This window comes from Sarcophilus harrisii, chromosome 1 (genome assembly GCF_902635505.1).
Source record: "Sarcophilus harrisii chromosome 1, mSarHar1.11, whole genome shotgun sequence".
Lineage (NCBI taxonomy): Eukaryota > Metazoa > Chordata > Mammalia > Dasyuromorphia > Dasyuridae > Sarcophilus > Sarcophilus harrisii.
In genome coordinates this window covers 319,612,840-319,684,928 of record NC_045426.1, presented here as the reverse complement: position 1 = coordinate 319,684,928, position 72,089 = coordinate 319,612,840, and the positions used below count along the sequence as shown (strand labels likewise).

Genomic DNA, 72,089 nt, shown 5'->3' with positions numbered 1-72,089 from the left:
CATCTTTGATCAATGTTTGATCTTCTAAGCAGAAATACCTAGATTGGAATAAAAATTGGTTCTGATAGGATTATGCTTGTAAAGTACAGAATTGTTTTCCATAGTTTCTTCATTTTTTGCCCCAACAATTACATCTTCTTTGTTGATGAGGATTATATACAAAATAAAATTGCCCCTTCCCAAATCCTCCAATTTATAAAGGATAGTGATAATAATCATCCAATACTTTAAAGTTTGCAACATATTGCACATCTTTTTGTCATTAGCTTCCCTTTTTATGTTTGCTATCTGTTCAATAATAACTTTTATTTACCACTTTAAGATTTGCAAAGCAAAAAAAAATTATGAAGCACTTTATAAATATTATCTCATTTTATTCCCACAACAGCTCTAGGAGATAGGTTCTATTATTATTATTCCTATTTTATATATGATTAAAGTGAAGATAAGTCACTTACATGGGGTCATAGCTAATCAGTAGGAGATGAGAGACAGAGATAATACTCCATCTTCTGTAAATAGCTAAACAGAGTTGAAGTCTACTATTTTTGGTCACCAAATGATAGGATGAAGACATAAGCTAGTGTGCTCACAGACTTTAGTAGCATCAAGGAAATTATTGAATGGGATCTAGAACCCAAGCTGACAGTACCACTACTGAGGCATAGAAGTTGACAGGGAGAAGGCATGCAGAGTGAGCTTGTTCGATACTGGTATTCTCCTCTGTTAATTCATAAAGTTATTACCTCGATAGGCTTCTTGGTTTTTTGACTTGTGAAGACAGATGTAATTGTTCAACCAATGGAATATAATTCCTCTTTTATTTTGGAGATGAGTTTTTAAAGTAGGGACTGAAGAAAATGTTTGGTTTTGATTGACTGCTTAGCCTGTAAGTTTCTACTTGATTTTTCAGTGGGTTAGCATTTACATCTTTTAGTTCTTCAGTACTCCAGGATGTAGTTTATCCTGGCCTGATGACTTGAACTTATTGAAGGAAATTAGGTTATCATAGGTAGCAGTTCCTTATTACCTTTTTTTCATTGTTTTTCTAGTTCAAGGATCAATTCCTTGAATGTTCCTTTAGAACAGAAGTAAAATGAGAGTTGATGTGCTCTACTTTTTCTTTGTCATTTTAAATCACTGTCTCATATCTCCAGAGAAGGGTCCTATCTTACTTTCTTTCCTCTTTAATATAGCTTTTAAAAATTTCTAATCTCTTCTTGACATGGCTAGCTCATTAACCTACCTACTGACTTACTAAATGAATGAAGGACCATCCATTTGTTAAATACCCATGCTGTGGGAGGGACTATGCATTGTCTTCGTTCTTAAGGAACTTCCAATATGTAAGGGCTTCGTGGCAAGAAGAGTTTTAGTCTGGAAAGAAATAATATTGATAAGTGTGCTCTCAGAGCAATTAATTGTCATGTCCTTTTCAGAAGCAGTGATAATATTGATTTGATTACTGTGACTTGGGTAAGAGGTGGAGGAAGAGGAAACAGGTGGGAGGGAAGGAGTAACAGAATGTTAGCCTTTATATCACAAGATAATTGGGGTAAATAGATGTTAAGCATGGTCTGATGTCAACTAGATATTGCTCTTGGGACAGGTTTTCACTCACAAGCAATTAAATTCAACCCCAGGTACGAGTTGAGTAGCAGACATGATTCTTTCTAGCTTTACCACTCTGGACAATAGTAATATAATAGGATAATGCCACACTTTTAAATTCATTCTAATTATCTGCTCATAGTTCCATTTTCTTGGCATGTCTTTTAAAATCAAAATTGGTTGAGGAATTACTTTTGCATACCTTGAAATAAATCCCTGTTTTTCTCCTCATTGGAATTATTTCTTCTTGATACTCAAGAATTTAATTCTTGAGAATTTTCTTCTGGAATAACTTCTCTTATAGAATTTTAATTCACATGAGCAGGACCAGGAGATCATTATATACTTCAACAACAATACTATATGATGACCAGTTCTGATGGACCTGGCCATCCTCAGCAAGGAGATCAACCAAATCATTTCCAATGGAGCAGTAATGAACTGAACCAGCTATGCCCAGAGAAAGAACTCTGGGTGATGACTAAAAACCATTACATTGAACTCCCAATCCCTATATTTATGCCCACCTGCATTTTTGATTTCCTTCACAAGCTAATTGTACAATATTTCAGAGTCTGATTCTTTTTGTACAGCAAAATAACAGTTTGGTCATGTATACTTATTGTGTATCTAATTTATATTTTAATATATTTAACATCTACTGGTCATCCTGCCATCTGGGGGAGAGGGTAGGAGATAAGAGGTCAAAAATTGGAACAAGAGGTTTGACAATTGTTAATGCTGTAAAGTTACCCATGCATATAACCTGTAAATAAAAGGCTATTAAATTTAAAAAAAAAAAGAATTTTAATTCACAATAACTTATTATAAGGGTGGTTACTCAGTTCCATCTGGTTTAAAGTAAGTGATAAGATACCCAATAATCAAAGGCTTTAGAATAAGTGGAAAAATTCTTTGAACTTTAGAATTATGTTCAGCTAGACTGAGAAAACTTGGCCATGCAGCAGGGGTCATCTATAAATTATCAAACTAGAGAAGTCATTTGAGAAACTGAAGTAAATACTGTGTAACTTTCTAGCAGACTCCTAAGGAAGAAACAGCAGGGATGCGGCATGGGGAAGAAGAGTTGTGGCTTTGGCTTAAAACTTTGTCAGGTCTCTTTCCCTTCCTATGTCACTTTGACCAAAGGAGGACCTTTTGAGCTTCAAAGATTTAGGAGATGTTAGACTCCCATCCTTCCATCAGTGTCCTAGTACTTTCTCCAGATAAGCTGATGGCAGTGTTTGCATTGGGAATCAAGGACAGATTGCACACACAATTGACTGTGCTTTAGAGTAATGATTTTTAAAGTATCATCCAGGGACCCCTGGAGATCCTCAGGACCCTTTCAGAGGGTCTGTGAGGTCAAAACTACTTTCATAATAATAATAAAACATTAATTTCTAAAACAGAAAATACCAGTAGATATAACTAAGGGTATGCTGGTAACTATTTTAAAAACCAACTTTAAATTTAATTTTCATTACTGACATTTTTTCCCATTCTTAAGTTTAAATAATGAAAACAATAAGCCAATCCCTGATTTATAGCATTTGCCAATTTCTGAGATTAAAATACTCATGCTGAAAATAATCACTTTTTGTGATCCAGTTTGAATTGACCCCAGCACACCTTTACATATAACCCACATAGCCAAAAGCTCTTTGGGGAAGGTTCTTATTAATTTTGACCAAAAACTTTGAGAACTGCAGCTCTGGAGAAACTTCTTAAGCTCTTAAGCATCCTACAAATCTGAGAAAAGGACTTCTAGCAAGCCTTTTGCTACATGTGTTCTCTAAACTTGAAATCGCTTTCCTCTGGACTCTATATATATTTGTGGAAGACTTTGTCATAGGCTTTTGGGAGAATTATTTGTACCAACTTATTATGCCATCTTAGTAAATGATCTTTTATAAAAACTAAAGACAGATAGGCTGACTAAAATGATTCACTCTGACTCCTCATGGGTCCCTTAGAGCCAGAAGTAGGAAATGTAGCCTACTTCTACATTGGTATTCTCCACTGTTAATTCATAAAGTTATTATCTTATTAGGCTTCTTGGTTTTTTGACTTATGAAGACAGATATAACTGTCTGGGAATTACAGACTGGGAATTACATTTTACCTCCTGTGGACAGGAAGCTACAAATTAGCTAATGAGGTTGCCTGGGTGGTAGTAGTTTCTAAGAGGGAAGGTTCAAGGTATGATAGTGAAGGAAGAAATAGTATCAAGAAATGGTAGTTTCTTGAATAAAAATTTTATATCTTAGATATATATAGAAAACTTTGACAGATTTATAAAGCTATGAGTCATTTCCCAGTTGATAAATGGTCAAAGAATATCAAAAGGCAGTTTTTTTCAGTGAAGAAATTAAAACTATCATCATAAAAAATGCTCTATAGTGTTGTTTAAAGAAATGCAAATTACAACTGAGTTATCTATCAGATTGGCTAAAATGATATCGGGGAAAATTACAAATATTAGTGGAGATACGGAAAATTTGGAAATTAATACACTGTTGGTAGAACTGAATTGATCCAACTATTTTTGAAGAGCAATTTGGAATTATGCTTAAAAAGTTATAAAACAGTACCAATATTAAGTCTATTTCCCAGATTTATTAGAGAAAAGGGAAAAGAATTTAAATGTTCTAGAATATTTATAGCAGTTCTCTTTGCAACAGTAAAGAACTAGAAATTGAGAACTAGAAATTGCCCATCAATTGGAAAATGGTTAAATGGAAAATAGAAAATGGAATAAATCAAATTCTCCTGAAATGATCAGGTAGTTGAGTTATTCTGAGTTTTATAAATACGCAAATCAACTACAAAGGAGCTTTGAAGAAAGATGCTCTCTATCTCTAGAGAAAAAACTAATAAATAGAAGTATGCATAGTATGGTTTTGCATATATGTCTAAAATGGTGATTTCTCTAAGTTGGAGAGGGACAGAGGTAAACAGTTAAGAACAAAATGTAATAAAAAAAAATGAGCAAGGCAGAGGTACTAAGAAGAAAAAGTAGAATTTGTTAAGAGAAGTGATAGCTTATTAAAGTATTCATAAGCAACTGATAAAATTTTCCACCAGAAAAATATTTGGTTTTAAAATGTGAACAGGCCAGAACAAAAAAAAAATTGTTAATAACTAAAAAGCTGTTCAAATTCTCTATTCATCAAAGAACTTCAAACAATACATTAGAATGAATGGTTATGACTAAGCCCAGGTTGCTTAAGCAGTATAAAATGTAAAGTATATGTGGGTGGTAGTATTCTAATATTTAATCTATATGGCTAGTTGGAATGTGGCATAGATGGATATCCTATCTGGAATCTTGTTCATCTCCTCTCCAAAGGAAAATGCAATTTCTACCCTTTTGAGGCACAAAATAGCCTTACCATTAGGAGTCTAGGGAAGGAAGGGCAAGCAACATCTAGGACTCTCATCATGATCTCCCTTCGTTCTCCTATCTCCAAATGGGGTATCAGGCTAAAAATCATACATATTTACCTACCTAAAATATTTGTAGTATTGGATACAATGGTGATTCAAAATAAAAGCCACCTCTAGAGTCAAATAGAGATAATAGATATACCATTAGATCCTTCAAAATAGTTTAGATATATATTAAATGTACAAATAAAAATGTGAAAGAAAATATTAGGAAAATTTATAGAATTGGAAATAAAATTGCTGAAAGAAGAATTCACTAAGCAAACAAATTGACAACATAAACAAGATAATAGAAAATTTTAATGAAATGTACTCTGAGGTGCAAAATGGTTAAAACATAAAAAGAACAGCAATGAAAAGATAAACAGAGCAAACTGGCAGGTTTAGACCTACAAAATACAATTAGAGGATAAAGTTCAGGGAGACATTGGAGAGTTGTCTCCCAAAAATACTTAAAGAAACAATGCCTAAAATGCCATGTTCAAGGAAATCATACCAAAAAAAAAAAAAAAAGAAACTGAGAAAATATTATAGACTCAAATAAGGATGCAAATTAATGGTATCCAGAAGATACTGAAGAAATATTTACCTCAATGAAAATTACAGTAAGTTCAAGAACTTTAACTATGCACTCACTAGTAAACAATTTATATCAAAAAGTATCTATTAAAATTGTTAGACCATATATTATCAGAGATGAAAAACTAGCCTGATGTATGCAAAAAAACAAAAACAAAAACAAAAATTGATCCAAAATACAAAATGTTCTCTGTTAGATATAATTGAATATTCTCCATTCTTAAGGGGGCAAGGAGAGGGAAAGAATATTTTTTTCAGTGAGATCAAATTTGAGAAATTCAAAAATTTAAAGTCTTTTGATATTGCAAATTGACCACCCAGATAAAATTTATTTATTTTTTTATTATAGCTTTTTATTTACAAAATATATGCATGGGTAATTTTTCAACATTGACCCTTACAAAATCTTCTGTTCCAACTTTTCCTCTCCTTCTCCCCCCCGCCTCCCCTAGATGGCAGGTAGTCCAATACATGTTAACCATGTTAAAGTATATGTTAAATCCAATATATATATATATATATATATATATATATATATATATATATATATACAGTTATCTTGCTGTAACAAGAAAAAATCGGATCTAGAAAGAAAGAAAAAACCTGAGAAGGAAAACAAAAATTCAAGCAAACGATAGAAAGAGTAGAAATGTTATGTTGTGGTTCACACTCATTTTCCATAGTTCTCTCTCTGGGTGTAGCTGATTCTCTTCTTTACTGAACAATTGGAACTGGTTTAAATCATCTCATTGTTGAAGAGAGCCACACCAGATACAATTGAAGATAATCTAGAAGGAAATGGAAATATGTACCAAATATGACTCAGTATTTGCATGCTATAAAGAGGTGTGGCTTCTAAGTCATGCCTAGTATAAAAGTTGTTGAAAACACTGAAATTAAGAATTTGAGGAAATTCCTTGAAAATGGAACAGGAAGAAATAATCTGGCTGAATCATAGGATCATAAGGAATAGCAAAAAACAATTATTTTACAGATGAAAAATCTTGAGCTCAGGGAGGTTTAGGACTTGCCCCAAATCCTACAGATAACATGTAAAATCTGTCACCTCTGCCTTCAGAGCCAGGACTCTTTCCATGGTATCACCCTGCCTTTTCCAGGGAAGAGGTGAAGAAGAAGTAAAATAATGTTTATAATTAGACACTGCAAGTGATAGGTAACTAAGAAAGAGGTTGGGGACTGTTGTGGGAGGAGATAAAGGACAGTTTCTATTCTGTATGCTCTTAGCGTAATTAGGGTAAAGTTTAAAAATATATTTTATTAGCAAAAGTATAATCCTAGTAAAATACTAGCTCCAGTAGTTCCTCGCACAGCGACTGTGGATGCTATGACTATATCTTTAAGAGGGAATAGAATCTTAAGAGTTTGGCAGTTAACCTGTCTTTCTACTGTACTAACTGTGAAAGCTGGAAAGAGTGGAAAGACAGCAAGGTCTAAGAGAACTTTTCTGAGAGAATTGTTGTAATTGTTAGTTTGTGAAGAAACATTATTTAGATACTCAGCTTGTTAAACTGTAGTTTGTGACCCCATATGAAGTCTCATAACTGAATGTGAAAGTCATAAAATTATGATTTATTATTAGTAAATGTTTGATTTGTATATCTATATACCCAGGTATAAAAATTTCCTGGGTGAAAAGGGGGTCATAATTGAACAATATCTAAGAAGCTCTGCTGTAGAAAATTCTGAGAAGAGATTTTAATTGGCATGCTGAGAAAACTGTTAGCAGGAGCAGGGATGGTCTCAAATCTACATATCTTGCCCCAAACTCTCCTGACTTTCAATGTCACATATCCAACTGCCTTTCGGGCAATTCAAACTAAATGTCAATAGATATATTAAAGGCAAAATATCCAAAATAGAACTCAACTTTTCCCCCTAACTCCTCCCCACTCCTACTTCCCCTGTTACTGTAAAGCAAGGCTTGTTAAATTTTATTCTACTTGTGATCCCTTTTTGTCCCAAGAAATTTTTATGGGACACCAGTTATGTGGATAAATAAAATAGGAATAAAAATCAAATACCATTAAATCATAATTCTGTGATCCCCACATTCAGTAACAAAACAACATATGAAAACCACAGTTTAAGAAGCTGTATTGGAGAGGACATTATCTTCCTAGTCCCTCAGATTAACAAACTACGAGGACTGTTATATTAAATAATATTTGTAAATATTGCCCACACCTCACCCACCAAGGCCTGTTGATTTCACCTTTGCAGCATCCCTTAGAATACTACTCTCCTCTGATACTGCCACATGCCCACTAACTAGCCTGCTGATGAATCTGCTTGCCTCAAGTTTCTTCCCACTCCACATCATCCTCCATTCAGCTTATCAGAGTGGTGGTCTTAAAACCAAGATCAGATCATGTCACACTCCTACTCAGTAAAGTGATTCCTTGTTGCCTTCAGGAGCAAATACAAAATGTTCTTAGGCATTCAAAGCTCTTTTTAACCTAGCCCCCCTCTTTTCAAGTTTTACTCTCCAATATGTATTCTTCAATCTAAAGCTATCTTCAACAATCTTCAACACTAGAGCCCTGGATGAATAAAATACTCTTATCTCTTGGCTTTCTCAGACTGTCCCCCATGTCTGGGAACACTTTCCTCCTTCTACTCTGCCCACTGACCTTCCTGGCTTCCGTTAAATCTCAACTAAAATCCCATCTTTTACTGGAAAGCTTCCTCAATTCTTAATTCTAGTGCCTTACCTCTGTTAATTATTTTTAATATTATATAAAGTTTGTCTTATATATATTTGTTTATATATTGTCTCCCCCATTTAATTGTAAGCTCCTTGAAGGCAGGGACTTTTTATATGCCTGGTACTTAGCACAGTGCATGGCACATAGTAAGTGTTTAATAAATATTTATGGATTTTTTTAGGTGCCTTGCCTAGTGTGATTTTTTTTTTGCAATTAATACATTTTTTATTATTTGTTAAATTGCTAATAAATTGTATAACTAGTAATATTTATTTAAATTTAAGAGATTGGGGGTTTGTTTGCTATAGAGATGAGCAATGACATAAAGAAGAGAAAGTTGAGGCAGCTAGGTGGGCAGTGGATAGAGCACCAGCTCTGAAGTCAGGAGGACTTGAGTTCATATGTGATCTTAGACACTTAACACTTCCTGACTGTGTGACCCTGGGCAAGTCACTTAACCCCAATTGCCTCAGCAAAAAAAAAAAAAAAAAAAAAAAAAAAAATTCTTGTTTACTTAATAAGTAATTTGTTATAAACTGAAGTGAAAGTTTAGTGCTAATTAATGAGAATGTTACAATTTTTAGTAATTACTGAGATATTAGAACATATACTTTAAAAGCCTTGGAACTCAGAATGAGAGAATAAATAAGAGGGGGAGGGAGAAAGGTAAAGAAATAAATTTATTATATACCTACTATGTATCTTCTAGGCATTGTGCTAATCCTTTTACAAATGTTATTTGATACAACAGTCCCCTGAAATAGGTTCTATTATTATTTCCAATTTACAGTTGAATAAAGTAAAACAAAGGTCACTTGCCTGGGATTACACATATAAGATACTCAACCCTATATGCAGTGTAACATTGGGATACAGCTCTAATATGAATAAGAAGTGGAAGAGTAAAGGGAATGGTGGTTAAAGCTGAATTGTTGCCATCTGCATCCAGAGAGAGAACTATGGAGACTGAATTTGGATCAAAACATAGTACATTCTCCTTTTAGTTATTGTTTGCTTGCTTTTATTTCTTTTTCTTTCTTGTGTTTTATTTTCTCCTTTTCATCTTATTTTTTTCTTGTGCAGCATGATGAATATGGTACTGTGTTTAGAAGAATTGCACATGTTTAACCTATATTGGATTGCATGCTGTCTAGGGGAGGTGGGGAGGGAAGGAGAAATTTTTGGAACACAAGGTTTTGCAAAGGTAAATATTGAAAACAATTTTTGCATGTATTTGAAAAAATGAAAAGCTGTTATAAAAAGATTGAATTGTTATAAAATAAGAAAGGCTTCAGCTGTGATAGGCAGGGATTACCTTGTTTGGGAAGAAAGATTGGACTATTAAAAAATAAGACAGACAAGATAACATTTTGTGCCCCCCCCCCAAAAAAAAAAAGTAATGTAAAGGGATCTAATGTAAGAAAAAAGCAAGCATAATTTATAATCTTGAAACCAAACATAATTTATAACCTTGATATTAATGGACTTAGTTCATCAATATGAGAAAAAACAATTGTAAATAAAAAACCCAAAACCTAATTTTCTGTTTACAAAAATACAGCTAAAGCATAAGGATTCATATGAATTCTCTGTACAGGAGTGAAATAAAATATATTTTAGCTAAATCCAAAAAAGCAGAACTTAGAATCATAATTTTGGATAAGGCAACTATAAATACCAGGAAGATTATATTATAATCATTTTTCATGAGATAATATCAATAATAAATGTAAATAACACAACTCAACTAAGTTCTTCAAGGAAAGATGAACTGAAATGTTAAAAAAAAAAAACAAAAAAAAACCTAGTTAGGAAAACACGAATTCTATAGGACTTTGACATTCTTCTTTAGGAAGCAGATAACTAAATCCAACAGATAAATAAACAAAAAGAAAATTATAGATGAATAAAATATTGGGAAAACTGGATTTAAAAGACATAAATTTACAGATTGAAATTATACTTTGCAGAATCCCAGAGAATTTGCATATAAAAACCTGATCAGTTGATAGCACACAAAGAACTGATACAAATGTAGAAAGATAGATATCTCATTTAAAGATGTTTCATATTCTACTTCTGGTTTCCTTGGGGGAAAGTCTGTGTAGAAATATAAAGCAAAGGACCTCAGGAGAAAAAGGAATAGACATTAAGCTAAAGGAGGAAATGATGTGCTTAAAGAAGTAGAAGATTGTTGCTAAAATGAGGTAAGTTATACAAATTGGCAAGATGAGAAGAAAGAGAATGAGATTAGGAAAAAAAATTGTTAAAAGAGTACTAATAAATGACAGACAAGAGTGACCATTCTGATGTTAAAAAGCTCATGAGCAATTTGACATGTTAGTTCTCCAAAAGACTTTCTAGAAGAAATACAAGAACAGAGTATTTCATTTTGAATAAAAAAAGAAAAATTTTTAATTACCCACACTGATTCCGAAATGTTTGCTTTTCTTTGTGTCTACTTAAAAGTTTAAGTTTGTGCCCTTATTAGAAAATAAGGTAAAAAAACTGAAGGATCTCCAAGGATGAAATATTCCTTTTTAAAAAAGGAAGAGAGGGAGAGATGGAAGAAGAGGAGGGAGAGAGGGAAAGAGGGGAGGGAAGGAAAGAAAGAAGGAAGAAAGGAAAGAAGGGAGGGAGGGAGGAAAGGAAGAAGGGAAGAAAGGAAAAGGGGGAAGAAGAAAAGGAAGAAAAGGGAAAGCGAAAAACAAATTATCAAGTTCTCTGGAAACTCTGCTTTTTCTCTTAAGCCATACCAGGTAAACATTTAAAATGGTACTTTTTTTTTCCCCAGAGAACCCCACAAGATCATAGGCTAAGAATTAAAGTGACCAGAAAAACAAGACAATCCCTGCTCTTAAGAAGCTTTAATCCCAATAGGAATTAGTGTGAAGTACAGGCTAGCTCTCTGGAGGGTTTCAGAAGGGTCAGCCAGAGTCAGGATAAATCAAAGTCCTTGGTCTTTAGAGGGAGAAGTGAAAGAGGTAGCCAAGCAGAATCCTGTATTCTGTAGCCCAGAGCCACCAGCCTCCCTCCTCCTCATCCTGCCACAAAGTGATTCTCTGGCGCCTCTCTCACCCCAACCTCAAATCCTTGTCTATAATTATCTTAACACCAAACATTCAATAAGCACCAAAAAGTGAGAAGAGCCATTTATCCAAACATATGCTAATAGAGTCATTGTCTGACATCAAATAGGTAATTAGCCTTAAGTGCTTGGTTGTCTGATTCAAGCATACCTTTTTCAGAGTTTCAGTCCTCTACAATTAGAGTTCATATATAAGTTCAGTTTGCACAGTAGATAGGCTTAGACTGAGATGACATTGTTCTATGTACTGAAGACAGAAATATTTTTAAAAGAGTCCCTGACTAAAAGAAATTTATTTTAATGGGGAAGATAATACACATGGAAGGGTATTCTGTTGTGAGAAGGTAGAAGAGAGATAGGATGGATACTAATGTTTGAAAGATTCTAATCCAGATGAGGAGGAACATGTCAGTGAAGCAGACAAATATGAGAAGAAAAGGCCTTTGGGGGATGGTTAGATGGGATTAAATGAAGCTGAGACATAGTCAAGATTTTGATAGCCCAGTTGATAGAGTGGGCTGTCATCAATTAGGGCCTGGAATCTAGGAAGAACCAAACACTATTCTTAATAAAGTGATATGTTTCTCCTAAAGTATTTCTTTAGGTTTTTAACATTAATCATGTATTCTTGGCCACCTTGCTGTTCCTTACATGAGACACTGCATGTTCTAATCTTTCTGCATTTTCATTGATGTGTCCCTCATGCCTTGAATACTCTCCCTTCTCATCTCCAGCTTCTATCTTCCCTGGCTTCCTTCAATGCCAGTTAAACATCCCATTTTCTACAAGATACCTTTCTTGATCCATCAATGTTAGTAGTCGTTCTAAGATTATATCCAATTTATCCTCCAACTTATTAGTACATAGTTCTTTGACTGTAATTGTTTCTTCTGTGAGACTGTGAACTCTTTGAAAGCAGGAACTTTATTTTTTGTCTTTCTTTGTATCCCCACAATTAACAGACTCCCTGGTGCATGGAATGCTTGTTGATTGAAGAGTTATTTACTCTTTTTGACAACGAAGTGTTCATCCTTCCATATCTAATAGTAAGAAATTGTATTTTGTTAATATTGTATGAGTTTTTGTTAGACTATTTTACAGATCCATATGGTCCCTTTTATGTTCTTAAAATCTTGGAAAGACATGAACTGATGCTGAGTTAAGTGAGCAGAATTAGGAGAACATTATACATAGTAACATTAAGATTATTTGCAGATCAACTAGATTTAGCTCTTCTCAGCAATACAGTAATCCAAGACAATTCCAGTGGACTTGAGTTGGAAAAGGCCATCTGCATCCAGAGAGAAAATTATAAAGACTGAATGCAGATCAAAGTATAACTATTTTCAACTTTTTTGTTTGCTTTTTCTTTCTCATGAGTTTTCTTTTCTGTTCTTATGTTTCATAACATAACATGGAAATGTGTTTTAAATGATTGTGCATGACAGATTGCTTTCTGTCTTGAGGAGAGGGGAAGCAAGGGAGGGAATATTGAAAACTGTCTTTACATGTAACTGAAAAAATAAAAGACTTTTGAATATAATTTTTTAAAATGACTATTGCTTTGTTAATTCCTAATTCAACTTTGTTTCAGGATGGTAACATCTTGACCTATGCAATCACAGACTTTTCTTTGCATAAGCATAGTGTGCCTGACTTGGTAGAAGTTATTTTTTATGTTTGCAGTACATGAATGAGCATGAGTTCTCTAATTTCTTTTAATGGATTACTTCAGTAGAAAGCTTTACTAGTTATTGGGAAAGTTTTTTGAGTGGATTTTTTTGATGGGAAGGGATCTAAACTTTCAGTTGTGAGCTAAATAGTGCTCTCCCATAAAAGAAAGCAAGAAGCTTTTATTCTGAACCCATCATAACTCTAGACTATTTAGTATTAGAGTTATGGTAGATAGATATAATTCTAGTCCTCTTCTCTTGGAGATAGACAAAGGAAGGAGCAAGGACACAGGATGGTTTTCTTTTTGCTTCCCATGAGGTTGGAAATTTCAAACTATCCTTGGAGATGAGGTGAGCCGTATTATAGATCAGATATGTATCCATGATACACATAACCTGATCGGTATATTTATATTACACAGCTACCAACCATATATATCAAATACTTGTTTTTGTAACCCCAATGCTTAGCATAAAACTGGGAATGTAGTGTTTAAATATTTTATTTACTATTTTATAATTTTGACAGCTGCTACTAAAGATGTTATTGAATTGTCTGGATCATCCATTACCTAGGAATAGGGCAAGATGAAGCATGAGTTTCTTGATCCACATGACAAAGCATGCTGCTCATGCCAGGCTTACTTTCTTTTGTCATAGTTAGGGAGGTAGGGCAGTATAAAGATCTTGGCCTCATACCTGAATAAGAGTCTTACCTGGACCAAAAGTCTTGTCATTATATAATGACAGCTCTACATAGAGCTGAGGTCAAAAGAGTTAATCAGTAACCAATATCATAAGAAAGGAGAGAAGTTCTTTTATTTTTTTAAATTATATGTTAAATTATATATATATATATATATACAGTTATCTTGCTGCACAAGAAAAATTGGATCTGGAAAGAAAAAAAAGAACCTGAGAAGGAAAACAAAAATACAAGCAAACAATAACAGAAAAAGTGAAAATGCTATGTTGTGGTCTACACTCAGTTCCCATAGTCCTCTCTCTGGGTGTAGATGGCTCTCTTCATTACTGAACAATTGGAACTGGTTTGAATCATCTCATTGTTGAAGAGCGCCACATCCATCAGAATTGGTGTTCATATAGTCTTCTTGTTGCTGTGTATAATGATCTCCTGGTTCTACTCATTGACCCATACCTAACACCGGAAGCCAAGATAAGGTTGAAATGGGTTCATGATTTAGACATAAAGAATGATATTATAAAAAAAAATTAGAAGAACATAGGATAGTTTACCTCTCAGATCTGTGGAGGAGGAAGGAATTTATGGCCAAAGAAGAACTAGAGATCATTATTGATCATAAAAAGATAATTTTGATTATATTAAGTTAAAAAGTTTTTGTACAAACAAAATTAATGCAGACAAGATTAGAAAGGAAGTAATAAATTAAGAAAACATTTTTACATTCAAAGGTTCTAATAAAGGTCCCATTTCTAAAATACATAGAGAATTAACTCAAATTTATAAGAATCCAAGCCATTCTCCAATTGATAAATGGTCAAAGGATATGAGTAGACAATTTTCAGATGAAGAAATTGAAACAATTTCTAGTCATATGAAAAGGTGCTCTAAATCACCAAAAAATGCAAATTAAGACAATGTAATAAAATATAATGAATTCAAAGAAATAGGATAAGACTTACATGTATTGATGAAAAGTGAAGAGAGCAGAAGCAGGAAAATACTATGTACAATAAAGTAAATGGAAAGCAATAACAAAATACTTGAAACTGAATTATGTGAAAATATAATGACCAAATTTGGCCACAATGAAGGGTATGAGTAGACACTCTTCTCCCTTCTTTTCCAGAGGTGGAAGTCTATTATAGCCCATGGCTATGCAATTACTATTTACCATCTGGCTTTTTTGATATTTATGTTAGTTTTGATGAACTTTTTTTCTTTATTTTTTAAAAATAAGGGATGGCTCTCTTAGAGGAGGAAGGGATAGAGTACAGAGAGAAATGTAAAAACAAAAATTATCAATAAAATTCATTTTAAAATTACTTAATCAGAGGAAGAGAGAAAGAAAAGGAAAAATAACTACATAACCACAATTCTGAATGTTCCTCTTAACAGTTGAATGTTTCTCTAACAGTTCTGCTTACAGTTGGATATTATGCTTCTTCCTAACTCTCCTTGATTGCAGCTTTACATATGAGGGTGAATGGTACAGGCGAGTGAGTGCTAGATTAAGATTTTAGGAAACTTAGATTTGCTAGCATTCAATAACTGCAAGAATTTGAGCTAGTCTTCTTCCCTTCTCTATATCTCACTTTTCTCATCTTTAAAATAAGCATGATATATCATAACACTTGTGCTACTTACCTCACAGGCTGTTGTGAGAATCAGATGAAATGTCACATACTTTGAAATTATAAAAAACTATAGCAATATTAGCTAGGGATGCACTGGAGCCAGTTCCTATCTTCTCAAGAGAGCAAATCGTTAAACTTTCAGTGTGAGCATTTATACCTAGGAAATCAGGGTTTAATGTTTTGTTTTGTTGATTGTCTAGACTTAAGAATGTGATAGGGAAATGTTAATATCCAGTAAAACTAAAAAACAGTATACTTATCATAAAGGTGATGGACATATTTTTGGCAGGACTGATATGGAAATTTGTTTTGTTTGATTATGCATAGTTAATACATTTTGGTGGTAGTGAGGTAGAAGAGAGAACAAAAATAATGCTTGATAATTAGGGGAAAATTTAATTAAAAACTTTTCAAGTGTATCTTGAGTAAATTTTTTTTGAGAGCTGTTTATTAAATATTTGCCAGTACAGTTCTAAAGTTAAATCATATTATTCCTTCTTTGTAGGCTGGTATATGTCTTTTTGTTGTCATCCTGTCTTTCTTAACGAATTATTTTAATTACCTTAACTTCTTGTCCCATCTCATTTAAAATTAAGATTTCAATGTTACTTCCACCAAGTGGCACATTCAACTCTGCCAGAGTTATTCTGAGTGACCATATGTAGTCTCTTACAAGCTTTTAAATTTATATTACTTTGTAACTTAGCTTTTAATATGCATTTCTTATCTGCCCAATTAGGTTGTAAACTCAGCAGGAGACACTATGTGTTACCTTTCTTTGTGATTTGCACAATATTTTGTTATTTGTATACTTACAATTGAAAGTTTATCATACCTTAACTCAGTGAAAGTATAGGAAATAGTTTTCTATTTTCCATTTTTATATTCATTCTCCCCATTATGTTCCTTCACTCACATAATAAGTACCTACTGTATGAAAGACTGAATCAAATGTGGTATAGAGTATACATAGATCACAGTCAGTTAATGAATCTCTTGAAATGGTTCCATATATTCAACTTTTTATTATTCAAAGTTTTAATTGTATGAAACATGGTAGTTGGTTCCAGTGCAGTGGAAATATTTGGTGAGAATTCGAATAATGTGACCATTTCAAGAGAGTCCTTATTTCTACAAATATGGTTATTTTTTTCTCAAAGAGCTTACAATGTAGTAAGGGAGATAAAATTTAATCAATAAATATAACAAAGAATTGTGTGTTTTCTCCACAATCACACTATTTCTAGATTCTGGGGAATTGTTCTTCAAGGTTTGGATCTGTTAAATGCCTTAATAAAGAAGCATTTCTTGCTTTGAAAGACTTAAGAACTCTCATCAAAGTAGACTAGCAAATTTTTTAAAAAGATGAAATAATAGCTCTTAAGGAATGAATGTGGAAGAGAAATAGATAGAAGAGAAAATGGTAAACCTTATTCAAAATAAAATCCTTGAAAACTAGAATAGAGTAAACAGAAATCAATGACTCCACGAAGCAGTAGAAAAAAATTTTAAACAAAAAGATTTTTTTAAAATAAAAGATGTAAGAAATTCAGTATATTTTTTTAAAGTGTAAAACTGGTCAAGGAAAGATTATTTTAGAATCCTTGGGTTTCTTGAAATCCTTGACAAAAATAAAAGCCTGCTCAGTATGTATTTTTAAAAATTATAAATGAAAACTGCCCAGATTTCTTTGAAAAAATAAGGCAAACAGAATCTTACAATATGTTATTTACAAGAAACACATTTAAAGCACAGTGATACATACGGAGTAAAGGTAAAAGGCTGGAGTAGAATCTATTATGCTTCATGTGAAGTAAAAAAAAATGATCTGATTAAAAGAGATAAGGAAGGAAATTATATCTTGCTAAAGAGTACTATAGATAATGAAGCATTATCAATATTAAACATATATGCACCAAGTTGTGTAGCATCTAAATTCCTAAAGGAGAAATTAAAAGAGTTGCAAAAAAAAAAAAAATAGACTGAAAAACTATAATAGCAGGAGATCTCAGCCTTGCTCTCTCAGGACTAGATAAATCAAACCATAAAATAAATAAGAAAGAAGTTAAAGAGGTAAATAGAATGCTAGAAAAACTAGATATGATAGATCTTTGGAGAAGATCTTCTGGGCAGTTCATGGAACCTATACAAAAATTGACCATATTTTAGGATATAGAGACCTCAAAATCAAATGCAGAAAGGCAGAAATAGTAAATGCATTTTTTTCAGATCACGTTGCAATAAAAATTACATTCAATAAAGGGCCAGGGAAAAATAGACCAAAAAGAAATTGGAAACTAAATAATCTCATCCTAAAGAATGAATGGGTGAAACAGCAAATTATAGACACAATCAATAATTTCATCTAAGAGAATGGCAATAATGAGACAACCTATCAAAATTTGTGAGATGCAGCCAAAGCAGTAATAAGGGGAAATTTTATATCTCTAGAGGCTTACTTGCATAAAATAGAGAAAGAGATCAATAAATTGGGCTTGCAATTAAAAAAGCTAGAAAAAGAACAAATTAAAACCCCCCCAATCAAATATCAAAAATAAAAGGGGAGATCAATAAAATCAAAACTAAAAAAAAAAACTATTGAATTAATAAATAAAACTAAGAGTTGGTTTTATGAAAAAAAAACACAAAATAGATAAATCTTTAGTTAATTTGCTAAGAAAAAGGAAAGAAGAAAATAAAATTGTTAGTCTCAAAAATGAAAAGGAAGAACTATCCACCAATGAAGAGGAAACTAGAGCAATTATCAGGAGTTACTTTGCCCAACTTTATGCCAATAAATTTGACAACCTAAGTAAAATGGAAGAATACCTACAAAAATATAGATTGCCCAGATTAACAGAAGAGGAAATAAATTACTTAAATAGTCCCATTTTAGAAAAAGAAATAGAACAAGCTATTAATCAACTCCCTAAGAAAAAATCCCCAGGACCAAATGGATTTACATGTGAATTCTACCAAACATTTAAAGAACAATTAACTCCAGTACTATATAAACTATTTGAAAAAATAGGGAATCTGAAGGACTCCTATGAAACTCCTTTTATAATACAGACATGGTACTGATATCTAAACCAAGTAGGACAAAAACAGAGAAAGAAAATTATAGACCAATGTCCCTAATGAATATTGATGCAAAAATCTTTTTTTTTTTTTAGTTTTTATTTATTTATTTATTTAATGTTTTTCTTTTTTCTTTTCTTTTTTTTTTTAATAGCCTTTTATTTACAGGATATATGCATGGGTAACTTTTACAGCATTAACTATTGCCAAAACTCTTGTTCCAATTTTTTACCTCTTACCCCCCCCACCCCCGCCCCTAGATGGCAGGATGACCAGTAGATGTTAAATATATTTAAATATAAATTAGATACACAATAAGTATACATGACCAAACCGTTATTTTGCTGTACAAAAAGAATCAGACTCTGAAATATTGTACAATTAGCTTGTGAAGGAAATCAAAAATGCAGGTGTGCATAAATATAGGGATTGGGAATTCAATGTAATGGTTTTTAGTCATCTCCCAGAGTTCTTTTTCTGGGCATAGCTAGTTCAGTTCATTACTGCTCCATTAGAAATGATTTGGTTGATCTCGTTGCTGAGGATGGCCTGATCCATCAGAACTGGTCATCATCTAGTATTGTTGTTGAAGTATATAATGATCTCCTGGTCCTGCTCATTTCACTCAGCATCAGTTCGTGTAAGTCTCTCCAGGCCTTTCTGAAATCATCCTGTTGGTCATTTCTTACAGAACAGTAATATTCCATAATATTCATATACCACAATTTATTCAGCCATTCTCCAACTGATGGACATCCATTCAGTTTCCAGTTTTTAGCCACTACAAAAAGGGCTGCCACAAACATTCGTGCACATACAGGTCCCTTTCCCTTCTTTATAATCTCTTTGGGGTATAATCCCAGTAGTAACACTGCTGGATCAAAGGGTATGCACAGTTTGATAACTTTTTGAGCATAGTTCCAAACTACTCTCCAAAATGGTTGGATTCGTTCACAACTCCACCAACAATGATGCAAAAATCTTAAACAAAATATTAGCAAAGAGATTACAGATAATCATCCCCAGAGTAATACACCACAACCAAGTAGGAATTGTATGAAGAATGCAGGGCTGGTCCATATTAGGAAAACTATTAACATAATTGATTATATCAATAACCAAATTAACAAAAAAACATATGATAATAGATGCAGAAAAAGCATTTGATAAAATCCAACACCCATTCCTATTAAAATCACTAGAGAGTATAAGAATAAATGGACTTTTCCTTAAAATAGTCAAGAGCATTTATTTAAAATCATCAGCAATAAACTAGAACCATTCCCTATAAGATCAAGGGTAAAACAAGGTTGCCCATTATCACCATTGCTATTTAATATTGTATTAGAAATGCTGGCTTTGGCAATAAGAGAAGAAAAAGACATTAAAGGAATTAGAGTAGGTAATGAGGAAACCAAATTATCATTCTTTGCAGATGATATGATGGTATATACTTAGAAAACCCCAGAGAAATCAACTAAAAAGCTATTAGAAATAATCCACAACTTTAGCGAAGTTGCAGGTTACAAAATAAATCCACATAAATCATTCTTTTCTTATAAAATCACTAACAAAATCCAACAGCAAGAGATACAAAGAGAAATCCCATTTAAAATAACTGTTGATAATATAAAATATTTGGGAATTTATCTGCCAAGAGAAAGTCAGGAATCACATAAGCAAAACTACGAAACATTTTCCACAAAAATAAAATCAGATCTAAGCAACTAGAAAAATATCAAGTGCTCCTGGATAGGTCGAAAAAATATAATAAAGATGACAGTACTCCCTAAATTAATGTATTTATTTAGGGCTATATTAATTAAACTCCCAAGAAACTATTTTACTGAAGTAGGAAAAATAACAAAATTCATCTGGAAGAACAAAAGGTCAAGAATTTCAAAAGAATTAATGAAGAGAAAAGCAAATGAAGCTGGCCTAGCTATACCAGATCTAAAACTAGATTATAAAGCAGTGGTCATCAAAACCATTTGGTACTGGCTAAGAAATAGATTAGTTGATCAGTAGAATAGGTTAGGCTCACAGAACATAATAGCCAATTACTATAATAATCTAGTATTTGACAAACCCAAAGGTCCCACTTTTTAGGATATGAATTCACTATTTGCACTATTGATCAGAGAAATGCTGTGGGGAGCGGGCACTAATCCATGGCCACATAAGGCCACATTCCAAAAGACTGCCCTAACCTTGAATAGGAATCTCCTAATCTCATCATGGAGTTTCCTACATGACCAAACACTGCCCTAACCTTGAATAGGAATCTCCTAATCACATCATGGAGGAATTTCCTAATTACATCCTACATGACCAAGCACTGCCCTAACTTTGAATAGGCAGATATCTAGGCATCCCCTAATCACATCATAGAGCTTCCTACAACCAGAGACACCTGAGCAGCTCATCCTTGGGTGGGATACCAACCCTTTGTCTAGGACCCCCACCCTGTACTGTGTTTGCTCAACCCTGCCTCCTTTACTACTGCTATATATATCTATACTATTGCACCCATTAAAATGAGGCTTGATCAGATGGATTTGTCTTGCCTCCATTCAACTCTGAGATACCACTACACACCTGCCAGATTGGCTAAGATGACAGGAAAAATAATGATGAATGTTGGAGGGGATGCGGGAAAACCGGGACATTGATGCATTGTTGGTGGAGTTGTGAACGAATCCAACCATTCTGGAGAGCAAGCTGGAGTGATGACCAAAACGTTATCAAACTGTGCATACCCTCTGATCCAGCAGTGCTACTACTGGGCTCATACCCCAAGGAGATACTAAATAAGGGAAAGGGACCTGTATGTACCCTGTTTGTAGTGGCTAGAAACTGGAAAATGAATGGATGCTCATCAATTGGAGAATGGTTGGGTAAATTGTGGTATATGAATGTTATGGAATATTGTTGTTCTGTAAGAAATGACCAGCAGGATGATTTCAGAAAGGTCTAGAGAGACTTACATGAACTGATGCTAAGTGAAATGAGCAGAACCAGGAGATCATTATACATTTTAACAACAATACTATATGAGGATCAATTATGATGGAAGTGGCTATCTTTGGGAATGAGAGGATCCAATTCAGTTCAAATTAATCAGTAATGAACAGAAGCAGCTACACCCAGCAAAAGAACATTGGGAAATGAATGTAAACTGTTTGCATTTTCGTTTTTCTTTCCGGGTTATTTTTACCTTCTGAATCCAATTCTTCCTGTGCAACAAGAGAACTGTTTAGTTCTACATACATATATTGTACCTAGGATATACTGTGACATATTTAACATGTATAGGACTGCTTGCCATCTGGAGGAGGGGAGGTGGAGGGACAAAGGGGAAAAGTCAGAAGAGAAGTGAGTACAAGGGATAATGTTGTAAAAAATTTACCCAGGCATGGGTTCTGTCAATAAAAAAAATTATAATTATTAAAAAAAAATTCACTATTTGACAAAAACTGCTGGGAAAATTGGAAACTAGTATGGCAGAAAGTAGGCAGAGACCCACACCTACCACCATATACACCAATATAAAGTCAAAATGGATTCATGATCTAGACATAAAGAATGATATTATAAACAAATTAGAAGAATATAGGATAGTTTACCTCTCAGATTTGTGGAGGAGGAACGAATTTATGACCAAAGAAGAACTAGAGATCATTATTGATCATAAAATAATTTTGCTTATATTACATTAAAAAGTCTTTATACAAACAAAACTAATGCAGACAAGATTAGAAGGGAGTGATAAACTGGGAAAACATTTTTATATCCAGAGGATCTGATAAAGGCCTCATTTCTAAAATATATGGAGAATTGACTCAAATTTATAATAGTTCAAGCCATTGATAAATGGTCAAAGGATATAAACAGACAACTTTCAGAAGAAGAAATTGAAACTATTTGTAGCCACATGAAAAGTTGCTCCAAATCACTATTGATCAGAGAAATGCTAATTAAGACAACTCTGAGATATCACTACATACCTGTCAGATTAGCTAAGATGACAGGAAAAGATAATGACAAATGTTGGAGGGGATATGGGAAAACTGGAATACTGATACATTGTTGGTGGAACTGTGAACGGATCCAACCATTCTGGAGAGTAGTTTGGAACTATACTCAAAAAGTTATCAAACTGTTCATATCGGACTGCCTACCCAGTGGAGGAGGGGAGGGGGGAAGAAGGGGAAAATTTGCTGCAGGGGGTTATGCAAGGATCAATGTTGGAAAAATTACCTATGTATATGCTTTGTGAATAAAAAGCTTTAATTTTAAAAAAATAAGGCAAAGATAGAATTTCATCAATTATATCCTGAAAAGAGCCATAAAAGGAAAAAATCCCAGAAATGTCATAGCCAACATCCAGAGTTCTCATGCCAATGAAAAAAATGCTACAATGATTCAGAAAAAAAGAATGCAATAACAAAAAGCTACAGCCAGGATTGCACAAGACCTGGAAGCTTCTACCAAAAACTAGAGGAAATCTTGGAATATAGTATTTCTTTTTTTTTTCTTTTTCTTTTCTATTTTTTTTTTTCCTGAGGCAATTGGGGTCAAGTGACTTGCCCAGAGTCTTACAGTTAGGAAGTGTTCCCTTTCTGAGTTCATACAGGGCTGCTGCTCTATCCACTGCGCCATCTAGTTGCCCCCAAATATATAGTATTTCAAAAAGCAAAAGAGATAGGATTACAAAAAAGAATAATTTTTCCTGCAAAGCTGAGTATAATCCTACAAGAAAATAAAATATCAAAATAATAAAGGATTTTTAAGCATTTCTGATGAAAAGACTAGAGTTGAAAAGGAACTTTGAAATCCAAATCCAAATCCAGAGAAACCTAAAAAACTACTCATAATGACTTCCTTCCTTCCTTTCAGTTCCACCACCCTACTGCTAGCCTGACTTCCTATTGAATTTTGCTGCTAGGGGAAAATAAAAAGTTATAAATCAAGTATATGTATTTTGGTGGAAAATTTTTTTTTTCTTGAAAAGAAGAATTCTGGTAATGGACAAATTTATAGACAACACAATTTCTTGGTTAAACAATGTTTGTCAATGTCAAGACAATGAAACCTGGAATTTAATTTTGTTTTACCTACTAGTGACTTTAGACAAGTCAACAGGTATCTGTTAGGTGCCTACTTTGTGCCAATAAAAAAGAGGGCAAAAACAAAAACCTTGACTAGAACCATTCTTCCATGTGTACTGTAAATAGCATATTTTTCATGATTTTGGTAAATGAAACCTGTTTCATACTTGATAGTGATAATGAGTATTTTTAACCAATTATCTCTCTGATTGCATCTATCAGGAGATCTTGAATGGTCATAGCAGACATGAGGGATACTTAAAAAAACCAAAACAAAGCAAAACACAACAATCCCTGCTCTTAAGGTTTTCACATTCTAAAGGTAAATCATTACCTCTCTGTGCCATTAAAATAATGTATTAAGAATATCTGCTTCTGATTTATAGAAATATTTATAAATAATTAAAAATGTTTTGGTCATTTGAACATGAGTCTCTTTAAGCTCTAAATCTATAATCTTATTTATGCAATTTTGAATGGGATCTGTTTTTTTTTTTTTTCAAAAAATGTACAATGAGAAGGTTGAATTGAAAGGCCTATTCCAGTTCTAGATCCTATAATTCTCCAATCCTATGACTTATTCTTTAACAAAGCCTTACGGCTACACTACAATTTTGTTTCTGGGTTATTTCAGTTGAATTCATTAATCACTTATAGTTTGTGTGTAAGAAAGACAGTATGCCAAGTGGTAAAGATTCAAAGAAAAAAAATAGTCTCTGCCTCCAAGATGTTATATTCTGCTTACGTGATATAGTACATATAGACATAAAGAAATAGAAATTTTAAAAGAGAAAGAGTAATAATAATTAAGGATTGGAAAAAGCATTATGATGATGGTGGCCTTGGCATAAGTGTCAAAGGAAAGGAAAATGACAGAGATGCATTAAGAGGTAGAGATGATGATGAGGTATTTTTCAGAAGCAACAGATGGCTTGAGCCAGTGCTTGAAGAGAGGGGATAGAATGCTGGATTTGGGAAAAAGATAGTTTAACCTAAATGTAGATTTCCCGAAGGAGAAGACTATGAGATAGAGCTAAAAAAAATATTATCGAAACAAAATTACAAAGGACTACAAATATTTGGATGAAAAATTTGTATTTTATCTTTAAGGCAATAAATAAGGGGACACTGAAGGATTTTGAATAGAAGTGAAATATTCAAACCTATGCCTCAGGAAAATAACTTGACAGTTGTGTGGAGGGACTGGAGATGAGAGGGATTTCAAACAAAGATCAATTAGGAGGTTATTTGTACAGTCTAGTTAGGTGGTCAATATGAATTGACATGAAATCTATGGAGGGTAAAGAGAAAGGGAAAAAATTCAACTTATTTTATTCCAGTACTTTAGTGAATTCGTGATCTTGTTGATATGAGTACACCTTCTACTGTGGTAGATCACAACCCTTCCTTACAATTTCATTTTATGTGATTCTTGTATATGTTTCCCATAATTCTTCCCAAGAAGAACTACCTAATGTAATGAAGTCCTGCTTCTAGGTTTTTTTTTTTTTTTTTTTTTTTTTTTTTTTTAATACTTGAGCAATCTATTACTCTTTAAGTTTCATTCCATGAAACCTTTCTCCTTTTCTGGTCATATATAGGTTTTGGTCTTGAAAATGCTTTTTTAAGATTCCTTCTTGCATTCAGGTCGTGTTGGCAATATATAGTGTATTTATGACCACTATATATGTTTCCATTGGTTAGTAGGTCATCGGCAATTCTGATTTTTCATAGATCATAGTGTTCCTTAGTTCATAGTGATTAACTATATTAACTAACTGTTATATAACAATATTGCATTATGGAGCTATATAACATATAACATATCATTAGAAATATATTAATGTTAATAAAAGATATCCTTTTGTTTCAGGGAGCAGCTTGAAATTATAAAAAGCACCATAGAGTTTCAAAAATGCAATCCAGTTTGTTCTCCTTTTGTTATATTATAGGCCTAGCTCATTATTCATCTACCATGCTTGTTCAAGATCTCTAGATTAACTCAATGCATTGCCCAGCTAGTTTCAGATACTAATCAAAGTAAACTACATTCTTTAGCCATTTTATTTTCCCTACCTGAATTGCTGGAATCGCTTGTGCATGGCCATGGATTTCATTGAGGAGACTGTGAAGTATTGTGAAATTTGATGCAATTGGCAGAATATTGAATGCCAATAGTGTTACACTAAGAACCTTGCCATTCAATGGGAATCTTTCTTATTTATTGTGGGTAGGACATCCTTTATAACTTTGCAAATAAAAGAAGGGACTTTGAAGATGTGATCTATTTTCTGCTGTTAAAGTTAAAGCCTGGCAATTTCCCTCTCACATTTTCACCAAGGATATTGTTACATGTAAAGACCATTTTCAAGCTTTTATAAAGGGGGGAAAGTAGGTACTTCTCAGTGACTTTCATTCTCCCCAACTCTTTCCCCATTTTTTTTACCAAATTATTAGCACAATAATTATTGATGGGATAATGTAAATGGCTATTAAAATTTTGAATCATAAAGTCTATGCCAGAAAGCCACCTAAAGCTATGAATCCTCTTTTAACCCTAACATATTTTGTCCAAAGGAATGGATTGAAATTAATGATCTCTAAGGACACTTTCAGTTCTATTAATCTGAATGTTTGAGTATAACTATTGGCATAAAATAGTGGCAAGTCTTTAATTGGCTTTAAAGTATTATATCCATAAGTACAATATTATTACTTTGTGATTAAAGCAGATTAAATGTGATTGCATGCTTATTAACTTTTATTGAGTCATGCCTATGATGAAGCATACTGATCTATCTTCTGATAGAGAAGTGAATTCAAAGTGCATACAAGAAATACACACACATACATCCTGTCTCACACACACACACACACACACACACATTCTCTCTTTCTCTGTCTTTTAACATGGCCAATTGGTCAAAGCAGGAATTTGTTTTACTTGACATATATATTTGTAATTTTCTTTTCTTTTTCAATGGAGAGGGACAGGGAAAGAAATGAGCAAGGTGGGAAGAAGAAAATGTAGACATGAAGATAAAACTAAATGTTAAAAAAAGTGGTTTACACCATCAAGATACAAATGTCATTTGAATTATTGATTCAACCCAATGACTGTAAGCTTTTCAAAGATATTGTTTTGTATCTCTTTTGTACTTTTCTATTCTTTTCCCATTGTAGTAGTCAATACTGAATTTCCTTAAACTTGTCTACTCTACTGAGTCCTGTGTGCCCAATGTGAAATAAAATCTTTTCATTTAGGGACAGAAAAGTATTTTTTATGTACATGCATATATATTAAATATACACTTATGTACAATATATAAATGTGATTATCCAATTATATTTTTATATCTATGTATCTATAGAGAGAGTAGGTGCACGTTTGAACTTGGTTACATCATGTCTCTTCTCTAATTATGCTCACTCCTGTTGATTACTATCACGCTTTTCCTTTTATGGGAATTCTCCCATTCACTAGAAACTTCCAGCCTCTGTTTTCAGCCAGCATCCAATACTCAACCCCTTTTGTTTCCTTGCCAATAACATCAGAGATGGGTAACACACTTGTGTCTTGGTGAGATTCCCCTTTTTCCTAAAAAAACTCTTGACAACCTGATCCAGAAGGGGTGAATGATCCAGGGACCCTATTCATTGAATAAGAATGAATGAATCATTTATTAAGAACACACTAGGTGGCAAGACCTATTTTAAATGCTGGGGATACAATACAGAAGGAACTTCAGTTATAGAGTAGTTGGAAAAGTCTGGAAGATGTAAAGATACAACTACAATGCAGTTGGTAAGGATATGCCCAGATAAAGGATCTTTAGGTTAGAGCAATAGATCAGATGACAACACCAAGGGTCTGTAAAGAATAGAGACTGGAAGACCTCCACTTCACCAGAAGAATATCGTTGGTGATTCACATTTTATTAACATTTTGAGAAGTCACACTGAATGGGATCTAGAATCACAAGGGATGTCACTTTGTTGTCCACAAGAAGTCTAATGAAATCTGAATGTGACAGATGCAAGCTACATATGTCAAGTAAATGACACTTTCAGGCCTCCAACCCTTATTATAGCCTGAAGATTACAGATGAAAGTTATCTTTGACACCTTATCCTTCCTATATCAATCAGTTATCAAATACCGAGTCTACCTTTCAAATAGCTCTAGCAGCTTTCCATTTGTACTATACCTAATGTGTAATTCATTACCTGCTGCTACTGTAATACTTTACAGCCTCCTTTATAAACAAAATTTTTTTCTCTGTTGCCAGCATAATTTTCCTAAAGCACAATTCAAGTCACTTCAATCCTTCAGTAGCTTTGCATCGTCTACAAAATGAACAAATTTCTTTACATGGCATTTAGGCCTTTCATGATCTGGCCCCCAAGCTTACTTTTACTGTCTTACTTTCCCCTATTCTTCTCTTCAGCGGCAGCTATGTGGCTCAGTGCTGGGTCTGGAGTCAGGAAGAGAGGAGTTTTAATCTGGTTTCAGATTTATTATCTATGTGACCCTGGGGAAGTAGTCACTTTTTTGCCCATTTTTCAACAGTAAAATGAGAATGAAATGGCAAACTTGTCCATTATTCTTGTCACGGAAACCGATTGGACAGTAGCATCCACGTGATCAAGTTGGCCATGACTAAACAAAGGAACATATTCTCCTTTACCTAACCCATTCACTTAACTAAAAATTCCTAAACAAATACTTCTTATAGTTATATAGAACTTTGCTGTAGTTCTCTCCACGAATGGTCCTTTCCCTTAAAATCTATTTAATCTAGGGTCATACTTTTTCCTCCCTAAATCACCAAAATTTTTCCTCTAGTTCTAGATTGTAAACTCCTTAAAGTAAAAAGCAGAAAGTTTTAAGTGTCCTCCTTCAATGCTATTAATCTTTTATTTCACTTGTTCAACTCTGTGACCCACCTGGGGTTTTCATGGCAAAGATACTGGAATGGTTTGCCATTATTACCCCTTCTCCAGCTCATTTTAAAGGCGAGGAAACTGAAGCAAACAAAAGTGGCTTGTCCATAGTCATAGAGCTACTGTTTGAGGTTGGGATGGAACTCGGGTCATTCCGTTTCCAGGTCCCATGGACAATTCCACCCAATTTTGTCCCTCAATAGCAAGTTCTTTTATCATGCAACCAATATTTGACTTTTAGTTCCTATTGCCTAAAGGAGAAATGAACTTCAGGCATTGAGCCTGGAGTTTGGAGACCACTTGTCTTTCAACCCAGCCTCATTTACTAGTTGCGTCTCCCAAACAATTATTTAACCCACTTCCTTTAATCCACAAGAAAACGAAAAGGCAAGCCACTTTTTAGCCAAAAGTAACCTTATATAGCACTGGCATGATGTAGTTCCACCAGGTCAGATACTGAAACATGTTTCACATTAAATGGTTAATTACTTTGGGCTAGCTTAAATCTTATTTAGAAAGTGATCAAAGCAGAATTCTAGTCAAGACATTTTAAAAGGGAATCCTTCCCATACCTCACAAACCAAATAACATTTGGTTATAGTAAACACTATCTTTACCCTCCCCCCCCAAATATGTGTAATATATACTAGGAGTTATTTCAATCGTGCCAAGTTTCAGGACATTATTTATCTTTAAAATTACCATGGTCAACATGAATCATTAAAAATTGCTAACAAATGTGTGTAGCGTAAATGAGAAATTTCTTTAAAGAAATAAAGATTCAAAGAAACTTAGTAACAATGTCACTCATTCTCCAAACTGGGCACATCAAATCCAGCGTTGTGTGAGTTTATTTTTATTTGGAAGTGAAATTAGAACTTTAAACTATTAATACAAATGCCAAGATACTACACAAAACATCCACAGGTACTTTTTTTTTTATCACTTTTTGAATTGTTCACAAACATTTCCTACATAATCCAACATACAACAGAGAAATGGTACATCTTTCTTTTAAATCTGCATACAATGGAAAAACAAGTATATATATATATATTTTTACAAAGTTTAACTAGTAGACACCAGGCAAGTTGACAGTTTTTTTTTTAATAGTCTACAAGTGAGGAATTATCTAAAAATAATCAGAATTTATTCAGCTTCAGTCATTTTCATAACCAAGTGTTGTTATTCTGATTAGTAAAACTTGCTGCTAATCAGGCTTCAGGTGTGTATCTATACCAATGTATGGTACTGCTCCCAGCTTGGTTTTTCTTCACAATTACTAATATAGAAAATTGTGCTGCAAGTAGGGGCAAGCATTTGCAAAAAACAGCTTGTTGCATGAATGAATGTGGTGCAATTCCTTCCCAAGCAATGGACATTCAAGTCATCAAGTTGTCACCAGGACTATTTGCTTAATATGTGTCCAAGAAGATACGCCTATATCCACAGAGGAGCTGAAAATCAAACTTAGTGTTTAATTAGTGCTGCTTTTGTCTAGGGGTAAATATTTATCCATTTGAGATTTAATGTCTTAAAAAAAATGACCACCAAAAATAGGTTCACTAAATTTATTTTAAAAATCATAAAACGTTTCTTACAAAAGAGCATTACATTCTGCACACTGCTCTGAATGGATGCCAGGGACACGTGGACTATTGATACTCTTTCTCCCTTGTCCCACCCCCCCCCAAAAAATTACAGTGACCACAAAGCAAGGTGTTCACAATAGTTACAGGAGGGGAAAAAATTATTATTATTATTATTTTTTTTTTACCACCAACAATGAACAAAAATAAAATTCACTCTCTCTGCTGCTGTTTCAAAATTTCAATGTTAGTTTTGCGCGCCCTTCCCCCCCCACCCTGTTTGTAAGGAACTAAAACATTACATCTGGTGAACAGCAAAGATTTCACTACACCTCAAATGCAGAACACCTATGAAGCAGAGGAATGTTGGCTTTTTAAACAGAAGCAGATAAAAAAAAAAAGATGCAGGACTCCTTCAGTTCTTCACTAGTCTTAGAAAAACTTTCCAGAATACTGCTTCACACTATAAAAAAGAAAAAATATCTTGCATTAGAATCCTTCAACATCTGCATACTGCTTCACACTATAAAAGAAAAGAAAAAAAAATGCGAATTAGAATTTTTGTACAGAACATCTTGCATCAACATTAAAAAAAAGACAATAAATTTAATGCTAAATTAAAATGACAAACTTGTCAATTAAAATTTAAATGTAATTTAAATTTGAAAACAAGCAATTAAAATTAAAGACTAAAAAGTCCAACAGCAGAAAAATGCTTCTTAACAATAACAGACAGCATAGCAGGATTAAGAAAATGAAATTTTTAAAAGCTGTTAATATTTGGCAGGAAAGACAAAGAAATGCCAGGTGTGAAATGCTGCATTAACAGCACCAATGTTTTCAACTTATCCTGTAGAGGCATGGCCTGTGCCATATGGCAGACTGTGATTTGTTGTCGTTTTAGTTATCTAAAAACAACAAAATCACTAGTCTTCCACACAGAACTAGGCCAATATCCAATGAAATCTTCCATATTTTCTACAGGCTCTATATAATTTTATTACAAGTAGTTTTTGCAGCAGTTTTCACCAGAGAAATGAGAGGACTGCTTGGTTAAGGCTTCTTCCAGCAAGATTAGTATTGAGGGTGTCTTCATTTTAGTAAGAAAGCAGAAGAAAATGAAAGCAAACTACCAGGATGTTTAGAAGTTAGGTCCCCCAAAATAGATTTTGAGATACCATGGCTTCTAAAAGAAATATCAATTGAGGGGAAAAAAAAGCTTCAAGTTCTAGTATGTTAAAATGAAAAAAATAATTAAAAAATTAACTTCAACCTACCTGTTTTGCAGTAAATACTGTGCATTCTGTATCTGGTCCTGTGTTCCTGTAATGGTTATAATTCGATCCTCAGATCCTTCCAAAGGCTCATCAATTTTGATTGATGCTCCAGATTCATGACGTATTTGTTTGATTCGCTGACCACCTTTGCCAATAATAGATCCAGCCAACTGAAAAGTATGAAAACTTTGACAATTACAAATATATTCCTAATTCACATTTTAGACAGAATGCTATGCCTATTTTAGTAGCTTTAAAATATTAACTATACAACTTTTACCCAGAAATGTAAAAAGCTCAATCATTAATTAGTTAATTCTTTAAAGGGTTCTGAATCCAAGTCCATGAACTTGTTAACACTGCTAACAATTTCACTGTAACTGATTTCTTTGGTAATTCCATTTTCAGCATTTCACTGCTCTGAGGAGTGAGGAATCCAGGCTTCACCAGATTGCTAAAGGGGGGAGGGGGGAGGGGATGACTATGACACAAAATAGTTAAGCACTTCTGTAGCCAAATCTGTTTTTCATTTGCATTACTTCATCAGAAATCATACCCCAACTTTTTGGACATTATAAACTCACTTTCCCTCTAAATTATTGATCAGTCAAGTACAATTTAAAAGTACTAGAGTAAATGGGAATTAAGTTATCAATTTCAAATTAAAGATCAAGTAGCTTAACTGCACATCACAAAAAGGATTAAAATTAGGGAAGGGGGTCATCACTATTCTTGTGAGGTGACAATTATAGCATTTTACAATGGTCTCTAATTACGATTTTAATATTTACCATAATAATTGGGATACACAATTTTAAGTCATAATGCACAACTTTAAAGAGAAATTGAGCCAAAATAAAATTTTCATGCCCTTAAATGAAGCTCAAGTTAGTAAATTTAACCCGTTTTGTGAAATTGCTCTAGATTTCAGAATATTAAAAAACCAATCGAGTAACTAATACTGGAATTACTTACATCTTTGGGAATAGTTACTTGTGTTGTAATAATGGGTCCACCAAGATCACCGTATGAGCCACGGCCCCCTGCATAGGAATAATCTAATTTAAATCATAAGCATCTAGTTCTTTATGAAACAGGAATCTTTTTTTTTTAACTCAAGAAGGATAAAAACACTTACCATATCCAGAACCACCCTAAAGATTGTGGAAAGAGAAATGTAAAAAATTATTCCATAAAACTTGTACTTATATGAGCATCGGTTTTAAAAACAATTAAAACATTCATGCAATTTTTTGATTCAACATCCCAGGAAATAAAAATCTTTATTCTGTAACCCCCCCGCCCCCCAGCATTATTATATCAGGTTATTTCTAGTTAGTTTCAGAAGGATTCTACACCTTCAGGATATATATAAAACATTTTCTTGAGTTTTACTTCATTCCAACATTTACTAAAATAACAAGGATTCCCATTGTTTATTTCTATATGAAACAGAAACCCCACCCCTTGATAATTAAGTTCAAATCAGAAAACCACTACACACCCACACCAATCTATGATTCAAATAAAGTTTTAAGACTTAAAAAAAAATGTAATACCGTAAACTCATGGTACTCAACCTGTGGTTCATAAGCCATCTGCCATTCGGAAGGACTCCAAGTATCTATTGCAGAGTCCCAAGTCTCATCAGCACTAAAACCAACCTGTATTACAGTTAATATACAGTCTCAATTAATATCAACACACTATATCGATGAAACATTTCATTCCCATTAATGATGTCATAACTTGTGATTCATTCAACTTTTTACAGTACAGGGACTTTGGGGAAAAAGAATACACAATAGGAATTCTACATGGATGTGGTGCAGGAGAAAATTATTTAATGCTGCTTCTAGTGTAAGAAACACCATAATGCTTCACCATAGGTGATAAAAGTATGTGGAGTTGGGTAGGTATATTTTGACATTAGGATAAAAGAAAATTAGTTCCTCTAATCTTGGCTGTATAAATATCAAAAACATCTCAAATGCATTATAACAACGTGCCATCTAGTCTTTCCCCCAAATACCAAAGTTTACACTACTTGGAACATGAATTTCTTAATTAGCTTAAATTGCTACAAGGTTACTAGGATAAATATATGGCAAGGACAGTTTTATGTAACAAGTCAAAATTCCTACCATGCCATCATAACGGTCACCGGGTCTTCCTCTTCTGTCATAAGCCATAAGATCGCTGAAAGGAAAACAGATTGTGCTTGAGTTTCTTTTATAGAAAAATATTTTTGGCACTTAACCCCTGAAATACTATATAGACAGTATCTACACTAAAACACAACCTACCCTCCTCTAGGTGGTGGTGGTGGTGGAAGAGGAAGATTTCGAGCTCTGCTACCACCCCTGCCACCACGTCCAGGAGGAGGTGGTGGGGGTCCTCTGCGAGGGCTCATGTCATCATAATCTCTTCTGGATGGGGGCATAGGACGCCCACCACGGCCTGGGGGCATTCTGTCAAAGCCTCCCCTTCCCCGCATGGGAAATCCTACAGGGCGTCCTCGTCGATCATCAAACATCATTGTGAAACCACCATAGTCATAGGTTTCATCATAGAAATTGGGATCATAGGGTTGTGCACGTCCTTTGATAGGAGACTAAACCAAGGAGGAAAAAAAAAACCAACCTTAATATACAACACACATAAAGGAAAACCAAGAATCATATAATTAAATGTACTAAAAAATGCAGAGTTTCTAACTTGCTGGGCTGTTTGTGTATAATTCGTTTCTTTCAATGTCAATCTACTTAAAAAAAAAAATTTCCAGTAGTTACTTTCAAAGTTACTTCATGTTATTCTTCTAAGAATCCAATCTAAATTTAAATTCAACCCCACCATTGTCTGCTAAATTAATACTATACTATATAGTATTTATATATACTATATAAATTAATACTATACTATATAGTATACCGGAGATAAACCCCCACAACAAAATTTGTTAACTTTTATAATATTAGCAACTTGTTTAACATTCTCGATGAATCTAAAGCCAAGCAGAACTGAATGGACCATTATGGCTACAATGTACAAATACAAAGAATGAAGCCATAGCAAATTTCATTTTTGCATTAATAATGCTTAATACCTTATGTTGCTTAGCATTTCCCCCTTTTCTTTTGCATTATTTAAATGGTACCCCAATTATTCTCTCTCTCTTCCCCTATGTTCAAAACTGGGTAAATTTAGTCAAACTTAATTTGTTTATATTGTATGTTATGGGTTACAATTAGAAGGCAACATAATGACACTTTCTTCAATAGCTAGTCTAAACTTGTGGCTAAAGTTAAACAAAGGAAATCTTGAGTAACTTCTAGGTAAATAAAGATTGATTAGGGAAGTTATTAGTGAAAAGACACCATGTATGAAATATATGGTAAAAAAGAGTAACTTTTCTTTTAAATAGTCTACAGCTAACTGATGAACTAGCCATGACCTCTCCAAATTACATCTTAAAAAAAAGTTTTTTCTTTTTACCTCAGATATAAGATCCAGTATGATCTTGATGCACTCCACAACCCTATCAGGCTTTCCACCGATAAGAACAACTCGATCCGTGGAATGAGGACAGCATTCCTGGAAAAGCTTGATAGTTGTCTGAGTGTTCTGTAAGAGAAATTAAAAAAGTGAAATGCTTAATAAAAAGATATTTTAAATCAATTAACCTGGGCTTATTTGTAGTACTAACACACCTAGGGAGTTAGAGAGCTATGGTATAGCAGTGTCAAGGCCTGGACACACAGGAGCAATCTAGAGAAAATTTGACCATATTTATCCCAAAATTAGATTAGACAGAAATAATGGGGGGAGGAGGGAAATATAGGGAAAGGACAATCCCACTTCTTTAAATAAGATCTAAAACATTATTAAAACCATTTCTCTTTGATAAAGAGTAAGGGAAAAGGGGGGAAAAAAAGTGCCTTTACCTCTCGAAGTTCTTTGATTTTAGCACCTTTGACCCCAATAATTCCTCCTGCCAGACTCTGGTGAATCAACAGTCTCAACTCGCAGTCAAAGTCGCTTCCTTTATAGTGTTGATACTGCAGATGGAGATGTATAAAACTTTAGTGCAAAATAACAAAAAACTCCCCAAACACATCCATCTTTTATAAGCATAATCATAAAATACTGTTGCAGTGAACAACCTGAAGTTATATTTCAATAACTTTACCAGTTATGTGCTTATTATCCTCAATAGCCAGGCCCAAAAAGGACATTCTGCACCACCTTAAAAAACTATTTTTTTTTTCAGGTCCTGCAACACCATACCCACACTGCAGCCATTTAGCATGTCGCTGTTACCACAGAAATTATTAACAACATTCAAATAACACCATAATATAAATGACTGCAAAGCACTTTGCAAATGTAGTTAATTCCCACTGCAGCATGGAGCAGGGTCAACAGTGAGTTGTAAGACCATTCATATATCTTATTTTCAAGCATTTTCTCTAGAGACGGGAAAAGTACACTATGTTAAAATGAAATTGATCCTATGGGCCAGGCTCCATACTTCAGTGGGGGTTCAATGGCACTATGACATACATTTAAGCATTCCACAGCATCAGATTCGAGCGGGAGCTGGCTGGTTGCAGTGGGTGATGGCAACTGCAGGCCCTGAAAGTAGAAAAATAAGAGTAATAGGTTAAGTGTCTAATGTGATCAGGCTATTGTCGCATATATTGGTAAAGCTACTACAACATTTTAACTTAAATATATTATCTGGGACAAACTTCTTGCCTAACAACTATTTCTTTAAAAAACAAAACTTCCTCATATTTCTAGATAACCAGAAAATTGAAGATCTTGCAATAAACATTACCACCCTCCCAACCAGCCCATTCTAGCTAACTAAAATCTATTTCCACATCTCAACTAAAATGGAATTCTAAAGAAGCCTGCCTGTATTATTTAATAAAAGGGGACACATACAATAAGAATGTATACAAATGACATTCACTACAAGTCACCAGTCTTGATTGCTAATATCTATCACATTAGTGTTGTATATTATGCAGCCCTGGGCAATGATACCACAAACTATTTCACCCAAAGTACTAATATACTACTCTGTCAACTTTTCCCCACTGGCTTAGGGATAACCTGTTAAACTAATAATCCCCCTTACACTCCAAATACACAAATGAATAAAAATGAGCCTACCTCTTCCAAGGTAGGGATGATTTTCTTCAGAATTTCTCCAATTGTTTCAATATCTGCACTGATACTCAATATGCTGTCAAACATCAAATACCAGAGAGTACAAAAAAGGTGGAAAAGGAAAAATGAGTTTTGTGTTCATCATATAAAAGCAAATTTCACAGAAAAGTAACACGATTATTTAATATTCCCCATTTAAAGCAGTTTATTTACAGACTTTTCACATGCATTGGTTTTTTTTTTTTTTACGCCCAAAACAGACATGATAAAAGATCTTGCAGAGATAGAGATAGAAATAGAGATAGAGAGAGAGAGAGAGAGAGAGAGGAGAAAAGTAAGAGTATGGATTTTTGGAAGGGCTCAGATTAAGTGGGCAACAAATTGACCAGAACTGAAGCTGAAGTGAATGTTCCCCGCCACCACTAATTTAAGGATACCCTCAAACTATTACATTGGAAAAATTGGCACACCTTTTCATAGAAGTGGGGGAAAGGGACTATATGCAAGTGGTGAACATTATATTTGGAATAAAGTTATGAGACCAGTTAGAAATTAGATTACTAATGGGCTCTGCAAGAAAACAAATACAAATGCAAGACAAAACAAAGACAACACAAATGAGAAGTGAAGTAAAGTGAACCAGAGTTAGCGTTTCATCAGAAAAAATTATGAACAGGCAATGTTGGGAAGCAAGGTGGGCCACAAAGACAGAGAGCGAAAGACTATTTTTGAAACAATTTGATTTACAATGCAGCAAATATGCAACACTTGAAGCTGTGCTCCTTCCATCGAAATAAAATTAGTGGATCGTTTGGGTGGGCAACTCACGGTAAAAGTTCAGTGACAAAAAGACTTAATGGGGAAAATAAGACAGAAACTTGAAAAACAATACACCGTCTAAAGGGGATACTATTTAATTATATAAAAGGCAGGTAATAAAATACATTTCTCTCTTTCTAATCAGGCAGTGAGGCATAAACTGTTGGGACATACCGCTCGGGGCCACTGCTGTCTGGGACTGAAACACTGGCATTGTACTGCATTGGTCATTGGCGTTCGTGGATGTTGGCATTGGGCATGGGCATTCAATCAGAAGTTGTCAAGTATGGTACCCGTTTGGCAACGAGCACATTTTTGGGCATAGCCAACCAGGGTTTTCACATGGGCGTTCAGGGGCGGATGGGCCAACGTCATGGTGGGCAACGCAGGGGTAAGTCGATCCAGTACATGGGCAACGGAGATATATGGCCAAAAAAACAAGGAGAGGGAAAAGGGGGAAAAGCAATAAATTTTAATTTAATACAAACTATACTCATTACTCTCAATTAATGAAACAAGCTTAAGTTGTTCTGAAGACTAACACAATAATGGACTGCTCTACATCTGACTGCCTTAACATTTAAGGATCTTAAAATGATGGTTCTAACTAATTACTTTTTACAAACGTTGTTTCAGTAGCAGGCTGGCTCATGAGGGTAGACACAAAACCTGTCATGACTTGTTTTATTGAAGTCTTGAGGAAATGGGGAAATTAATAACCCAGATAATGATAGACAACATCTGGATTAAGAGGAGAGATGTTTATTTAAGGAAAAAAAGTAAAACAAAAACTCCACACCACCAAAAATCCTGGCTATTAAAAAGTTTGGTTTTTGGATGTTTGAGACTTATTTCTGGGTCCTAGTAGGCAAGTTTGAAACTTTTAAACAATTTTTCAAGTTCAGTTTACAGTAATCAAGAGGAACATACAAAGATCTGCGACCGAAAAGAGAAACGAAATACTGTCAGATAAGTGTTCAACACAAAGTCATAATTGCCTTAATTTTAGCAAGATGTTAAATATAAGGGCGTAGACTGAGAAATAATTTAGGCGCTTTGGTGTAGTCAAGTCCTATAAATACACACTTCTGGGAGATGCCATATCAAATGTGTCTAATCACAAGAGTCAACCCACTATAAAATTTGAACACGCAAGTCATAGCCATTGACAAATTGCTTCCCAATTATAAAGTTCCTACACTAACTTATACCCATATTTAAACCATGCAATTTCTTTAACATTAATGTTTTTGTGCTTCATGTGCAAGCTGTTAAAGAACAGATGGACAGTTTTTATCAAAGGAATTTTTTAAAAAAATCATCGGGTTAAATCAGCCACCTGCAATGGTTTTCAGTAATACTGTAATTGATTCACACATATGGGAAATGGTGCAATTAAAGGTTTTTAAGTTTTGCAAATATTTCTCATTAAGATGTTATCCTGCTTGAAGTGTATAATTTAGTGGAATCCTGTTAGATAGTGAAGAGGTTTAATATAAACCTCCTCCCACACAACTCAATCTGGGTTTTAATTGTAACAGGAATGGCAATACTTGTAGTCTTTTTAGAATATATATGTTAAAAAAAATCATTACAAATGGCTTGTACCTAGACTATTAAATGAAGTCTGATTGAAATTTTAAAATTTCTAGCAACATGTAAACAGAAGCTGACCAAATAGTAGTTTGAAGTCTTGAATACTTACGTCTGTACGAAGAGCTTTGATATTTTTGCCTCCTTTCCCAATCACTGCTCCAGCATTCTAGGAGGGAAAAATACAAAGGAAGTTTTAATTTTAGATTTGCAGTACGAAAATGAATGAAGCTCTTTTTTAAAACTCCATTAAAAAAAATTTAGGATAGCAAAATTTTCACTGGCCTCAAAACCACTTAGCCAAGCATTACATAAATAAAACAGTACACACAAAAGCCAATTTTTTCTCATGTCTCATTTGTGCTTTCCTTTTTAAAAAAGACAACCTTCCCCAATAAATAAATTCAGGAAAAGATTTCTTCATTTCCCATGTAAAGATTTCAACACAACTTTGAGAACAGTAACTACATATGGCTGAATAAAAATTAAGATAGCAATTTCTGCTCCTGGTAAATTTTCTAATTGCCAAAATAAAAAACTTATTGCCTCTGGACCCAAAGTTAACTTCATTAGATAAGAACTGAATTTTTTTTTTTTAAAAGAAATTCAATTTTGACAACACTTTAGTCATATTTTAGCCAATTTTAAATGCAATTCATACCTTGCTTTGAAGCAAAATGCGCAGTTCAACCATCTCGTCAGTGTTTCTAGATCTTTTAAAGGCCTGCTCCTCCTCCATATCTTCAGCAGGGCGTTTACCTAAAAATTAAAGGTGTTTTGAATTAAAAAGAATGTCTTATTCTCTTAATCAACAATGTTATCCTTTCCTTAACTCTGGTTCATTTGGAGGATTACTGACACTTTCACCAAGTTAGAATAATCCTGAAGCTGAAGTTACTAGTAAAGGGTAACTTCTATTCAGATAAAAGTATTTGTTGCTAATTGCAAGTGTTACCTAAAGGCTACAAATACTGTTACATTCTTTTTTGAAGTCTGTTTCAGATCAAATATTTTTCTCAAAAAGTCTAGTATCAGGCACAGCATGCACTGTGACAAAATAGCCTTGAATAGATCTTTAAAAAGTAAAAGTCCTAATACATAGATTAAAAAACAACTTATTTGTATATAGAATATACTTATTGGAAAAGGCTATAAAAAGCCAGCATTTGTTACAAAAATATTTAAATTCTATTTACAAAAGCAAAATCTTAAAAAGGCATCAAAGGGAGCACTAAATAGAAGTAAAAATTAACAGCTATGGCTAAATGTTTCCAATGACAACACTGGCTATTTAATGACTATAGAATGAAAAAGGTACCAAAGTTTCTACAGTGTTATGATGTTGCCACTTTCCCTTAAAATCCACACCATATTTCTACTAATTGGGAAAAAAACACCAAATTTTACTCACCAAATTCACCATTAGTTTCAGTATTGGGGAAGGTTTCTTCTGGTTGCTCAGTCTCCATTTTCTCAGATTAAATGGGTAGACAATCTGTCAAAGAATAAACAAGCTAGTACATCTGGTTCATTGGAAAATAGGCTGTGTATGTATATCTTGCTAAACTGAGCAAGCAAAGAAATGACTCTGCTTCTAGAACGTACCAGTATTATATATCCTTGCAGGGCAGAACTGAAGTGTTCTGGGCGGGATCAACAACTGACACCCTAGCGCTGCAGTAGCCTATAAAAATCAACATAAATCAGTTTTGATTTTTTTCTATTACTGAATACTAATTCTGACGTCAAATTTAAAGTAAATCTCAATCTTCCTATTTTTGTAACTTGCTTAGCCAGGACCTTAAACAAATTCTAAAAAGGAAAATCAATATTAATTCTAAGTTGGTTGATGTATTTTGATGGTTTTTTTTTTTTGAGGAAAAAGGCTGTTTCTTTTTAATGCTAAATGGGAATGGTATTGATATTTCGGAACACTTCATATAAATACTAAAGTTTTAAATTCTTAAGCTACAATTTAACTCTACTAGAACCTTCTGGGGATGCTATATGCAGTGCGGAAGAATTGTGGATAATTCTTCCATTTTGCTTTCTTTATACTATAAACTTGCTGTCTTGCTAAAACTTAAACCTCATCCAGACCCTAGTACCTTTGAAACTGTTGAATTTAATATTTACACCCTTTTCTACTTAATCATATGAAAATTTGATAACTTCAAAATGTTAAAAAAAACTTAAAAGGCAGCAGTTAGAATGCTATCACTTAACTTGATTCCAATTTACCCCAGAGGGAACATATTAACCAGGTCAAACTTATAGTGAATATCCTAAGCCTGGTTGCAGGAGCTACTAAAAAACGTGGTACTATTGTATCATATTCACTCAAGCCCCCCCCCATCCCTAACACATCCATCACTAGACTAAGACAAAGCAGAAACAAGGTAAAGGTGTAGTCATTTTTAAACATTTAACAACTTGAATCAGGCATAATGATCCAAGATAACGTAATGGCAAAGAATTAAGCATAGGTATCCTGACTGGTTTCCTTTGGGCTACATAATACTTCACATAAACCTACTGAGATTAACACAAGTATTTAAACTTTAATTCCACGGGAGAAGCTTCTTTAACAGCATCTCGTGCCGCGGTTTAGAGCGCGGATTTTCTGGTACAGTCTAACCCTTACAAAGAGGAGACCACAGAAAAGACAGCAGGAGACGCCCTCGATTCTGACTGGCAGAAAGGCCGACACGTGGCCCGTTGAGCCGAGATGCGGCTAATCGGTCCGGTATAGGATAGGGTTAAAAATCCGCCAGCGTTAATAATTCATTTTTTGGTAGCAATTATCCCTACAGAACGTTTACTCCCTTCTCTGCATCTAAGAAGATGGTCTAGGATTAAGAATGGAGAAAAATAACTAGTTGGGCGAGGTTCGTAGAGATATGTAAAGCGGCCGCTGCCCATCCTAAGGCCTTTCTCTTTGCCGAGCTACCTCGAAATTTCGGCTTAAGTGGTTCGCCAGTCCCCTATCAAAGATTTCTATTCTTCTCCGAAAGCCGACCGACACAAGGGTGGCGCGAAATACCCCAAGAATCAATAATTGAAAAAAGGGGGAAAGGACGTAGCAGAAACGCAGGGCCTCTTTCCTCACCAGAATCCGACGGGAAATGGCGGCCTCTGTAATGGCGCCTACGTGCTACTAGGCGGAGGCCCCTCCCCCCACTCACCACGCGGTCAGGAGGACTTCATCCCCCGCCCTCCCCTCCCCCCCTACTTCTCCCCCTCCCGCCACAGCGGGAGAGACAAAGCAGCGGAGCCACAATCTAACAGTTATTATAATCTTGCGCCCCCCACTCGTACCGCCGGCTCCGATGAAGCAAAAACGCGGTAAGCACCCACACAAAGGCGCCAATGTCGCCAAGATATCAAGGTCTCTGGGTCTCCTTCCAACCCTCGCAGGATTCTGTCCCCTTTCGCCACCCTCCAACAACCCCCACCGTCAAGGCCCCGATAACAGTGAAAGGCTCCTCTCATCATTCTGGGGCATGTCTCCTAAATTCCCGGGGGAAATTTAGCATTATGATCCTATGAGAGCGGAATCAGGGAAATGGCGGAGGTTGGGGGGGAGGGGAACACAAGACAACGTTCTCCAAAGAGGTTTGCCAACCCCCGGGCATGCGGAGAGATCCTGAAGGGGGACCTTTGCGAGGAGTGTGGAGACCCAGACCCTATCCCCTCGCGACGCTTTCCCCAGCCCAGGTCCTTACCGCACGAGGCTGCCTTCTCTTCTACGCCGCCGCTGCCCCAGTCGGTCCGAGCTAAACAGAGAGCGAGCGCAGGCCCCCACTCCCCTCCCCCACTGCCTGCGCTCCCCCTTCTACCTCCCTTCCCCTCCACCACCATCCCTCATTGGCTACTCAGCCTTCAGCGGTGGCGCGAGGCCGATGTGATTGGCCCAAGGCGCTGTCAATCTCAACACAGGAGGAGGCGGAGGCCCCGCCTTCCGCCGGCGCCTCCCTTCAGGCTGAAAGGCCGCTCCGGCCCTAAAAATCCTGGTTAGAAAGGCTCCCGAAAAGCTTTAAGTATATCAGTGCCGTACCCGAACCCACAATGCAGAGACCCCAGTAACTCCCATTACCTGTAGGTTTAAGAGCAAGCAAAATGCCAGCCGACAGAGGTCGATGCCGTAGAGAAACAGAGGATAATGGCGTCTGCAGTGCTGTCGCCTCGAGCGCCCTCCTCCTTCTCTCGCTCTCACACACTAGCCCAGACGGGCCGGCATCTCGCGAGATCTAAAGGATCTCTCGCTTGCTAGCTCGCGCGCGGGGGTGGCAAAGGAACAGGGCGTAGGGGGAGGGGCGCCTCTGCCGCGTGAGCTTGCAATTTGGGGGAGTTACAGCCGGGGCGGGGGGGAGGGGAGGAGAGATGGGGTGGGTGCGCGCGGGAGTGCTCGTTCGTTTGCTCGCTCCCGAGTGTGGCGGGTAGCGAGACGAATAGGGCGCGAAACGGGAAGAGAGGAAAAAAGGGGTTAGGGCGCGCGGGGCGGCGGCTAGTATTGTGGTTCGGTGCGGCGGGGAGACGTAAACCGAGCTGCCGCCCGGGGTGTGGGGCAGCGCGACGGGGGGGCGGGGACGGCAGGGCCGAGGCCGAGGCTCCACTCTTCTCGCCTCGCTCTCCTCCCTTTCTTGCCTAGCTGGGGCCTCGGGCTGCGCAGTGGAGGAGGGTAAGTGTGCGCGCGAAGGGCCCGCACTGCCCGCCCCTCCTGCTCGGGCAGCTCTGCCTCCGGGTCGGCGCGGGGGAGGGAGTCCTGGGTTCTGGGAGCTCTGAGCTCGGGGCCCGTTTTGGGGAGAGGCCGCGGGGTGCGCCGGGCCCTGCCCTCGCCTCGCCCAAGTTAGAGAGGAAGCTGCCTCAGGCTTTGAAAAAACTGCTGATGCTTGCTAGAAAAGACCCCGAAAATTCGTTCGCCTCTCTCGTGGCGTGTCCCCCCGGGCCGGGCGGGCCTCGAGCTGTAGGGGAAACGTTGTCCTTTGAGGGTGCTAGGCGGAAGAAGCCGCCTGTGCACCGCCGACTCTGAACCCTGTTTGAGACCTGGAGCATTTCAAAGACAAAATAAAATACACATGAGCACAAAGGAAATAAAAGGGAGTGAAAATACGCGTCATTTTTTCACGTCACCCCCAGTTCTGAATCCCTTGCCTTTAAAGGATGAGCTGAGCCCAAGGTACATTTACTAAAGGTACTGAAAGCCCTAGGAAACCTGACCTTTAATTTTTCTCACCATTCCTTGCAGGGATTGTGTGATTGTTGGAGCGCTGCTTCAGTCTATTCTATTTTAACCATTTGCATTTAAGATGCAATTATGCACCTCTGTAATCATTTCCTGAGGCACCGGGCCACCTTGGGAGTATGTTCTTGTTGAAGTTCCTACCTGGTCTTTATAATTCATTTTAACAAAATATTTTGGACGCCATTTATCCTGTTGTAGTGCCCAAATTCTATCTCGAGGATTAAATATGTGCGTGGCAAATATTTTTCCCAACTAATCACTTCAAATGTAATTAGATAGCTCAGGATGTTATAAAAACATGCTAACCAAAACATATTTATGTTTTTTGACATGGTAATGTGCTGGAGAACTCTAATAAACTTTAATCTTTTAAATATTCTTCAATCGAATAAAAGCACACAGTGATTAAACCTCACAAAAAAAAGGGCAACTGTTAGGAATTCACATTTTAAGTTAATTTTGCTTTTTCTCAAACCAGTGGACAGTGTGTTTTTGAGAGTTTTAAGTGGGAAGCACTGCTTGGAACACTGGGCAAAAATATTTTATGTGCACCTAAATTGATGAAGGTTCAGTTTTGTATTTGTCTTGTAAACAAGGCTTTAAATTTAATGTGATTAAAAAAGCGAAATTTCCAATCAATAGGCTGCTTTTCCCCTTATTTTTTTCTGGTTGGACAATCTAACTTTATGACCCCCAAACATAAATATATGTATTGACTGGTGGTCTAATATAGGTGGTCCAGTTAAGAGTCCTGGACCCAGATTTGGAAGACCAGTGTGATTGAGTTGTTGGTAATTGGCAAGTCGCTTAAGTTCTCTCACTCCTCATTTCCTCATTGTTGGATTTCTTAATTCACAGGAGTATTGTGAGGAAAACATTTTATAAACTTTAAGGCACTATGATCTGGGTCCCTCCCATTTCCTACTATTTGTGATTCTATTGTATGAATAAATGTGAGTTAAAAAAAAAAAGTTGATGCCCCTCATTCGATAAGAGTAGAACATCTTTAGTAGTAAATCTTGGACTTGGAGTTGGGAGACTTTAGTTTGAATCTCTGCCATGACACACTGGCCACTTATGCTATCACAGGCAAGTCCTTTAGCTCCTCTGAATCGAAGTTTCTTAATTTGCAAAATGGAAGGAACAAAAATATGTATTCCAGTCTCTTAATGCTTCAAATCCTTTGTAAGCTTTCAGGTACTGTGTAAATATAGATGTTATTCCAGTAGTAGTGAAGAATTTCTGTAGATTTTATTTGTACACTTTAATTGACATATGTATGTGTGTGTATGAGATTTTTTTGGAAATGCATGCCAAATACCAATTACATTCTCTGTTCTTGTAACCTTCATTTACCTTCATCTTTTACCTAGCTGGTAAAAAATGTGACAAAGGACAAGGTAAAGGAAACCATGATATTCGAAGAATTTTGTGAAGCACTAAAATGCCAAGAAAATAGTGGTGGAAAAGTGTGTGACTAAATATTTAGTATTTGCTATAGATTAAAAATCATGCCATGTATTATGCAGAGATTATATGATTTTGTGAGATTCTGTCTTTATCCTTGAGTACACTGCCTATTTTATCAAGATAAAATGTGAAATGAAGGTAATTTGATTATTTATGAATGTTTGATACATATTTTAAGATATAAATTATTATCCTGGTCTTTACCCCTTTAAGCATGGGCCTGTACTTCTTATTAAAGGTGGATATTGATATCGGAGGTTCAAACCTTGAGGAACTCGCTTCTCTTTTCTAGGTATCAGTTTTTTCATTTGTTTGATAATGTAGTTGTACTAATTGGAAGGTCCCCTTCAGCTCAAATATTCTGTGGCTTTTTTTTTTTTTAAATGAGTTATTCCTCAAAATACTGTAAATAGGTGAGTGGTAGCCAGGAGAGACCTGAATTTGAATTCTGCCTCTAACTGAAGTACAGTTGCTTCATTTTGCAGATGAGAAAACTGAGACCCAGAGAAATGAAATTATTTGATCAGTCTTTTAATAAAAATAAATGCTAAACATAATTTTGTAGATTTTAAGAAGGTATAAACAAAACCCTGTTGGAAGAAATTAGATTTTGAATATTAATTTCAAGTTATTATATTCTTCCATCCTTAATTCCTTTTCTCCTTGTCCCAGCCTAAAATCAGAGAGATATACTAGAAGGATCTGTTGCTGTTCTAGAAAGTAATTAGCTCTCTGATCTGTGGGCAAATAATTTCACTTCTCTGACATCTCAGTTCCTCTGGTACAAAAGGACTGAAGAACTTTAGACTAGGAGATCAGGTGCTTTCTAATTCTGAAATGCTGTGATTTTATTCCTTATGAAATACCATACTTTCGCTGCATAGCTAGATATGTAAAGAAAGGGAAGGAGTAGGGGAAAGGTTAGTAACTTGCAGTATGAATAGTAACCAGTTTTTCTCCAGTGTTGCTGCCTCTTTCCTAGCATTATTTTCATTTTTTTGGTTTGTTCTTTGCTTCAAGAGGCTTTTACCTTTTTCCTCAGTCCTCATCTCTTAAGTTCAAGCATTTATTCCCAAAGCTATGCATCATTGCTCACTCAAGGACTTCATTAATAATGTAGTGAACTCTATGTTATGATCACTTGATGGCTTTGGACCTTGAATGAATTGATGATGACTGACAAATAGTTCTACATGGTTGTGGGATTTTTCTGTAATAGAACAGGAGAACATTGAAATGTTTGCTTTGGGTGGGAACTATGTTTGGAAGAAAACAAAAAGAAATAAAGCTTATAGGAAAATATTTCTTAGCTATTAACTAAGTTGTTTTGATAACTTGATAATTTGGAGTCATTGACCCATTGTGTCGTTGGTACTAGGTTAAAGAAATTTATGCATAAGGTTTTAGCCTCATGGTTTTTATTATGTTAACCAGCTGCTATTTGATCATTGATAACTACATAATTACTATCCAGCCTTAGCCACTTGATTCATAGTTGAGAATCTGAAATGAAGGAATACCTATAAGAAGCCAAAATAATTGCTTTAAAGTTTATATGCTAATACAAGCGATTACTTATATTGTAGAAATTCTAGCAGTAATTCTAGTAGTGTGCTTACCTAACTCATTCCTTATATATAACAGGTTAGAACTGCTATTTGATGCAGTCATATTGTGCGTTTTGTGATGCAGTCATATACTAAGAATGTTCACTGCCAAGAGAGAATACAAAAGAACCAAAAATGCCTATCTACACCATTTTTTTATATGGAAGATAAGACATTTATCTCACTCTCATGACCTAGTCCAGGTATCTTACTTGAATTTCATTGTAAACAACAAGCATTTATTAAGTATCTGTTATATGGCAGGCATTGTACTAGGTGCTGGGAATACAAAGAAGAAATGAAAGTCCAGTTCCTAAAGGGGTTAAATTTTATTGATGGAAAACATGTACATGCATGTAAGTATATACAAAACACATGTGCAGTGTTAATTTGGAAAGGATAGAAAGCATTAGTAGCTGGGGGAATTAGGAAAGGCTTAAAGACCAATTCTTGAATTAATTAAAAGGTTAAATTATTATTTACATTATTTAAGAAGGCAGGGATGTTTTTAGTTTTTTAGACACATTTCTTTACAAATTATTAAGACAAAATTGTTTTGGGGTTAAGCTATAAGCTTCAATTAATTTGGAAAATAAGAATCCTTCTATGGAATTACTTTTTAGTTTCTGGTGCTGAATAAATGAGGTATGATAACACCATCTATACTTTCACTTATTCTTAGCATCATTGAAGTTGATAGGAAGTAAATATTAATTTAAATTTGGGGGGGGTATGCAAAAAGATTATGGTTAGACAAGTTGTGCCTTTAAAGTTGGCTAGTGTTTTTACATAACAACATGGCAAAGGATTATGTAGTACAGCTAAAATGATGTGCTGTTTTTTATTTTGAATAAGAATTGGGTTATGTAAAGCAAAATAAAAAATACCCTACTCTCCTTTAAGTTCAGGATAGCTAAAAGAGTTCGTGCCTGAGAGGATTTTCCTGTTTTCCTTTACGTATTGAGATCCTTTTCTGTTTTTTACTTTTGCTGGGAACCTTGAATTATTTATATGGGTTGCTATAATGCTGTTATTATTAGTATATACCACTATTTTATCTGCTGAAAAAAAACAAAAACAAACCCAGACTATTCATAATAGTTTTTTCAATTCTTTTCTTTTTGGTTAAGAATAAGTGACTAATTCTCTTTTTCATTTGAATCTCCTGACTACTGCCTATGTTTTTTTTCAACCCATTGCCTCTACTGCTGTTGCAGAAAGAGAGAGTGTGAGGAAAGAGTATAGAAAATTTTATGGAAGACTAGTTGATGTGAGAAAGCAATTAATGAAAGAATTTACCTATTTACTTTTCTTTGTCCCAAATTAAACTACTTTCTTTTTTTACCCCAACCCTTAGTTTTAGAATGGATCTTGGTCACCACTATAGTTTTAAAATTATTTTATAGTAATAAATTATATAATGATATTCTAATTCCTAATAAATCACATTAATTTTACTCAGATTATTAGATAACATTTTCCTCTTGATCTACCAATCAAATTCTGTCTTTTTGAATAGTATTATAGTATCTGAGTATATAAAAGAAACTCCTTTTGTCTTAAAATAATGATGATTTTTTAAAAAATGTTAATCTGGTCTCAATTGAATCTTTTTTTTGTTAGTGGTCTGGATTGGTGGTGCAAAAACAATTGGGGATCATTCAGTCATTGGTCTCTTGATACCCTCAGGTTCTCATTATTTAGTCAAGGTGCTAATGGGAAACCCCATGAACTTTGCAGAAGCCGTTAGTCTTCTTATGGCACCATCTTTGCATAAGTTAGCACTCTTTGTTTAAAAGAAACCAATTTGTGAAACTTCAAAAGCCAACACAACACTGAAAAAATATGTTCTAGTCTATTAAGATTATCTTATATGGCATTCAGTTATGGTTTCAGCAGAAGGACAAAACAGCATCAATTTGTATGAACAAGTTTGCATTGAATCCAGCAAAACCTCACTGATAATATTTATAAATGTATTGTATTCCTACTCTTTGTAGTATAACAGACATTTGAATGGGAATTTGATTAAATTCCAGGATCCAGTGAAGCCTCTCTCTCTATATATGTATGTATAGCAAACCTTGTTTATTTAAAAAAAAATTGTCTCAGTAGTATGATGATGACAGACAATAGAGGAAATACCTTGCTTTATGCAATAATGTTTCTGAAAAGTTGTGTAAATGAATTAATTTTAAATACACTAGAAAAGTTTTTTGATTTAAAGGATCCCTGGGATAAATTCTTTTGTAAAGTGCATAATTATTTTGAAATGTGATTTTTGTGTGTGTGTGTAAGGATTTTTATATATTGAATTTAATAGTCCAGGCTGTACCTGAACAAGAATCGTTTCTAAAACAGTAAACAGCAATCTGTTACCCCTGAAGTAGCCAGTTCCAATTTTGTGCAGCTCTAATGGTGAGGAAGTTTTTATCCTATATATCAAATTTAAAGCTGCTTCTCTGCAAGTTCCATTCATTGCTCTTTATTATTTATTTGATGCCTTTTTGTGAATGGAACTGAGGAATTAGGCTCAATTATTCCCATCTTCTTGGACATCTTAAAAGAACTCCAGATTTTTTTGGGGAAAACCAGTCTTAGTTACCTTTCCCTAATCTTTGTAATCTGTAAATTTGATAAAGCATGACATCATACTTCTCATTTAAATCACACTGATAAAATGATAGCCACTCATCAAAGATTGGAGATACTCTGCTAGAGACTTTCCTTGAAATTGAGCCAGACTTGTTATTAATGACCATTCTTTGTGTCTAGTCATTCGATTAATGCTGAATTAACTCTCTGTTTGAAGGTGAGGGTTGTTCTGTTGTTTTTTTGGTTTTTTTGGGCTTGGCACCCACAGTGTAGTTCCTTAATACATGCTTATTAATTGATTATCTAACTTATATGTCTCAGGATCTTACCCATAAAAATAGCATGAAAGATTTTGTCAAATACTTTGTGAAAGTCTAGGTATGTTATATTTAAAGCAGTCTTTTAATAATTTGAATAAGTTATTAAAAAAAAAAGGACACGAGGTTAGGCTAGCATGACCCTTTTTTTTTTTCGTGCTGCCACAAACATTTTTGCACATACAGGTCCCTTTTCCTTCTTTAATATCTCTTTGGTATATAAGCCCAGTTGTAACACTGTTGGATCAAAGGATATGCATAGTTTGACAACTTTTTGAGCATAGTTCCAAATTGCTCTCCAGAATGGTTGGATCTGTTATCTACCAACTCCACCAACAATGCATCAGTATCCCACTTTCCCCACATCCCCTCTAACAATCAGCGCGATCTTTTCCTGTTTCTTTAGCCAATCTGAGAGGTGTGTAGTGGTATGTCAGTTGTCTTAATTAGCATGATCCATTTTTAACAAAGATGTGCTAGCTTTTAGTGATCATTGCTTTTATTTCTAAAGGTTCATAGGACATCACTATTAATAATGTTGTGGAATTTTGTCTATGCCACTGAAGTCACATCTTTGAAATAAATAAGAAGCAAATGAGGTTAGAGATTGCATTATTAAAATTTTTAAGTTTGTTTATAACTTGGAGCTTATTTTCCTGTAGAAATAAAGGGGAAGTTACCAGGCACATTCCTAAAAGTCTCATTAAACCATAATATAGCTGGTTCTGTGGAATCAAATCACCATTTGTAGTAGAAGCTCTTTATGTGGCATCCCATGAACTTGTTTCTTAAAATGTTTTTTGTTAACTGAATTTCAGTATAATTGGTTTCCTTTGTAATTCTGTTTTATTTTATGCCTTTAAAAATGCTATCCTAAGAAGAGATCCATGGACTTGACCAGATTGCCAGAGAGGTCTATAAAACAAAGTTAAAAACCCTTAATTTATAAGCATTATTTCCATGACAAAGTACATTTTAAATTCCACTAAGTATGTGTTCTGCCACCCTCAGCTCTTATTCTCCCTTTTCCATTTTGACCTGGCTTTAAGGAAATGAAGACTTGTGGCTATTATTCTTGATGTAACCTTATATTTAGTCTTAGGGTGAAGGCTTAGGTTGGGAAGATGTTGATGGGTTGTGACCTTCAGGGAGTGAAGAGGAAAAAGAATTCGAATGGGGAATTTGGAAGTAGTTTTTTGTGTATGCTGGTTGTTTAAAAACTTGAATGTTGATAAGTAACAACTAGATACCCCCTTTGCCCAATGTGGTCAAGTGAAAGCTGTTGTTGATTTATGTCCTACTCCTGAATCCTTTTTTGGGGGGTGGGAAAATGTTTCTTGATAAAGATACTAGAATGTTTGCCATTTCCTTCCCCAATGGATTAAGGCAAACAGATTAAATCACTTGCCCAGGGTCACACAGCTATAGTAAGTATTTTGGGGCAAGATTTGAATTTAGGTCTTCCTGATTCCTCTTGAGTCATCAAGCTACAAAGGACTGCAAATCCATAAGCTATTTTGTCATTTACTGGTCTGTGGCATTAAGAATGTTGAAATCTGTGTGCTAGTTTTTTGATGTGTCAAATAAGAATTGTAATACCAGCCCTGCCTACCTTTACAGGTTTGTTCTAAGGATCCACTTCATCTCAATAAACAAATTAGATATTAATTAGAAATTTGCTCTGAAGGTCAAAAGTTTCCAGAGGTAAGATGCTACATTTTACATTTCTCTATCAAACTTCAGATAATTTTTTCTTACTAGATGATCTTTATCCCCAGTTATGTTTGTTTTTGTCTCAAAGCTTAATCTGATCAATCTTTTCATCTCTTTACCCCCACCTACCTTCCATCCCATTTTCCCCCTTTTTCCTTTTCATCAGTAGTATCTATCAAGTAGAGAATAGGTCTGGGTAGAAAATAGCCCATAGTTGAGAGCCATTAAGTATCTCTTAGTGATGTGTAGGATAATAAAAGTGATATAAAAGGCTTGATTATGGTTGTCACATGTGAGATTGATCAATTTGCCTGCCATTGTTGCTGAAAGTATACTTTTGGCAGATTAGATTATGTACTTCACAGTTCTTATTAAGGCTTGACAGATTACATCAAGGCTACAAGATACCAGGCAGTAGAGAAGTAAAAGTGTTGACAGATACTGAAAAAGTCACCTGAAGCACTTAATATATGAGACAGTTTCGTTAAAGGCAAGGGTTTTTCTCTTTGTATCTTCTGCACCCAGCACACAACGCCATATATGTAGTAGGCATTTAATAAATAGATATTGTTTAATTGAATTTCTTATTCATAGTTGGTCACTGATGTGAGTCAGACTAATGTTTGAATTCAGACTCTACTTAACTAGCTCTGTGATCTTGACTCTATAGGCCTCCATTTTATGAAAAGAAGTTGCAATTGGGCTAGATGTTCTCTAAAGCTCTTCTACTTTTAACAATAGTTTTTCTTATTTTATCAATTTAGGTTTGAACTGAAATTTGGATACAATGTTACAGTAGATATTGTTGATGGCATCTTAGTCACAAGCAGGTAAGACTCATATTTTGATAGAAGTAATGGATTTATAGTTATCAATATTCTAGTAGTAACATTTTATTATAAAAATATACCTCTATTAATATACCTCATAAGTAGCATTGATTACTGAGCTGGATACTTCTTTTAGATTATAAAATTAAAATAAAAATTTTAAGGAAATAAGATGGCAAGGGACAAAGTTTGTGTCTTTCTAACTAATTTCCCTTTAGTTCACCTTGATTTTTAATTTCATATGTGATTTCTAATTCTGTGTTATTCTGGCCCAAACTAAAAGTATCTTGATTTAATCAGAAACCTTTGTACTGGTTCTCTCAGGTGAACTGGTTTGGCTTCAAAGGCTGCCGCTATATATGTATCAGCCTTAAATGCCTCAGCTGTTGTGTTGTGGGTCTTTTCTTCAGTGGAAAGATTCTAGGTATCTGATGGTTCTTTGCTTTTCTTCCTGATCATTTGGGAATGGGAGAAGGAAGGTTTTGTAGAACTCATAATTCTTGGCCTCATTTCTCCTCCCCTTCCCCCTCCACTTATGTTGATGTTTATTTTTCTTTTATTTTTCAAATTGGGAGTTGATCAAATTAATGTGATTGATTATCTAATTGAGTCAAGTCATCAATCATTTATTAAGCACTAACTGTATGCTAGGTACATGCTAAGTAAGCCCTGTGATACAAAGAAAGCAGTCTCTGTTCTCAAGGAGTTCCTTTTCTAAAAGGGGAGTAGGCATGCAAGCAACTTATTTACAAATAAAATCTATACTGGATAAATTGGAAATGGGCATTAGCATTAAGGGAGATTTGGAAAGGCCATCCTATGGAAGGTGAAGTTTTAGTTGAGACTTTAAGGGAGTCAGGAAGTTGAGATGAGGAAGAAGAGTGCTCTCACTTGAGTTGCTGTAGGAGTATGTAACAATCAACAACTTTTAGAAACTAACTCAAAAATCATCCATCTTTTAAATTTAGCTTATTACACAAAAATTTGAGAATTTTATGGAAAGATTGAAACTTTTATCCCAGAGACTGGTTATTTACAAACACACACACACAATTGTATTAAGGCAAGTCTAAGTTTACTGTATTATACTTGTAGAATCTGTGATGTGTCTTAATTATTAAGATTACAAAATTGTAGGAAAATACTGAGAATAAAGGCACTTTGACAGTAGGTCTTAAGTTAGTGGTTGTCTAGCTTTTTTTGTTCATTGCATAATATTCTTTGCATGAAGGCTGTGGGAGAGTGGGGCATATGTTAAATTCCATAGAATTGGTTTCATGTCCCATTTCACTTGTAAATTCCATAGCCTTAAGGCAAATCTGATGAAATTGTGGGATACACCCTTAGAACTTTTATACTAAGTGATTGAATAAAAAGCTCTCAATCAAGGTTTAGGGTGCAATTTAACTTCTTCCTCAAGTTTTCTTTTTAATTTTAAGTAAAGTTGGGTGGTTAGCTTAAACATTTGGGTATAAAATTATATGACAGAACAATTATAAAACATATACCACAAATATAATATTTAGCATTCACCTCAGAGGCATGGAAGCTTTAAAAGCATCTTTTAATCCTCATTAGTTAAAAAGGAGTTAAAAAATCTTATTTTAGTTAAAAATCTTATTTTGCCCATGAGGAAGTAGATGTAGCAAAAGTTTTTTGGTTTTGTTGATCTTTTGTGAAAGATACTTTATCTAGAAAAACCTTATAAAAATGAAAACACCAGGTTAACTTGTTCCTTTATTCCATTGATTTATTTAAGGAGCTATTTGTTGACAAATCAAGAGAGTGTGAATTTCTCTTAGCGAGGCCTGCTGGTTTGACTCTATAAACTTTACTATTTTCATGATGAATAAGAGTCCTTCCTACCTCTTGAATTCAGTGCTAGTAGACCCATCAGTATAAAGAACTTAATTTTTCTCCTTGAGAAATTGTGCTTTCTATAAAATTAATTATGTTTATAGTTTGGAAGTTTCTGAAAAGGATTTACTTGTTAATCAGTTTTCAAATCTGAAAATTTAGATTTATTCCTAATCAATTTGATTAATCAACTTTTAATGGGAATATATTAATATAACTATGCTTGTAGAGAATCTAATTCACCTATGCTGTTACAGTATCATCTTTTGAAGAAATTATAAGAAGATACTTCAAAATACATCATTCTTAGGGTTCTTCCTCTCCTTTACTTGAAATGTTTGTAATATGGTAATCTCTACTTTGCTTCCTTTCCCCCATCCCACAACTCAGTGATTTTACCTTAAGTTACTTTGTTGTTATTTTAATAACAATAATAATGATAGCTGGCATTTATGTAGCATTTTAAGGTATAGGAAGTTGTTCATAAATGTCTCATTTTACTCTCACCAGAACTCTGGGCAGAGAGTGCTATTATTATCCCCATATTATAATGGAGTAAACTAAAGCAGAGTAACTTGTCTAGGAAATTCTTTTTAGTTTTATTTCAATTCTGTTAAGTTAGTGGGAGATACTTTATTCTTATTCCTTGGAATTTTACTGAGTTTTTTTTTTTTTTTTTTTTTTTTTTTGGGGTTGTTGCTGAAATGTGTAGTGGGGAAGTACCTTGTTTGGCTTGGAAGCAATGATAAAAGCTATTTGAGCTGGATTAAGCCTGTGGTTGTATCTTCTTAGCTTTGTACCTTTTTTCATAATGAGTCTTAATAACCGTTTAATTGAATTAGACTGATTTCCATAGATATTTTTGAAGGCAGGGAGACTAATTAGAAGGCTATTGTAATAAGAGCTTGAATTAAGAGTGATGCTTATGAGAGTAGGGGTTACTAAGTGGCACAATAGATAGGGTACTAGACCTGAAAGTCAGGAAATCTCATCTTCCTAAATTCAAATCTGGCTCAGACACTTACTAGCTGTATGATTCTGCGTAAGTCATTTAACCCTGTTTGCCTCAGTTTCTCATGTGCAAAATGATCTAGGGAAGGAAATGGCAAACAACTTGGTTGTCTTTGCCAAGAAAACCCCAAGTGAGGACACCAAGAGTGGGACATAACTGAAACCACTAACAAAAACTATGAGAGTAAAGAGGATACATTCAAAAAATGTTACACTTTAGGATAATAAAATCTTGACAGCTGCTTACAGAGATTCTTGTTGAGGTACATGGTGTTTTCTTCAGCTGCTTTTTAGAAAGCAATGTAACAAATATTAAAAGTAGATGGCTTTGTTATGGCACCAGCAAGATTAGGACATATCACTGGTGTGTAGAATCAGGCTAATTTTAAGTTCAACAACTCCGGAATAGCAACAATATATTCTTTTCTTGACTAAGAGGTGGCATAAATTATGAAGCTCTTTATGTCCTGGCCTTTTCTATGGGTAGTGATTGGTCATTTTGATACTGTGGCTCCTTATAGATCTCCTTTTTTCTATCCCTCCCTCTCCAGTCCAATTCACTAACATTTACTACACCTAGAAGTTTAGGAGAATAGTTGTTTCTGTAATTATATATCTTAATCTTATCCTCATAGTTATTTCGGAACAGCAAAGGATGAGAAATAAGTTGGGTAAATAAATTCCTAGTAGATATATTAAAAACATATATTAATCATAGCTGAAAGCCTTGTTACACATGAAGAAAGTAGTAAGTTTTTGTGCAGAAGACTAGGACTCAGTTTTGTGCTAGTGATTTGTTTTGTCAGCAGTAAAAAACTGATACCCCTCTTCTTTAGGATGATTGTAAATTTGAAAAAATCCTTTTAAATCAGTGGTGCTTCTTGAGTTCAGCTTTCAGTTGCTGTATTTTATTCTTGCAGTATTGTTTTGGTGCTAAATATTATAAATCTAGTGATTCAGTTTTTAATTTTAGCATTGTTTCAAGAGATCTGCATTTTATAAGTATTTTTATTTATTTTATCTATATCTTCTTTTTTTTGTTATACTCATTTCCTCATACCTTCTATATCCAATTTCTTCCTCTAACCAAACCAAAATTAAACATTTCCTTATAATGAGTAAAAATCATTTGAAAAAAATGACTGCATCTGATAATGCTCTGAAGCATTCCACATTGGCAGTCCCCTTTGCTCTAATGGGAGGAGGAAAGTGTATTTCAGTATCTGTTCTCTGGTATAGGAGACTTGCATTTTAGATGATTGAAGTCTGATTACTTTTCTGTTGTTGAATTCTATTGTTGGAAAGTCAGGAAGATTCAACATACTGAACAAAGTATGTCATTTAAAATTATTTGGATTTAGAATCTGTTTGACTGAAATGTGCAACCTAGGGAATGGAAGTAATCTATTTTGATTGAATTTTTTTTTTTTCTTTTCAGGACATTGTGGCAGGACATTAATTTTTTAAAAATGAATATGTCTAGTATTGCATTAAGAGTGGAAACTTGGCTTTCTTCTGCATGGCATATTAAAGTACCCATGACATGGCTGGAAGCTTGTATTACTTGGATTCAAGAAGAAAATAATGATGTGAGTTTGACTCAGGCTCAAATGAATAAACAAGTCTTTGACCAATGGCTTCTTACTGATCTAAGAGATTTGGAATATCCTATTTTACCTGATAAGATTTTGGAAGTTCCAAAAGGAGAGCTAAGTGGTTTTTATTCTTTGCAGATTAATTCATTGGTTGATGTTAGTCAGCCTATGTATTCCCAGTTGCAAAAGTTGAGAGGACTGAACAGGTCAAATGATCAAGTAACAGCTGAAACACAAATATCCTTAAAACCTTGGGAAGCAAATCCTACACGAATGCTAATGTTGCAGATAACTGATGGTGTTAGGCAAATACAGGGCATGGAATACCAACCCATTCCAGCTCTTCATCAAGCTATTCTTCCAGGTACAAAAATTCTTATTCATGGAAAAGTTTCTTACCGTCTTGGTGTTCTTCTCTTGAAACCAGAAAATGTGAAGGTGCTAGGGGGTGAAGTGGATGCTCTTGTTGAAGAACATGCCCAAGAAAGAATACTTGCAAGACTAATTGGAGAGCCTGATTCTTTAACTTCAACCAGATCAAATCATAGCCAATGCATTCCTGTTCTTGCAGATGGACTAGAATCAGCATTAGAACCTTCAGATGAAGAACTTCTAGCAAGCCTTGATGAAAATGAGTCAATAGTGGTCAGTAATGACACTCATTTAGAAAGTGGCTATTTTAGCAGAAGTATTTCAGACTCTATCAGCAATGTGATTTCTAGCTCAGGACTTTCGTGCATTACACCAAGAAAAGAAGAAAATTTAGCAAATCCATTTGTGAATTTCACTGAAGGGGACGTAGATGATTTTTCACTAGAGGATGTCTTGTTTTTAGAGGAGACTGTTCAGAAGGAACTTCAGGAGACAGAAGAAAGGAATTCATTGACATTGAACAGAGGCAGTGACAAAAATATAAAGAGACATTCACAGAAACCTAGTATTTCAGAAGATTTTTCTCTGGTTAATATAAATGAAAAAAATGTTCAGAATCAAAAGATCTTATTTGAACAAATAACCAGTAAAGACAAATCTTGTAGTTATCTATCCATGAGAGATCAAAATCCTAGCAATATTTTGTCATTTGAAAATAATGCACACCTGCCCCAGGATTTCATAGTTAAACATAAAAGCTCAGATATATATGAAAAAATTAATCCCCCCCTGGGCAGTTTAGAAAACTATATGCTAAATGATAAAACATTAAAAGCAGAACTAGTTAATGAACCAAAACTAATTTCAGAAATCAGTAATGAAAGCAGTTATATACATCCTAGTTATTTAATATCATCAGAGAACAACTTGGATCGAATTTCTATTGCTGTCAATTTGGATTCACCACCTTTTACTTATATTTCTGTCCTGTTATCTAGAAATTTAAATGAAATAACAACTGTGAAAGTCAAAGCTTTTATTGTAACCTTAACTGGAAATCTCTCAGGTTGTGGGGGCTTTTGGAGTATAACTGCAAAAATTTCTGATGGTACTGCTTATCTAGATGTGACTTTTGCAGATGAAATACTAACAAATATGATTGGGTTTTCAGTATCAGAAATGAAACAGTTAAAAAAAGATAATAGTCAGCATAAAAAATTACAGGAAGGTTTACAAAAATGTCAGAGAGCTCTAATAGATTTGTGCTGTCTGATGACCATTACATTTAATCCTTCCTTGTCTAAAGGCATAGTGTCAGTTCTACAAGATGTAAATATGGAAGATCTGCAAAACTTAAGGAGACGTTTGAATAAATAACATCAATTTTGAATAAATCCTTAAGTTTTGAATAAATGACTTACCAAAGCAGTAATAGAAAATAATTGAAAACACTCACAAATTTTGAGGATTTGATCTAAAAACCAAATGTTAACATTTTAGATGTTTTAATTCATTTTGGGGGATAAAAGGAGTAAAAATCTAAAATTAAATTAGGTATAATTATCCCCTCCAAAATCTCTGTTTTAATTTTTTTTTGGGGGGAAGACACCTCTCTGAAAGAATGTTAACATTTAGATAAGAAACTGGTTTTTGTTATCCATCCCTTCTGAAGATCATTCCTAATTTGTCTCCAGAATGATTTCTAAAGTGTTATATTATTGTCCAGTACTGGGTTATATTAATAAAAATTGATAAAAATAAAACATTTGAATTTTAAAATTTCTAAACAAATAATTTGTATATTTTTTAAAAAAAATTGTTGTAATCTCAGAGGACCAAAATGCTGGTTTTCAGATTCAAGTTACTCTTTTGATTTTTAATTTGCTGGTACTTGTTTTTGTGATATGAAACATAAACTTTCCAATGTTATATATGAAAATGAGTAAATTATTACAAAAAGACTTGTTTTGATTGTTATTCTATTTTCAAATGGTACTGAAAAGTTAATATCCAAGTTCAGGGATTGTTAGCATGTTTGGATAAAAATAAGCTTTTTATCTTTGTTTATAGATAGTGCTGACTAGGTAGTGCTGACTAAACTGAAAATTATAAAAGTACACATGAATTTGAGGTTTTTTTTTTTTACCTTTTTAGTTTGCTATAACTTGTTTTTAAAAGAGAAAATAATCTTTTGAAAAATTTTAGAAGATTATATAAGAAATAAATAAAACCAATTTCTTTTTATTTTTTTTAATGGGAATAAAATTTTAGCATTGAACTTAACAGGTCATTTTTACTTTCTGGCTTAGTTAAATTTGTATTAAATAATATATCATGATTAATAGTGTTGATCTACAGTACAATTCTGTTGGTTCCTAACTTTATAGTGATCACTATTGGTGGCTTCTAGAGTGAGCTGCTGAGAGTGCTTTAGGAAAAGACCACTTTCTGGTGCTGAATCTTGTGCCAGGTAAGTTAAATTTGATTATGCAATGATTTAGCACAACTCTTGACCAATTAAGTAGACATTGTGTCTCCTATAAGTAGTTTGTTGTGCTAGATGTTGGGAGAGAGAGGAAATAAAAATAAAGTTGGAATCTCAGACGTTATCTAATCACTGATTTTTCAGATGAGGAAGCTGAAGCCCAGAGAGATTAGGTGAATTGTTCATGGTTATATAGGTAGTAAGTGACAACTGTGTTTGAAACCCAAGTCCTTTGAGTACAAGTCACTCTGAACCACACTACCCCTGTCTCTTTAAAGAAGTTTATAACCTACAAGAGGTGATAAATACATAGTGGTTGTCAACTTATAACGTAACTAGTAGTTATATTACCAAATAAACTTGCTGTCTTTTAACAAATTTCAACAATTTCCTTTGGCATTACAGGTATGTTTTGGGAACCCCTCTTCTATTTTGCCTGACTTACAGTATGTATTACAATATGTAATAAAAAATAAAAAAGTTGTGTCGAACTTAATGTTTAGTATATACATTCCTGCAATCTGCATATAAAGTCTTTTATAAATAAATTAAAAAAAAGATTAAATGAATCAAGAGAGTGCCACTGACATGAAGAAGAACATATTCCTATAAAAATTTCATTAACCTTTTGATGTGATTAAATATGTCACCATGATTTTTAGTCCTAGATGGGAGCACTATTCCCCTTCAGATCTCTAAAGGGGATCTTGAGGTAGAAAAATCAGAAAATAACTTAGGAAAAGAATACCGAGGAGGAGAATAATGAGATTTTAAAAATAAAATTATTGCTGCCTAGAAAATGCTTTTTGTATAGAAGAATACAAAATATGAAACTTAACTGAAATAAAGTTGCATAATAGGCATAGTTTATCTCCAGGGACCCATGCTAAATATGTAACTTCACTATACATTGTCAGTTCTTTAGTATACCCAATATATTTAAATTCTCTTGGAATTCACTTCTTCCCCTAAATTGCTCTCATATGTATATATGATCCTATGTAATCAGCCTTCTACTTGCTGTTTCTCTTTTTTTATTTTGATCCTCCTAACAACTTCCAAACTGCTCTGTTCATATCACTCTACTCAATAAACCACAGTGACTCCCTACTGTTCTTTGCCCACTTACGCCTCAGTTTACTTCAAAACCTAGCTCAGATGTCACTTCTTGTTAGACCTTACCTGATTCTCTTACATAACCCATTCCAATATGGTACTCTCTACTGCTATATTTCTTGGTATAGACTCCAGGTCCTGAGGGATTTAATCTAGTCAGTTTTGGAAATCCTGTTTGTGGGGTTTAGCTATTTTGATGGGCGAGATCACATACATTGCTGTATCTAGACAGCCCCAGATAGGCTGCTGCTTGTGTTATATGTTCTTCCACCTGCTTCTATCTCTTGCTTTGGGAATAGTAATCAAATCAGTGTCATATTGCTTATTGGTCAATTACTGTGTATTAAGCACTTACTGTGTACCAGGCATTGGGAGAGGATATGTCAGATAACTGCCTTATGAGTTCATTCACCATCTAAAACATCTTTCCCTGATACCATCTCTTTAAATATATTCTCTCCCTATCAGATTGTAAACTCTCTGAGCACAGGAACTGGCTAGATTTTCTGTTTGTATTTTTTATGTTCAGCATGGTGTGCCTTGTAAAGTTTGTCATTTGATTCTCAGAATAACCTGGAAAAATAGGTGCTACTAGAAACTGAGGTAGCCTAAGGTTAAGTGACTTCTTTAGGCTCACTAGGCTAGGAAGTAACCAAGACAGTATTTGAACTCCAATTTTCCTGGTTCAGGGACCAATGCTTTATCCATTCCATCTCCTAGTTGCCTGTGTGTGTCCAAGGATTGTTTCCCTTAATAGTATAAGCTTCTTGGAGGATTGTTTCTTTTTGCTCTTTATATTTTTAGTGTCTGGCATATGATGGGCACTTAAATCCTGATTAATTGAAATATCTGTTTAAATCTGCTTTAGAAACAGTATTAAGTTAAAGTACCAGAAATAAAGGAATAATGTCAAAAGATGTCAAATGCTAATATTTATACTCTGCATATTGGCATAATTTGCATTTTGTGAGTTTAGGAAAAGGACTTCCTAGACCAAGAAAATCCATAATTTAAATTCACCAAAGTAAAAGAACAATTCAATTTAGTAAATCGTCTCCCTGATTTACTTTTTTTTTTTTTAACTAAAGAGGTTAAAAAAAAAATCAAATAGGATAGCATGTCTTTTTTTTTTTTTTAATGGACTACACTTTGAAAATGAGCACTGAGTAATAAAATGAGCAAAAAAAAAACAATCAAAAGAAATGGCCTTGGAAGGTTGACTCATAATTTGGTTATATCATTTTGATTCATTCTTCTGTGGTTTTCTCCTACTGTGATATATTACTTAAATTCACATATTTCTTGAAGTATTACAACAATTTCTCTAGAAAAACAATGGGGCATAGAAAACAGTTGACCTTGAAGCCTTAAGCAACTGGGTTTAAACTGCTTCCTCCTTCCCCCCAATATCATATTGACTGATTTGCTTTGGTAAGAAGGATTTTTCTCGGAGTTCCTATATTGATGAGATTATAGGTCCCTATATTATGTCTTACTCAGCAAGCATTTATTAAGTACCTGATGTCTTTTAGGCACTGCCAAGTGCTGAGGATATAGATAACAGACCCTACTTTCTTTCTCTCTTTTTTTTTTTTTAATAACTTTTTATTTACAAGATGTATGCATAAAGACTTTCAGAAGATGGGACTCTTCTTGACATTCAAAGGAAGCCTGGGAAGCCAGGAGGTGGAGATGAGGAGGAAGAATTTCTGGCATAGTTAACAAAGATCCTGGATTTGAGAGATGGAGTACCTTGTGGAAAGCTCAAGTTCTGTATCATTGGATGATGATATATGTGAAAGGGGTTAGGGTGTATGAAGACTGGAAAGGAGGGGATCTATGTAATTACTAATACTTCAGAAATACAGTGGAATTCACTCTACTCTTTCCCAAAAAAAGATTGTAGTATATAATATAGTAGATGGTCTTTGAAACTAAAAAGCATATGTGCCTTAGATAAATGTTTTAAATGTTCCACACTTCCTATAAAATAGTTCTTATACTTCTACTTGAAATGATGACCTAAAAAAGATTGTGTACATGAAAAACCTAATTTTTTATATGGAAGTTATTTATTTTAATTGTTATGGATTGCCTACACTAATGAACATTCAATTAATGCAAGTGGGCAGAAAAATAGATCTATATATGGACCACTGTTATGGGAAAGTTAATCCTAGAGGGTTAGCCAAGACCCAAGTGACCTATAACTAAGGAATAGGAATTAAAACAGTTCTGAGACGGGTCTTGTATTATCCCCGAGGTGAATAATCTTTGAAGATAATTGATCATTTATTGCAGAAAAAGAATAAATAATAAAGAATTAAAGGAGAACCAAAAGTTTAATGGAATTGAGTTATTCTAATGAGCAAAACAAGCAGCATTTAATTGTAGGGGTCAACCACACCCTCTTTACTAGTATTTTATGCTATAGCTAATAGATGAAAAGTAGCTTGGGGAAGTGGCAGGGAGGCTGGCTTCAGAGTTCACATCCAAATTCAACTAAGTAAGGAAAGTTATCCTCTGTTACAGGCTTGGGAGATCCCAGGTTGCTTCCTTGTCTTGGAGAATTATAGAAGTAGAGATTAATTTGGAAAACTTGCTAAACATTATAAGCTACCTTATAAGCTTTTGTCAATCTTCTTTGGCTCCTAAGAGAGTAAAATTGAAACATATAAAAAAGTATTGGATTTGCCTGATTTCTGGACCTCATGGGGGAATCTCACAATTTTACTAAATTTCTAATTATATGCATTGTGATATACCCATAAGCAAAGAATTATTCTCTTTTAAATTTGTTCATATTAAAGATGAAAAGATTTTTGAGTTCCAAATTCTTTCCCTCCTCTCTTCATTGAAAAAGCCATCAACATGCTAACTTTTGCATATGTAAATCATGCAAAATGTTTCCATATTGACCATGTTGCAAAAAAAAAAAAAAAAGGAAGAAACAAAGTGGAAAGAAATGTTTAAATATGCAATCAAAGTTTATCAATTTTTTCTCTGGAGGTAGATAAGCATTTTTGAAGGATCTTTTGGATTTGTCTTGGATCATTGTCTTGATCAAAGTGGCTAAATCTTTCACAGTTAACCATCATTACAATCATTTAAGTCTTTCCATCCCGCTCATCATTTCTTATAATACATTAATATTCCATCACAATCATATACTACAACATGTTCAACTATTCCCTAATTGATGGACATCCCCTCAACTTTCAATCCTTTGCTATTAAAAACATCTATAAATATTCTTGTATATGTAGATTCTTTTCTCTTTTCATTGATCTCTTTGGGATACAGATCCAGTAATAGTATGGCTGAATCAGAGTATGTAGAGTTTTATGGCCTTTTAAATATAGTTCCAAATTGTTCTCCAGAATGGTTAGACCAGTTCACAGCTACATCAATGGTGCATTAATGTTCTATCTCCTCTAGTTTCTGCCATTTTCCTTTTCTGTCATATTAACCAATCTGATAGGTATGAGGTTGTACCTCAGAGTTGTTTTAATTTGCATTTCTCTAATTAATAGTGATTTAGAGCAATAAAGAATTGTGTTCCAACATCATCTGTAATAACCTGACTTAAAATGATCATCTTCTTATTCTATAACCAAATTGAAAGACCATTCTCCTCCAATAAAAAATATATCCTCAGATCCCTAAGAGTTTTTGCATTAGTTATAAACTCTGTAGATCATGCTGGAGGCAAACAACAGGAAGAAGCACTAGAGAAAATCCTACTTCTCCACCTTGATGTGGAGGAAGGGGTCTCCATGACACTGGTATAAGGCCACTTGTGGGATGAAAGTGGCATAGGAAAATAGCTCATGACCCTGGATTCAGATTCAATGCCTTAAGGGGAAGGCTTAGTTGACCAATCCTAGTTACCTTGTCCATAGGGAAGATATAAATTAGGTTTTTTTTCACTCTTTTTCAAAGTGTCCTTCCTGACCCCAATTGGGGTTTTCTTGGCAAAGATACTGCAGTGAATTTCTATTTCTTCATTTTTTGTAGATGAGGAAACTGAGACAAACAGTTAAGTGACTTGCTCAGGTCACACAGCTAGTAATTGTATGAAGCTGGATTGAGTCTTCCTGATTCCAGCCCTGGCCCTCAATCTACATCTGCCCTGGACTAGATTAAAGAGAAGAATAAACAAAATTTGGTTAGGGAAGGATAAAAAATCCTTGTTAGATTGTTTTTATTGTTTCAGGTTTTTTTTTTTTTTAATTAAACCTTTTTTTTTTAAATTTTTTCTTTTTTTTTTTCTTTTTTTTGGTTTTGCTTGACTGATTCTTGTCTCATTGAGTCATTAATTTTGTTCAGTTCTGAATTTTAGTGAATTATTTTCTTCATTTTTTTTTACTTCTTTTTGTAATTATCCAATTGAATTTTTAAATGAGTTGTTTTGTTCTGTGGATTTTTTTTCCATTTCACAAATTCTGTTTTTTAAGGAGTTATTTTCTTTTTTCATTTTATAAACTCTGTTTTTTAAGGAGTTATTTTCTTTTTCTGTTTCACAGATTCTGATTTCCTAGTTTTCTTTTTCCATTTTATCAAATCTATCTTTTAATGAGTTATATGCCTTTTCCAAACCCTCTTGCAAACTTTTCATTTCCTTTCCCCATTTTTGTTCTAACTCTCTTTTAAGATCCTTTTTAATTTCTTCTAGGAGAGCCTTGTGTAAAGGGGACCAGGTTATATCACCTTTTGGGGCTTCATCTGGAGACAATCTGCCTTTAGTCTCAGGGTTTGAAGTTTGTTCTTTTCTTTCACCATAGAATCTGTCTATCAGAGTTCTCTTTACTTTTTTACTCATTAAAAAAAAAAAGTTAAGGTCTGCTTTTAAGGCAGGGCAGGTTTTCCAAGCTTCCTCTACAAGCAGCAGCTTCCTCTATAAGTGACCACAGATGCACTGGGTCAGTGCTGACTCATTCCTCGTACTGGGTGGGCATGGCCAGGTCCCATGAGATTCTGGTGTTTCGGGGTTCACTATTGACCTTTTGTGTTTGTGTTGGATGTTTTCTAACTTCGCTGCTGATCTACTGGCTGGCAGCCAGAGCTGAGTGACCAACATTGCTGGAGATTCCTTTGTAGATTCTCTGCCTTGCAGAGTCCACACCACTCTGGGATTCTGTGCTGTCTGCCTGGCATTTGTGGTCAGCTTCTTGGCCTGGCTGCCTCTGGCCTGTTTCTGATTGAAACAGACTTTTTCTAGTCTGTTTCCTTTCCATCGATTCTCTGCCAGGCGGAGTCTGAACTGCCATGGGGAGACTGCACCACCCTGCGGAGTCTGCACCACCCCGGCATGCTGCACTGTCTGCATGGTTTGTACTCTGCTGCTTGTGCTGGTTGCCTCCCATTTCCAACTGAAACAGACCTTTTCTGGCAATCTTTGAAATTATCTTCTGGTAATTTGTTGCATTCCCAATTTCTATGGGTTCTGCTGGTCCAGAGCTAATTCAGAGACTGGATTTGCTTAATTAGTCTGAAGATTGTAGGAGAAGATCAGAGAGAAACATGTATCGTCTCCTCCATCTTGGCTCTGCCCCCAGAAGTCCAAGCTTTTTATTTTCAAAAAATATGCATGGATAATTTTTCAACATTAACTCTTACAAAACCTTATGTTCCAAAATTTCCCCTCTTTTCCTCCATCCTCTCCCCTAGATGGCAAATCATCCAATATATGTTAAACATGTTAAATCCAATATATGTATACATAATTATACATTCATGTTGCTCTACAAGAAAAATCAGATCAAAAAGGAAAAAGTGAGAAAGAAGAAAAAATGCAAACAAACAACAAAAAGAGTGAAAATGCTATGTTGTGATTCCCCACTCAGTCCCCACAGACCTCTCTCTGGATGTAGATGGCTCTCTTAATCACAAGATAATTGGAACTGATTTCAGTCATCTTATTGTTAGAGCCATGTCCATCAGAATTGATTATCATACAATCTTGTTGCTGTGTACAATGATCTCCACTTCACTTAGCATCAGTTCACATAAGTCTTTCCAGGCCTCACTGAAATCATCCTGCTGGTCATTTCTTATAGAACAATAATATCCCATAACATTCATATACCATAACTTAGCCATTCTCCAACTGATGGGAATCCACTCAGTTTCTTGGCACTACAAAAAGAGCTGCTACAAACAATTTTGGGTCTCTTTCCCTCCTTTAAGATCTTTGTGATACAGGCCCAGAAGAAACACTGCTGGATCAAAGGGTATGCCCAATTTGATGATCTTTTTTGAGCATAGTTACAAATTGCTCTCCAGAATGGCTGAATCAGTTCACAATTCCACCAACAATGCATTAGTGTTCTAGTTTTCCCACATCCCCTCCTACATTCATCATTAGATTAGATTGTTCTCTTATTTGAATCTCAGAGTCATGTTCTCTATACCCAATAAGTTAGGAGTTAATAATTTTCCACATATTCCTAAATTAAATATTCACACTGTAATTTTCTCAATTTGTTTTAGGAGTTGTGAATTTCCACAACACTCGAAATGTTCTAAAAGTATAAGTAGTTGCTTTGGAGCTAAATCCAATTTTTTTTTTTTGATTACTCATAACGTTACTCTTTTATATCAGCATAGATAATTATGTTAACTAGTAACTAGTTTTGCAGAATAAGCTTACTTGAAATTAATGTTGTATTAGGAATATTTGTGAAGTTTTCCTTATATAAAAATCCAGGTTGACTTTGCACATTCTGTGGGTATTAGCTAACATTTTTCATAAGTGCTAAATAAGAAAGGTAGAGGGACAACTAGGTAGACAGTGGCTAGAGTACCAGCCCTGGAATTAGGAGGACTTAAGTTAAAATCTGGCCTCAGACACTTGACACTTACTAGCTGTGTGACCCTGAGCAAGTCACTTAATTCAAATTGCCTCACAAAAACAATAAAAGAGATTAGAAAGATTGAGAAGCCTAGGAGTTAAATTCAGGTCAAATGTACAAGTAATGTCATAAAACATATGATATACTTCATTTTGTATCCTGGGGAATAATTTATTCATAAAATTTTGCTGCTTTGGTATTTTAGCAAATGTTTTCTTTGACCTCAATCAAGATAACCATTCCTTTCTCTATGAGTACCTAAATGTATTTTTTTAAATAATGTTTATACATTTTTATATAGTAAAGAACTAAAGTGGATTTGAATTGTTTATAGTCATTTTCTTTATGAAAAATAGAAATTTCCCTCAAATTCTCCTTCACCTTATCTTGTTGTAATATAATATAATCACAGGATTAATGTGTTATTCTCAAGTATCATCACCAGAAAAATTCTCCTGAATTCATGATGTTCTGGATTTACTAATAGAAGACTTGAGTTTGGATCCTACTTTTGCCTTTTGCCATCTATATGACCAAGGCATTAAATCTCTTTGGGCTTCAGTTTCTTCATCCACAAAATAACAGTTTTGGCTAAATCAAGGGTGTGCTCATATAAAAATGTGTCCATAGAGCACTTTTAAATATAATCTGCATTTCCTCCATTATTTTCTTAAATCTAGAATTGGATAATCAAAACAAAAACAAGCCACAGATTATAGTTTTGTTATTTCTGAGTTGTAAATTCTCATACTGAAAATTTAACAATTGGACAGCCTTTTAAATTCCCTTCCAAATCTAAATCTTTGATTCTAAGAAAGCAGCGTGTTAGAGTGGAAAGAATATTGGATTTGCTGTTGGAGCTCCTACTCAGCAGGTCATTACAAGATTTTAGGCTAATCTCTGACTTTTCGGTGCCTTATCTATAAAATAAATGATTTGAACTTTATGTCTTCTGAATTCCTTTCTGGTTCTAAATCTGTGACCCTACTAATTTTACTAAAACAAAACTTTGTCTATAGCAAGATAAAGGAAGAAAATGGACATGGTATCAGGATGACATTTCCCCATTTCCTTTAGTTTCAAAGAATTCTTTTTCATTTACTCACTTCCAACTGAGCTGAAGCTTTTACATGTGTAAATGTTATTTCTAGCAATGGATACATTTCTGAATAAGGTTTCTATCTAACAAAGTGATTTGATTGTCTATTGGAGTACTTCAAGTATCAGCTCTTAATGAATCAATGCCAATACAGAGTTGCAATGTGAATAACAAAAGATTGAGTGAATCTTTGAAAATACATATCTTCCTGATCATGCCTTCATTAGGCCAATATTAAAGTTATTTTAAATTCTCTGAGCAAGTCCTAGATAGTGAGAAGAAAGTAGTTCTATAATTTAAAATACTCAAAAGGATAATCTGCATCCAGATAAACTCATGTCCTCATACAGTAAGTTAAACTATTTCTTCCCAAGGGTGTATTATAGTGTACTTCAAGTAGCAAATGAGCATATGGTAATTTTTGAGCTATACTTCCAAACAATATATGTAGAAAGGGAACTGGAATGCAGAGGGCATTCTAAAAAGGTTAAGTTGGGATTTAGCCCAAATTTTTAGTCATTTAAGATACTTTCACTTCATTTCCACAGTGGGTTATTCTTTCCTCTTTAAACTTGCTAACACTAAAAATCTATCTTACATTTCAAAATTACAGAAGTATTGCAATCTGGTATATTCTTTTGGTGACAGAAGGCACTTTTTTAGGCATCAGAATCCTAAATGAATTAACTTTGATATAATTTATCCTACCAAGTATCCAAACTTGCTAAGGACATTTCTGGGTCTATGTGTAAGCCATTTATTTATACGCATCTTTCCTTAATGAAATTATATTTCAACAATAAGTCTTTTATGTCATAGATGGGTATATTTGTTGGTGTAGATTACAGTCTATTCATATTTCATCTTATGCAATTTGCCTTTATGGTGTTCACTATGCTGGAGGCTTTCTACTTAGTGTAAACTTAGGGCTGACCATATGCGGCCCTTTGTTCTTGCTATATTGTTGGCTTACTTCCCTTTTCCATAATACATTTCCTGGACATATCCCTTATATCTTTTACAAAAGTCCTATTCTGTTGCTTCATTAAGGTACAGAGATGACCCTAAGCTATGCCAATGGAGTACAGGTGATGGCAAATTCTAGTATCCTGGAAAAGTTTAATTATAGTTCCAGTGAGAAAGAGCTGGAATAGTTTATATAGAACTCATCTTAGAGTTAAGACTTAGGTTCAGTCTTGCCTCTGATGAATACTGGCTAAGTGATCCTGGCAAGTCACTAGGCTATACTCGAAAACAATACATTGTAGAGCAGGTGGGGAGCTCATAGTGGGAGGGAGTTCGGTAAATCAGTGACAAGTCCAATTAAAAAAAAAAAAAACTATAGCCCCATTAACAGACTGTCTGTCATCTGGAGGCCAGCCAAGGAAAGTACAAAGAGATGTACTACTTCATCACTAGTAGGTTAACTGGCCATGATAACTGTGCAAAATGAAAACAAAATGAGTTTTTCATGCAGCCCCCTATGACTTCTGTGGTATCTAGTAAAATGTAAGAAGAGAAGGCAGAAGATGTTGTGACCTGACTTCTATACTATTAACTTTATAAATGTGAGATCCTTGTCCAATGACCAACAAGCTAATATTGTAGGATCTAAATAATATCATGAGGAGATTATCATTTTGCCAGGCTTTAGAGTCCAGAAGTGGGAACAATGAGTGGACATTGTAATGAGGCAGATTTATTTTTGACGCAATGAAAAGCTTCCTAACTACTGGCATTATCTAATGAGCTATTTTGGAAGGGAGGGAATAGTTTGCCTTTCAGTGAAGTCTTCTAACAAAGACTGAAATATTACCCAATATGTTTTAGAGGAGATTTTTTTTCTGGTTTGGTTTTAACTCTTTAACTCAATGACCTTTGGAGAGGGTCCCTTATAGTTCTGAGATTTGATGACATTATTGACATTCTCATAAGTAAAGAAGATCTAAGGAAATTTTAATTAAACAGAAGGATAGTTTATAAGTGCTTCTTGGAGAGAAAAATGAATCAAAATGGAGAGGGAAACTAGAAACATTTCATGGTACACTTAGTCATTTAGTCTCACAGTGCTTACAAAGAACTTGATAAGTATTTTGATAAAAGTACTTGAGAAGAACCTTTAAATTAGCAGACATTCCAATACTTTGTGACTAGTACAGAGGATGGCAAAAAAAATATTAAGAAATAAAAGAGGCCAAAAGCTTCTTTGGGGTGGGGTCCACAAAACGCTCATGTAGACCTTTTATAAATTTCCCCCCTACAAGATCAGAAAGCCCTTGATGTGGCAAATACTGACTTAATGTCATTAAAAAAAAATTTTGATTTTATCTCAGAAAACCAGCTTACCAATGAGGGAGTCATTCTAAGTTTGCTATGAAATCAGCCCATTGATTTCTTACTGCAAAAAGCAGCACCAAATTAGAAGAAAGCATAAAGGTAAGAAGATTTGGTGACTACAACAGCTTCAATTTGATTTATTTAAATTTTATTTAAATTTTAACATCACAAAAATTGGAAAAAAATAAAGGAACATATCAACACAGAATATCAGTTTCCTAAGGTAACAATATAAAGCATTTGCTACAATGAAAAGGTCAAAACAAGTTAACTATCATCTGACAAATTAGATCTGATAGGCAGACAGACAAACACTGCAGTCAAGAGAAAAATTTTTTGAATATAAAATCCTGTGCAAAACTTTATAGAAGAGTATGACAGAAAATTATAGGCTCAATAATTAGTAAGGGAAAAGTAAGTTTTCAGTAGTTCGAGAACCAGTTGTCAAGATCATTCCAATATTATTTTAAAAAATTAAATTAGAAAGGGTTCAACAAAAAAGAAGAAAAACAATGGTTTACCAACATT

The 72,089-nt window shown here is 34.5% G+C and overlaps 2 protein-coding genes and 1 non-coding gene across 20 annotated transcripts; 1 reads left to right on the top strand and 2 right to left on the bottom strand.

The window, feature by feature from the left end:
- Positions 1-29,397: 29,397 nt before the first annotated feature.
- Positions 29,398-43,309, bottom strand: HNRNPK (heterogeneous nuclear ribonucleoprotein K). Of its 11 annotated transcripts, none has more exons than XM_012543075.3 (17): positions 43,155-43,307; positions 40,664-40,742; positions 40,470-40,553; positions 39,720-39,817; positions 39,171-39,227; positions 37,640-37,683; positions 36,650-36,722; positions 36,032-36,103; positions 35,413-35,526; positions 34,964-35,092; positions 33,775-34,082; positions 33,613-33,667; positions 33,028-33,132; positions 32,607-32,622; positions 32,444-32,526; positions 31,469-31,638; positions 29,398-30,654 (listed from the first exon to the last, which is right to left on the bottom strand). In XM_012543075.3, the coding sequence occupies exons 3-17, from the start codon at positions 40,525-40,527 to the stop codon at positions 30,624-30,626; spliced, it is 1,413 nt and encodes a 470-aa protein (XP_012398529.1). In that variant the 5' UTR covers positions 40,528-40,553; positions 40,664-40,742; positions 43,155-43,307; the 3' UTR covers positions 29,398-30,623. The 11 variants fall into 11 exon arrangements, with proteins under 11 accessions (XP_012398529.1, XP_012398531.1, XP_003761858.1 ...); XM_012543077.3 differs by having other exon boundaries at positions 33,049-33,132; XM_003761810.4 differs by having other exon boundaries at positions 29,398-30,714; positions 43,155-43,304.
- On the bottom strand, positions 31,037-31,186 carry MIR7 (microRNA mir-7). The gene has a single exon (NR_105700.1). It is a non-coding gene; the product is annotated as a microRNA mir-7 (primary transcript).
- On the top strand, positions 42,295-59,842 carry RMI1 (RecQ mediated genome instability 1). 8 transcript variants are annotated; one of them, XM_031945465.1, is made up of 4 exons: positions 42,295-42,403; positions 51,913-51,996; positions 52,770-52,835; positions 57,142-59,842. In XM_031945465.1, the coding sequence occupies exon 4, from the start codon at positions 57,173-57,175 to the stop codon at positions 59,045-59,047; it is 1,875 nt and encodes a 624-aa protein (XP_031801325.1). In that variant the 5' UTR covers positions 42,295-42,403; positions 51,913-51,996; positions 52,770-52,835; positions 57,142-57,172; the 3' UTR covers positions 59,048-59,842. The 8 variants fall into 8 exon arrangements, with proteins under 8 accessions (XP_031801325.1, XP_031801323.1, XP_031801327.1 ...); XM_031945463.1 differs by lacking the exon at positions 42,295-42,403 and adding an exon at positions 43,469-43,739; XM_031945467.1 differs by lacking the exon at positions 42,295-42,403 and adding an exon at positions 43,763-44,237.
- The last annotated feature ends 12,247 nt before the right edge of the window (positions 59,843-72,089 follow it).

Excerpts from the sequence above, each read along its gene's own strand:
- HNRNPK (XM_003761810.4), bottom strand. The coding sequence starts at position 40,527 with ATGGAGACTGAGCAACCAGAAGAAACCTTCCCCAATACTGAAACTAAT. Across the intron at positions 35,527-36,031 it reads ATGCTGTGGAATGCTTAAAT|TATCAACACTATAAAGGAAG; the intron begins GTATGTCATAGT and ends CTCCATCTGCAG. Across the intron at positions 30,715-31,468 it reads CAGTATTTACTGCAAAACAG|TGTGAAGCAGTATGCAGATG; the intron begins GTAGGTTGAAGT and ends TTTCTTTTATAG.
- RMI1 (XM_031945465.1), top strand. The coding sequence starts at position 57,173 with ATGAATATGTCTAGTATTGCATTAAGAGTGGAAACTTGGCTTTCTTCT.